The sequence below is a fragment of the Chionomys nivalis genome, chromosome 11 (assembly GCF_950005125.1).
Source record: "Chionomys nivalis chromosome 11, mChiNiv1.1, whole genome shotgun sequence".
Taxonomy (NCBI): Eukaryota; Metazoa; Chordata; class Mammalia; order Rodentia; family Cricetidae; genus Chionomys; species Chionomys nivalis.
In genome coordinates, this window is record NC_080096.1 from 72,091,690 (window position 1) to 72,163,778 (window position 72,089).

At 39.9% G+C, this 72,089-nt stretch overlaps 1 protein-coding gene across 1 annotated transcript; it reads left to right on the plus strand.

Moving 5' to 3' along the window:
- The first annotated feature begins 18,351 nt into the window (after positions 1-18,351).
- Positions 18,352-43,159, plus strand: LOC130884375 (heterogeneous nuclear ribonucleoprotein A3-like). Its single transcript, XM_057785463.1, has 2 exons — positions 18,352-19,418; positions 42,625-43,159. The coding sequence occupies exons 1-2, from the start codon at positions 18,352-18,354 to the stop codon at positions 43,157-43,159; spliced, it is 1,602 nt and encodes a 533-aa protein (XP_057641446.1).
- Positions 43,160-72,089: the final 28,930 nt, after the last annotated feature.

The window sequence follows — 72,089 nt, forward strand, 5'->3', positions numbered from 1 at the left end:
CTTCTTTAGCTTTTTTTGTGGGGGACACTACAAGAAAGAGGGTCACATACAGAGATACTGGGAGGTGAGTGGGATGTGAAATTACCAAAGAATCAATAAAATAGATCAATTTTTCAAAAAAGAAATAAGAAACAGTCAAACTAATGTTTATAAATAATCAGAAAAAGGGACATATAAAGCAAAATAAATAAACAAATAAATAAATAGAATGAAAAGAAAAAAGAAATGGTGATAGTGCCTTCTGGGATTATTGTAAAAATTTGAATAAAATAATGTATACCAGCAACATTGATGGGTTAGCAGATGGGAAGCATTCATACTGCTCTTAATGCCAGTTAGCTGATGTGCAGAAGATTAATCTCCTTAAGTCTTCCTTTCATGTCAGTTTAAAAATTACAGCTAGGGAGGGGGCTAACTGAACAAAGCATGAGAAGCTGTGTTCAAATATCCAAACACAGTGTAAAATCTGGGCATGGCAGTGTGTCTGTAATCCAACACTATTACAGAAGAGGGGAGCAGCCTCAGAGAAATCCCTGGAAGCTCACAGACCAGCTCATTTGGAGTATACAGCAAAGAACAATAAGAAAGAGAATCTGTCTCAAACTAGTAGAACTCAACAACCAAGATTGTCCTCTGACCTCCACCAGCATGCCATGGGTTACCTGCACTCATGAACAGACACTTGTACACATGTTCATACATACAGACAGACAGAGTTGGGGCTGGATGTGCATACCTATAACCCCAGGACTCAGAGACTGGGCACTAGGAAGGTAGAGAAGACTTGTGCTACGGGCTCTGCTTTAGGATTCTACTGCCACAAACTAAGGCTTGTGACAGGAGCTTGCCACTTAATGCAAATTAGGATTTGACCCCAGGTTCCCCAATACTATAAGTTCCTTTTTTTTCTGATTCAACAAAATCTATCTCCCAGAGGGCTTTCTCCATTCGTGCTCATGGGCTGCCAAAACTTTCTATCACCCTATCTGCCTCTTTTGACTCTTGCACTGGTGGCCAACAGGCCTAAGGGGAAAGAGGAACCCCATATATCCCCTTGTTAAGAATCCGAAATACAACAATGCAGGGAGTTAGGACTCTCTTTGGTGCTACTATGAATAGCATATGTATATACATGCATACATGCATACATACATATACAATTTTATGCATCTTCATAAAACCTATGGGTTGATATAAAATACACTACATTGGTCATTCGGAGACTGGCCTAATTCATTTAATATGGATATCTCTAGTTGCAACTATTTTACTCTAAATAATACATTGCCACATATCAAAGTACCTTGAAACTTATTAAGTAAAGCAATAAACATCTATAATACTAAAGCAGGATTGTTGTAAGTTTGAAGGCACCCTGTACTGCAGTGGAACCTCATCTCAAAAGTCAAATCATAGATTTATACATATATAAAACTTAAGAAGGGAGAAGCAAGTTTAGGTGGGTGGTTGTAGCTCAGAGTTACAAGACTGTCACCATCAAGGTGTCACTGGAGGTGTCATTTCAGACTCCACTGTAGAAAGGGTCCATAGAGAAGCTTAATTACATGATTCCATGCTCTTCCATAGAACTGCATTCATTATGCTCCATATGGCTTCTCAAGCACTAGGCCCTCCCTGGCAGGGTAACTTGGGTTGGGATTCCTGGTGACTAGGAAGAAAGTAGCAGGCACATAGAGGGGAGAGAAGGAGGAAAGAAGGAAAGAAAGACAAGAGAATACACATCAGAGAGATAAAAGCAGTAGGACCAAGATTGGATTCAGTCTTTGTGTACTTATCTTAAAACTGAATCCAATGATTTCCGGCATTGATTCACTAAAACCAAGGCAGTCTCAGAGACAGAGGAAGAATACAGGGATGGATTGCAACAGGTGGGAATTGTTGCAAGTCAAGTTAGAGGAAAACTAAAAAACAGGGTATGTCAATCAGAATTTTGTTCCTGCCGTAGTTAGCATCAATTATCAATTTGGGTACATCTGGGAAAAGGGCCCCTCAAATAAATTTTATCTATTGAATTGATATGTAGGACTGCCTGTAGGATGTTTTCTTAATTACCAATTGATGTAGGAGGACCCAACACACTATGGGTCTATTCCTGAGGATGGACCTGAGCTGCAGGTGAAAGGTAGCTGAGAAAGCCAGGGAGAACAAGCCAATAAAATACCATTCATCATGGGCTCTGCTTCAGTTCTTGTCCCCAACTTCCTGTCTTGATTTCCTGCCTTGATTTCCCTAAATGATGGGCTGTAAGCAAAAATAAATAAATAAATACCCACCCTTTTTCTTCCACAAATTTGGTTCAGGAAAAATAACCATGGCAGATAACTTAAAAAAATGATTTAACGGAGGGAATGGTTTATTTTTGGTTCTACATTCCGGAGGATTTAGTCTGTAGAAAGCTGGTTCTACTGCTATACATGTCTTATAAACAGGAATGTGTTATAGACGAAAATTGTTCCACCTCACAGTAGCCAAGAAGCAGTGGAAGAGAAGGAAAAAGAAAGGAGAGAGGAGAAAGAAAGCCTGGAACAAGATATCTTTTGAGGACATATCCCAGGTTCAACTCCCTAAAGATTCAGACAATTCAAAAAAGATAAAAAGGATCTAACATCAGGGGACCACGCTTTCTATGTGAAAGCCTGTGGAGGACATTTCCCATCCACTCAAACCATTAGAGGCGGAAGGCTCTGCCTCTTTGACAAAGGGAGACATATAGACGAAGCAGGAAGTTACACCCTTCTCCTCCACAGTGGTAGGAGGGAGGCACCCTCAGACTGCAGGAAAAAGAGAACTCTGGTTCCTTTCCAACCTTCTGGATGTCTTCCTGAAGAATGCAGAAAAAGCAAAGTAGCACTTCTGCCGCCCTTCAGCATCTTTGTCCTGGTCTTTACAAAGGCTCATCTGACAAATTTAGCCTCCAAATTTTTATGCAACACTTGGATTTGCAGTAATATTCCTTTTGAAAATACAAATATATGTTACAATTAAAGGAAAACTGACTTGACTCACACTGATCCTGACCTGACTCTTGGACTATATCTTCTTCAGAAAACAGCAGTAAAGCCCTGTGGCTTCCCCTTTGCAGCGTGTGCACAGAGTTAGTCCTGCACCTTTGCTCTGCTGTCACAATAATGGGTGGACTTTAGGAAGTAGTCATTTAATTTTCACATTCAAGCAAAAGCATTCTGTTCTGTTTTGTTTTGTTTTCCTGTGACGCAGTCTCATAGTTTCACTCTGTAGCCCAGGCTGTTCTTTAACTCATAGCAATCCTCCTGCTCCAGATACTCAACTACTGAGATTACAAGCATGGGGAATCAAAGTTGAAATAAGTACAAGTGTTTTTATCATTATTTCCATGCCCCTGACTTTATTTACCTTCACTCTTAGAATTTTCTGTCCCTGGCTTGCATTGTTGTTCTCAGAAATATGGATTATTATATAGAGGCAAAATTCTAAAGGAAATTGAATTGTACTGCCCTTTATATATATATATATATATATATATATATATATATATATATATATATATATAAACTTACTTAAGCCTAGGCAGCTCTTTAATAGTGCCATTCTGACAATCCTAGCCTTTGTTGCCATCTTCTGTAGGGTGGGGCACATTTAGAGTTGCAACCTGAGTAAGGCTGAGACAGCCAAACCGCCCTTCAACTTCTCTCATACTCGACCCTGCTTTCTGAGGTTTACATATATTAACTTGCAGGAGAGGATGTGCCTTTAATCCCAGCACTTGGGAGGCAGAGGCAGGTGGATCTCTGTGAGTTCGAGACCAGCCTGGTCTACAAGAGCTAGTTCCAGGACAGGCTCCAAAAACCACAGAGAAACCCTGTCTCGAAAAAGCAAAAAAAAAAAAAGAAAGAAAAGAAAGGCAAGCTGTAAATTAATGTTATCTTATTCTTGCCTTTACCAATTCAACCATAAACTGTTCTCTCTTCTTTGCCTGAGCGCCATTTAGTAAGCTGTAGTTGTGTTTATTAAATGGACATGAGGTGGCCACAGATGGACAGTCTTTTAAGTGGGTACTCACACAGAACTCTGTTTGCCTACTCCCAGATCTTTGGAGTTTGGTTAACTGACACTTCCTGCTCTCAGCCTCCTCATTTGGGCCTACGTTTCTCAATCTGTCTCATCTGATACTATCCCTAGGTGACTGCAAGTGCTCAGTAAATGTAAGACATGATATCTGAAAAAAATAAAACCTATTTTTCCCCAAAGAATTTCACAGTCTTTATCTAGGTTATTAGTGTCTTAATTTTGCTTCTGGTTGGCGCATAATCCCTTTTGTTTAACTTGCTATTAATCCTAGTCCTAGTAAAGAAATCACAAATGGCCCAAGTCTAGGGTCAGTCTCTGACTGGAGCCTGTAAAGTATCCCTGTTTTTCCCAGCTGAGACAAAATTGTTAACCGGGGATTATTTTCCATACCATTAAATAAGAAGCTGGCAGAAAGGGATCGGTCCCTGTAACTTTCTGGGATTTGGTAGAAGGAAACAAAAAAGAATTTTAAAGTGTTGGCGACTGAAGTAGCCACGGACGTATATTCGTCTTGAAACAAAGGTACTTTTGAAGCAAAGGCTGTGGTGAGCAGAGAAAGGACGCTTTGACTGCAAGTTCCTTGTCTCCTCTGGGGAGGGCTATGCCTCTCTGCCTGCTGTTCATCAGCCTTGATTTTGATGGGGAGATTTTTAGTCAGCTGCCTCCATCATTCTGGCACAGACAGGAATGCTTTAAAAAAAAAAAATGTTACACTTCATCAAAGTGTATCGAGAGACTTCACGGTCATTATCTCAATGGCCGCTCTGATGTGCTACAATTGGCAGAGACACAAACAGTAGGGGGTGTATGAGAAGAAAGCCAGCATTTCATGTGGAAAGCTGTCGAGCCTCGCCAAGCTTCTGTCAACAACTCCGTGGTCTGATCCGAAGCACTGGGCCTGCTGATGATGCTCTTGTTTCTGGAGGAAGTAAACAAGAAAATGAATTCCATCGCGCAACACAGCCTCTTTGTATCTTCAAAATGGTGTGACTGGCCCCAGGCCAGCCACGTTCAAAGTTTGGCTATTTGTGTCATCTGGGCCCCAGCACTGATGGAGACTTTGATTACAGCTTGGACCCGGCTATAAGATCCTTCAGGGGCAGCCACTCAGCAAATAAAGGCATTGATTGGTTGTTGGGTCAATTTAGCCATAAGGGTGCAGGGCATGGCTCTTTTGAAATGCCTAATGGATTAGCAACACAACCAGTCCCAATGAAGGCCCTATTTTTCAAGTAACTTCATGATGGTGTCCCAGCTTGGCAGGGATCTGTTCTCCCAGAGCAGCTCTGGGCATTTCTTCTTGTCAATACTGAGCTCAAAGGATTAGACACAGCGGATTTTACAATTTAATGAAAACAGCTGTTGAAACAACAATTAAGGCAAACAATAGCTTGCATGGAAAACTATTAATTATGTAAAGTTATGCCAAAAGTGGAATAATCTTTTCTTCAGAGCCTTCTAAACTGATTGGGGACAACCTGGAGCCACCTTTCCTTCCATGGGTCTTAAGTATCAGGAAGTGGGTTCTTCTAAGAAGGGCTCCATTGCTGTGTGTGGGCAGATGTGGAATGTGAACAGCCTTTGAGGCTGAGCTGGGGATTAAATATTCAAAGGACTAGCCTTTAAACTTTAATTTACTTTGGGCACTGAGTGTTTTCAGATCAGTTTAGAATATTTTCATAAGTGTCTGAGATTTAATTTGAGCCTTAGTAGTTGGGATCCCCAATTTATGCATTTTTTTTGTTTTTGTTTTTAAACAAATACGTCTATAAAATGCCCTCCTTCGGGCCTAATCTGGAGCAAACAGCTCTTGGGAAATGGAGTCCCCTGCTCTTGAGACAAAGTCAGTTTTAATTACACGATGATGATGCAGTTTGGACTAGCAGTCATTCCTTTTCCACCTTTGTTTCCTCCTCCCGCTAACAGCAAGATTCACCTCCCCTTCCTCCCCTTGCAGGTACTTTAAATTCATTTCTTCTGTCTTTGAAATTTCTACCCTTGACTAACAGTGCCGGGAATTGACTTACGGCCCTTTGCCCACCCTGTGTTCCACATCTCCCTTTCTTCTCTGTATGGGAATCACCAAGCCAAGAAGTCCCATTAAGAGAGCTATTAACTGCATGCATAGACATTGCCTCCTGACACAGTTGATTGATTTCTTCTCTCTATAACTGCTCTTACACTCTTTCCAGAAAGCCCAACACCTTTTATTCGACTATATTGTTTTAGAAAGGCCTTTGGGAATTTAGCTGACTTCCTGCTGGAACTTACTGAGAGGGATTTGACACTCTTTGATAATTCTAATAAACCATCAGTCAGGTCTTACTTCCTTTAGGGAAGGAATGAAAGCTTTGTTATTCATAGGATTTCTATTCTAAACTTATCACCTGAGTTTAACAGTACATCAATGGTGAGGTACAACTGGCATAGTGACTGAGCTGAATGTCCCTGAAACTGCCGGAAAGTTGTCCTTGGCTATCAACAGAGAGACAGCACCTGCTTTTTCATGAAAATTCCCATTAGGCTTACAAATACCATTTATGTAATAAAACCAATTTAATTTACTGATTTCTTAAAGTTAATAAAATGAGTCATCCATAAGGACCCCAACACACATTCTCTGTCTTTTCTTCACCTAGAATACCAGAGTGTAGAATAAGGCCATCTTTTCATCTTCTAAAAATCAGGTAAAAATCTTGAGTTTACATCTCTATAATGCCCCAGAATATAACCAAGTATGCAAATAAAATATATTACTATGGTCAAAAATAATAATCCAATTAAGACGTATCTGTGTAATGCCTTTAAAATCTAAATTTAAAGAAACTTAAAACCACATTCACCTTTGAAGTCTAACACCAGCCCTGCTCCACATCCCAGCATCCACCAGTTCATATTTTGCACAGGAGCTTACAAAGCTGCATCAGAATTGCAAAAGCAATTATTCTAGTTATCCAGATGTGATTTTTCAATCATTCCAGGAATTTCTTTAGCAGTTCTTATTCCATAGCCACTCGGAGTTCTCACACTGGTATGGCGCTCACAGATCCTCATTATTAATTCAGCTCATGGAGCTTAATTGGACAAGGCTAGAGCGAATTTGACAAACATCACAGCAGCAGAAAAAGCAATCACTCTTTCAAGATGAAAATTTGTTTGATGTCTTACTGTGTAACTCATTTACTCTCCTCGGGAATCATGTGATCTGAATGTTAATCAGCTATTGATTGGTTTTTCTCCTTGGACAGTCAGGTGACTTGAATATTAATGGACCAGTCCTTGTAGCTGTACTGTTAGGCAACCTTGTGATTGGCTGCCGGGTTAAGATACGGAGATAAGTGGGCGCTTGATGAGCACTTGACAGAACTTCACAGAAAATTAAGGCCCTAAAATAGCATGAGAAAGTCTTGTCAAATCAAGCATGATTATCGTTGAATGCTTAAGGAATTCATCATCTGCATGAAATTGATACACTCCAGCAGCAGCAGGCCCTGCAGTCAGCAGGGACTCATCAGATCTTTATTTATATGTGTTCACCAAATCACATTAATTCTGAGAGCTAAAACATGCTAAGGATGAAGGTTATTTTCTGTTCAATCTAATTTATCTATGACAATAATCATCACTAATAATGTGTCAAATTGGATTGCAGTCATTTTCTGCATGCATGCTGATTTGGAAAATAGTGTTAAACCATCCTGCAGTAATTAACAAACGGTAAAGGTATGCTGGCCCTGAGTCATCAGCACATCTAGATGGAAAATTAAGTTTTATGGAATGGATTTATATGTACACGTTCTTATTTAATTCAGAATATAAATTATTCCTGGTAAAAGTGGGCATCATTTTTATAACACCATTAAGACCAATAACCACTGAGGGACTTACCATCTTCATTTATGCTGTTCTTCATTTTTCCTCATTTTCCACGGCTCCATAGCTAACTTTCTAATGTTTGCCACTGTTACTTTACTTGAAAGTCCATATTGTGGTACGGCACGGCCAGAGTAAGAGATGAGAGAATATGCCTCAGTTTACCTGTTAGTCATGGGTGAAGCACATGGCGGTGGGTTGGAAAGTAAACAGGGAAGATTACAAATCTAGTAAGGAAATGAGGCCTTCCCAAACATTTCTTTTCACAAAGGGACAACAGGAATTTTGCAGATTAACTCACACAGTGTTTCCTGGGGAATCATTTAAACCTGAATTGTTTTGGCTGAAATATTTTTGTAGAGCAGAATTTTTTTTAATTCTTTAAAAAAATCTAGTTTATTGGAGTAATAAAATCTTAAAGAAATATATATGTATAAATATGTTTCTTTAAGAATATATATACATATATATGTATACACACACACACACACATATATATATATATATATATCCATTAGTGAACTACAGTCTTTGAGAAGAGAATTACACTCTGTAAGAGGGGCACAATATATACAGTAAAATTGCTGGGGTTTTTTCCCACAACTTTCCACACATGGAATCTTAATCCCTAGCCAGCCAACAGAGCCCAGATCCCTCCTCCCCCTCAGAAGGTCTCTTTATTGATTAAATGAATCTGCTCCAAAGGCTGGCTCCCGGGCTCTCTGATCTAATCCGATCTGATTTTAGCCTATCGCTTCAGCAGGGCATCAGGGAATTAACAATAAGCAGCTTTACCACAAGTGTTTAATAACTCAACACAAGCTCCTTATGACTTGGCACTAGCTGCTCAGATTCCCATCCAGTCCCCTGCAGACAGTGTGACAGACTGGCCATGCTGTCCAACCTGAGGAATTTTAATGCACTACAAAACTGATCGCTTCAAGTTTCTTCATAAATCACACAAAGCAAATTTCAGCATCTTAGCAAATTGAAAGGAAAAACAACCAGCAAAACAATTGAGGGGGCAGACAAGAGAGGGTAATGGAATATGTGTCATGAAAGCAGCTGGAGAATCTACTCTGAGGAAGGAAGGGGACTAGCAAGAGGGAGAGGGAAGATGGGAGCAGTGGGGGAGGGGCATGAGAACCAAGTATAATGATATGCATATGAAAATGTGTGATAGTTTTGTATGATAACCAAAGACTTAATTTTAAAAAGGTAGCAAAAGAGAAAAGACAACAGAAGGTGAGGAATTTGGCAGGAGAGTCTTAGCCCTCTAGTTAGGAATGGTAGGAGAGAGGCGAGCATCTCAATATTGTAGAGGAGGACCCAATGTCAATTAACTACTTTCCTTTCTTTCAACATGACAAACTCACTCTTAAGTGTTCCAAGCCCACAAGAATCATCTTTTTTTCTTCCGACTGTAAAGGAAGCAATGAGGTTTCAACAGATCTCTTATTGTTCCTTAAACAATGTACCAGGCTTGTAATTAAAGGAGGATTGTGTGTCCTATATGACGCAGAAGGCCAAAATGCAGAGTTAAATTGCCATGCCCCCCCGGTGCTTAATGTGGTCCCTTGATTATAAAAGGGTGACTGGGAAGTTCCATGCATTCTAGTTTCTCAGGGGTAGCAGCCTCACTTTTTCAAAGATATGTGAAATCTCTACAGATGATTACTATTGAAAACAGAAATGTTCCATGCAAAAGCTTACATAACGTTATACCATGATCCAACTTGGAGTGAGTCTGTGAGACACTGGGAGGGTAAATAGGCTTTTGAAAGCTGAGTTACTAGCAGAGGGGGAATTATCATTCTAGCACAAATCCAAAATAAAGCATGTAATCCCAGCCTCCAGCCTCCCCTTCGAACCTTGACCCCTTCCTGGGGAGGGTCAAGGTAGCCTGTCAATTCTTGACCCATCCCCAGGAAAGGTCAAGATTACTCCCACAGGCTATTTAAACTGCTCCCCAGAAAATAAATACATGGTTTTTTCCCTCTTCCTCTCTGGTGGTTGTGTTGGGTGCTTTCCATTTTCCCTCAGGGCCACCTGAGAGTGCAAGCATCTAATTAAACCTGAATATCTTTTAATTTGCTCTGATTTGGTCTGATTGGAATTATTTTGCTTTGATGGAGAAGCATGGTTAGGAAATATTCCTAACATCTTGGAGGTCCCATGGGGGGACTGTTTTCCCATGGGACTAAGGCCACATGTTGGAGACACCCTAGTCCCCCCCAACCAATCTCCACCAGGCTAAAAACAGCTTTGTCTTGGTGAGTCCTTTTTTATCTATGTTATTAAGGTTTACAGTGACCCATTTGCTTTTCAGGCTTGTTAAAAATGCTGCAAGATCCCCCCGTGGGCCCGCAGAGCAGCTAGTCCCAGGCAGAGACGGCTGCTGGACCGAGCAGTTGCAAGATCCCGGGTGGGTTGGTGAATGGCTGGCAGGCTGGTCCCGCCATACTGCGAGCAGCTGGGTAGGCAACAGTAAGTCCCGGGAAGATGCAGTTTCCCAGCAGCAAGCAGTGGGCGGGTGCGTGGGTGGGAGATGTGTGGGCAGACACATTCTATGGAATAGAATTGAATATTTATTACTTAAAGGAGGGGGAAAGAAAGGAGAGAGAGAGAGAGAAAGAGAGAGAGAGAAAGAGAAAGGGAAGAGAAAAGAGAAAGGAAAGAGACAGAGAAGGACCCGAGAGAGACACGGGTGCATGCCAAGAGAGGACAGTGAGAAATCTAAGATGGCAGGAGGAGGGCAGGGGTCGTGGGAGTGGGCATGCCTTGTCTCTTAAAGAGATGAAAACCATAACAGGGCTTTTGCTGAAGTCGTGGTCCACACCAGAAATCTGACCCCTGCAGTGAAAAGCTGGGCTTTTGCTGAGATGAAGATTGCTTGGCCAGGAATGCCTAACATTCAATTTTCACAGCCCAATTTTTTGGCCCAAGGATTGTCTTAGTGGATGCTATGATAGACTTGAGCCACACAATTGTACATAGACTTTTTAAATGGGTGATTACAATTCAAAGTCAGATCCGTTATTGCCCGTGGGCTGCCTCATACAAAATCTTTGTAAATTGGGACTCTCCAATACAATCTGTCCCAAGCAGTTAATTTCTCTAAGCACTAACATTTGGCCTCAATATGACCTTGACAATGGGGCACAATGACCACCAGAGGGAACCCTTGAGTTTACCGTCCTCTGGGACTTTTGTCGCCACGGAGATAAATGGACAGAACTGTCATATGTCCATGGTTTTGGGGTACTGTGCCTCGCTCCTCCCTCAGTAGCCAGTGTCCTGAAGCACTGGTTCTGGTCGCTAGGGTCACAGCACCTCCGGATTCCCGGCCATCCTGGAATTGGGACCCTGATAGCTCCTGCTGGACAGTGCAGCCAGAGGCACTGGCCCCTCTCCCACTCCCTCAAACCCTTACTACCCAACCCCCTCCTGTGGAGGAACATTCCCCACATTCCTCTCCTCATCTACCCCTACCTACCCCTTTCCCAGCCAAATCAGAAGTTCAAGGTCAACTTTCTCCTTACCTACCTTCTACTCCTCCCCTTCCCCCTACCGCATCTGCCTACCCTTGGACCCCCTCTACACACTGGGCTAACCCCTCCCAAATCTTCCCCCATTTCTTCCCATACCAGATCTCACCATAACTCTGCCCTTCTCTGACCCTCTCCGGGAAGTAGCAGGAGTCAATGGCATTCTTAAAGCCAATGGCATTCTTAAAGTCCATGTTCCCTTTTTTTCTTCCATATCTCTCTCAGATATAAAAAATGGCTAGGTTACTTTTCTGCTAATCCTTCTGTTTACATTAAAGAGTTTTGCTATCTGTCCCAGGCCTATGATCTAACCTGGCATGTCTTCTATGTCATTCAAGCTTCTACTCTCTCTCCTGAAGAGCAAAGTAGAATTCAGGCAGCAGCTAGACAGTATGCAGAGCAGACTCATCTAATAGACAGTATAGCCCCTGTCGGGGAAGTGGCCGTGCCAGCCACAGAACCACACTGAGATTACCAACCTGGCCAGAACAGCCGACAGAGGTCGGACATCATGCTTCGTTGCCTCCTTCAGGGTATGGAGATGGTCTCAGAAAAAGGAGTTAATTTTGACAAACTTTGAGAGAACACACAGCTAGCTAATGAAAACCCACCCAATTTTTTAAACTAATTACAAGAGACCATGGTCCAGTATACCAAACTGGACCCATCCTCCCCAGCAGGATACTGGCTATCCATTTTATTTCTCAGTCAGCACCACATATTAGAAAAAAAAGTTTAAAAAGGCTGAGGAAGGTCCCCCAAACCCCTATACAAAAATTGGTGAAAATGGCCTTTAAAGTTTTTAATGCCTGAGAAGAAACAGCTGAGTCTTCCTGACAGACAAGGCTACAACAGGAGGCAACCCTCCAAGATCAAGCTCTAGCAGCTGCCCTGAGGCCACCAGGACTCCCAGAAGCAGGGACAAGGGAAGTCAACCACAATGCTCCATACTGCCAGAGCTCAGCCTAAGTCAACTCGCCAGCAGGCTGCTTCAAATGTGGTCTAAATGGCCATTTGGCACAATATTGCCCTGGGCCTCCTACGAGGCCATGCTCTATCTGCCAGCAAGCTGGACACTGGAAATCACAATGCCCCTGTGTAGACTCATCCTCTGTGCTATGCCACAAAGGTTCAACTTCACCAACATCAGCAAGTAAGACTATGCCAGCCTTCGAACTTCTTGGTTTTGCGGAGGATTGACACAGCCTGGACTTGGTGACTCCCATCGCCCTCTCCAAGCCTAGGGCAACACTGCAGGTAGCAGGTAAGTCCATTGCTTTTCTTTTGGACTACTCTGTTTCAACATCTCACTTGAGCCTTAAGTTCCCCTCACCAATTTAAATTATTGGGGTAGACAGGGCCCATTCCTTCCCGCTTAAAACTTTGCCACTGCCCTGCATTCTTGCAGGGTGATTTTTCTCTCATTCTTTCCTAGTTATACCCACTTGCCCTGCACCTCTACTGGGGTGAGATATTCTCAGCTGCTTTGGGGCCACACTCACTTTGGCCCCCACATACTCTCCTGAGTCACACTTTCATTTCACTTTAAAAGCCTCACAGTCTGTTCTATCCCTGCTCTCCCTGATTCAGTAGATCCCAAAGTATGGGGCACTTCCACTCCTGTGACTGCTAGTCACCACCAGCCAGTCCTAGTTCTCCTTAAAGACCCTTCATCCTTCCCTTCCAGACCCCAGTGTCCTATTTCTGACACCCACCGCTGAGGTCTTAAGCCTATTATCACCCATCTCCTATATTGAGGACTTCTAATTCCTATCAACTCACCCTGCAACACCCAAGTTCTTCCTCTGTGTAAGCCCACTGGAGCTTACCTGGTTCAAGACCTCTGACTCATAAATGAGGCAGTCATTCCAGTTCACCAACTGGTTAACAACCCATATAATCTCCTGTCTAATGTCCCTCCTACCACCTCCTACTTTACAGTTCTGGGCCTAGAAGATGCCTTCTTTACTGTCCCTTTACACCCTGGCTCATACTTCCTCTTTGCCTTCAGGTCCCCAGAGGACCCTGACGGCCAGTCCTCCAGACAGCTTACATAGACTGTTCTCCCTCAGGGTTTTTGAGACAGCAGCCATTTTTGGGCCAAGCTCTGGCTCGAGATCTCTGAAACTTTGACACAGGTTCTAGCACACTCCTTCAATATATCGATGACCTACTTCTCTGCCATCCTACATTGTCTCTGTCCCAAAAGGCCACCTCTGTACTTCTGAACTTCCTTGGATCCCTGGAATACCAAGTCTCACCAACTAAGACTCATCTGTGTTCTCCTACAGTGGTATATTTGGGTGTTCAACTTAGCCCAGGGTCTAAGACCCTCACCTCTGAGAGTGTCCAGGACCTGCAGGATTTATAGCCTCCAACCACAGGGTCTCAAATCCTTTCATTTTGGGGCCTGCTAGGGTTCTTCCACCATTGGATCCATAACTTTGCCAAGTCTCTTTACCAGGCAACCAAAGAGACCCCCACGGGGGTCTCACCCACCTAGCCATCGTCCACCGCTACTTCTCTCTACTGCAAGATGCCCCTCTAACAGCCCCTGATCTTGCTCTTCCAGACCCCACAAAACCTTACCACCTCTGTACAGATGAGAGGTCAGGAGTGACCACAGGAATTCTAACCCAACGGGCTGGGCCTTCAAATCAGGCTGTCACCCTTTTATCCAAACAGCTGAACCTCATTGTCTGTGGATGGCAACCATGCCTGAGAGCCTTGGCAGATGCAGCTGAACTTGCTCAGGAGGCTCTCAAGATCACCTTGTCTGGCCCAGTCATGGTATATTCCACCCACCTCCTCTCAGACCTTCTGAGGCCTCTCTCTCTCTCTCTCTCTCTCTCTCTCTCTCTCTCTCTCTCAGCCTTCACGAGTCCAGGTTTTTCAATATTTCTAGAAAATCCCCCAAATTACTTTGACCTCCGGTCCTGCTTCTTCCTGTTCCCTCCCCATCTGGTACCTCCTCTGACTCTTGCCCAGAGGCTGTAGAGGCTTTAACCTCACCTTGGCCCAGCCTACCAGGTCTTGTAGACCAACCACTTACAGATCCCCAACTCACCCTGTTTGTTGATGGAAGTTCCCTATAGATAAATCAGAAAACTGCAAGGCAGTGTATGCAGTGGTCACTTACACTAACACAGTTGAAGTGACCCACCTGCCAATGGGAACCTCCTCACAAAAGGCCAAATTAATTGCCTTGACTAGGACACTCCAAATAGCCAAGGGCCATGAGGCTAATATCTATACTGACTCTAAATATGCCTTCTTAACAGCCCATACTCATTCTGAACACTGAAAGGAAGGGGGCTTCCTTACTACCAAGGGCACTCTCATAGTTAATTGACCCCTTATAGCCAACCTCTTGGAGGCCTTCCAGCTCCCTGCAGAAGTATCCATTATTCACTGTCAGGGACACCAATCCTCCAAGGACCCAGTGGCCTTACATAATGCCAGGGCTGATTCAGTAGCCCGGAGTCTGGCCTCCAGCTCCTTGGATTCCACAGAACATATTTGGTCTTAACTCCCTCCTATCAGCCCTGTTACCAACCAAATGAGAGGGAAGAGCTTATAAAAAGGGGGGCCACAAAAACAAAGGATGGATAGTTCTATTTAAATAACCATCTCATCCTTCCTCAAGACCGGGCATTGTCAATCATTTCAGACATCCACCATCCACCAGACCTTACAGATAGGCCGCAAAGCTTTGTTGCACTTCTTGGAGCCCCTCTTTGACCCCACCCATCTCCAAGATTGTATTTCACAGGTTCACTCTTCCAGACATGCGCCCAAGTCAATCCACAGGGGGCTCTCCACATACATTAGTCTCTACATCAGCTTCGTGAACACCAATCGGGTGAAGATTGGCAGGCTGATTTCACCAATATGCCGACTCATAAAAAGAAACAAAAACAAAAACTCCATTATCTCTTAACACTTGTGGACACTTTAACAGGATGGATAGAAGCATTTCCAGCTTCCAGGGAAATTGCAGATGTGGTGGCTCAGGTACTGCTAGATGACATCATTTTTCTGCTAGGCATCCCACGTACCATCCAGATCGACAATGGACCCGTCTTAACTTCCAGGGTCATGGAGCTTGTGTCAGAAGCTCTCAACATCTCCTGGAAATTCCACATAGGCTACCATACACAATCCTTGGCAAAGGTGGAGAGGGCCAATGGACCCATCAAACAACAGCTAATCATACTCTCCATTAAACTCAGATTATCTTGGCCCTCCCTTCTCCCCATTGCCCTCACTCACCTTTTGAGCTGCTTTACAGCAAGCCCTTTCTCTTTAGCCGTCACCTCCCAGTCCAAACTCCTGCACAGGTGGGGTATCTATCCTACCTCTCCCTTTTGAGGTCCCTTCTCCATTTACACAGTGGCAGTTGTCTACCTGCCCCCACACCAGTGGAACCTAATGCCCCTAAACCTGCCTCATTCTCTTCAGGGGACAGAATAACTCCTCAAATGGCTAACTCCTAGGTCTCTTGAACCTTGATGAACAGGACCTCACATGGTAATCATTACCATCCCCTCAGCTGCCAAGCTTCTAGAGCATCCTTGTGGTACCATTTCTCTAGGCTCAAGGGGTACCTGCTCAGGATACTTGGTCTGTTCAGTAGTTAAGACCTTACACCCTCCTATTTTTCAAGATGCCACAATAAAGGGTCTACCTGCTCCTCATCCTGGCACACTCATCTTTGGGGATACAAACAAGATGGGTAATAACAATATTTTTTCTCCTAGTCACCTGCCTTCTCATCTCCCTCAAGAAACAGATGTCTGGTGTCTCTGGGATGACAGTAAACAGGATGCTTCTCCAACCACTCTTCTCACTGAGGGTGAACCCACCAACACTCAGCTCTCCCATCCTCAAAGTAGCCCCATGCCCACAGGAAGTAGCCAGACTTGAGTCGATGCCTCTTTTTCCAAAGAGAGCCTAAAATATTGGTCATAAATATCACCTCTGCTTCCTGTCACCCCTTATACAAAGAGTCTGGAATGTGATCCCAGCCTCTGGCCTCCATCTTTGGAGGCCCCTCCCCTGTGCCCTTCTAACCTTGACTGCTCCCTGGGGAGAGTCAAGGTAGCCAGCTAAGGTTCCCTCCCCAGGAAAAGTCAAGAGACCACTTCAATAGGTTATTTAAACTGCTCCACATGGTTTTCCCTCTTCTTCTCCCACGGTCGCCTCAGGGGGGCTTTCCATTTCCCCTCAGGGCCAACAGAGAGCTCAGGCATCTAATTAAACCTGGATATCTTTTAATTTGGTCTGATTGGGTCTGATTGGGATTATTTTCTGTCTGTGTAGAGGCACGGCTAGGAAATATTCCTAACAAAGCATCTTTGGGGGCTGTTCTATTTAAAACCTATGGTATGTCAGAATTGCCTATGAAAGCATCTTTCCTAACAAGGAAACCACCTATCTCTTCCCATGCCATATACTGCTCTCTCCACTGCCCTGGTGCTTCTACAACTTCTCCACACATCAGCAAAATAACAAAGCCCCAGTACCGAACATCTGGGGAAAAAGTAGCTTTATAAGCCAGGTTAGGCCTCACTTTTTCTAGATCCTGGGAGGGGAGGAGCCTAGAACACTCTCAAATGGATCAAATATGATGGATCTGTGGTACAGCTCCCTGAGACAGAACATATTGTTAGTGTTCATCCCCCCCAATCCATGGGAGTCCCTGCCAGGAGCAGTCTCTGATTTCGTGAGCCACTAGGCATGGCTGTGAGGCTAGTGTGAATCATGTTATTGTTTCCTCTCTGGAAATGCCCTTTGTCTTACTCTTTTCTTCTTTTGGTTCCCCAGAAAAACTATGTTGTAATAGTAAAATCTCTGTGAACATCTCCAATGCTCTTTGCTGTTTCCAAACCAGAGGACTATAATTACACCTTGGGCAGTTAGAGTAGAAATGAAGACCCTAGCTAACTAGGATAGCCATATTTACATCACAAAGAGATAACAAAAAGTTCTCTGAAAGGTTCTAGGCAATGTTACTGAAAGAGCTCTGCTCTCTGGATTTTGTTCCTGAGTTAGAAAAAGCATGGGGAAGGAGAATGAAGAACCAGCCTGGACCCAGAAAACTGTTGACATTTCTACTTGACCATAACGTCAGGAGTTTAGTGATCTAGAAGCCTGTGTTGTCACAAGTCCCTTCTGACTTGAGGGTTCCTGAGTGCTAAGCCAGTGTTCTGCAGAGCCACATTTCCAACCCTTCCCTTAGTACGCATTACTAGCACCACCAATCCTTGTGGTTCCTAGAGGTACATATTCCCGTGCTTGACAGTCAGCATCAGGCCAGAGAGCAAACACATTCTTGACTTCAAGCACTAAAAGAGAAATTCTTCATTGAAAAGTTCAGTTCCCCACAAGCTTTTCTCTTGTGTTTTCTGTTTACGCTGCTATAGCTAGAACTCTAAAAATGGAGGAAAGAAAAAAAAAAGAAACCATACCAAAGTTTAAAACAAAATCCTCATAAAGTAAAAGAACATTATGTAATTGTATATTTTCAAAATGTAGGCAAACTAAGACATTAAATGACAATTTTGTTTCACGAAGACTGAAAACTATTCAACGACTAGCCCACTGTAATTAGAAACTGGTGCCAAACAAAATATGTCAAGATAGTAGTACTTGATAAAATTTCCAAAACCAAATGACATGCACAATGTATTTCATAATTAAAGCATTTACTCTGTCAGGGAACATACCTACTAACTTATTTAAGCACAGTGCTCTGCTGGCAGTCAGTTTGTCAAAAGCAGAGGAAAGTGAATCCGCTGCTCACTGACCTATTCAAATGATAAAGGTGACTCGAGTTGGAAGAGGCGAGTCTGGTCTCAAAATGGAGGGCCATGATCCAAAGGAACCAGAACAGTTGAGGAAACTGTTTATTGGTGGTCTGAGCTTTGAAACCAAAGATGATAGCTTAAGAGAACATTTTGAAAAATGGGGCACACTTACAGATTGTGTGGTAATGAGAGATCCCCAAACAAAACGTTCCAGGGGCTTTGGTTTTGTGACCTACTCTTGTGTTGAAGAGGTGGATGCTGCAATGTGTGCTCGGCCACACAAAGTTGATGGGCGTGTGGTGGAACCAAAGAGAGCTGTTTCTAGAGAGGATTCTGTAAAGCCTGGTGCCCATTTAACAGTGAAGAAAATCTTTGTTGGTGGTATTAAAAAGGATACAGAAGAGTACAACCTGAGAGACTACTTTGAAAAGTATGGCAAGATTGAAACCATAGACGTTATGGAAGACAGGCAGAGTGGGAAAAAGAGAGGATTTGCTTTTGTGACTTTTGATGACCATGACACAGTTGATAAAATTGTTATTCAGAAATACCACACTATTAATGGGCATAATTGTGAAGTGAAAAAGGCCCTTTCTAAACAAGAGATGCAGTCTGCTGGATCACAGAGAGGCCGTGGAGGTGGATCTGGCAATTTTATGGATCGTGGAAGGAACTTTGGAGGTGGTGGAGGTAATTTTGGTCGTGGTGGAAACTTTGGTGGAAGAGGAGGCTATGGTGGTGGAGGTGGTGGCAGCAGAGGTAGTTATGGAAGTGGTGATGGTGGATATAATGGATTTGGAGGTGATGGTGGCAACTACGGTGGTGGTCCCGGGTACAGCAGTAGAGGAGGCTATGGTGGTGGTGGACCAGGCTATGGAAACCAAGGTGGTGGATATGGAGGTGGTGGAGGAGGAGGATATGATGGTTACAATGAAGGAGGAAATTTTGGTGGAGGTAACTATGGTGGTGGGAACTATAATGACTTTGGAAATTATAGTGGACAACAGCAATCAAATTATGGACCCATGAAAGGGAGCAGTTTTGGTGGAAGAAGCTCAGGCAGTCCCCGTGGTGGTGGCTATGGATCAGGTGGTGGAAGTGGTGGATATGGTAGCAGAAGGTTTTTAAAAAACAGCAGAAAAGGGCTACAGTTCTTAGCAGGAGAGAGAGCGAGGAGTTGTCAGGAAAGCTGCAGGTTACTTTGAGACAGTCGTCCTAAATGCATTAGAGGAACTGTAAAAATCTGCCACAGAAGGAGCGATGATCCATAGTCAGAAAAGTTACCGCAGCTTAAACAGGAGGCCCTTCTTGTTCAGGACTGTCAGAGCCACAGTTTGCAAAAAGTGCAGCTATTGATTAATGCAATGTAGTGTCAATTAGATGTACGTTCCTGAGGTCTTTTATCTGTTGTAGCTTTGTCTTTCTTTTTCTTTTCATTACATCAGGTATATTGCCCTGTAAATTGTGGTAGTGGTACCAGGAATAAAAAATTAAGGAATTTTTAACTTTTCAAAAAAAAAATGATAAAGGTAAGTTTCTCCCCTCCTGGCAGGGCACCATCTGATTAATTATCAGACAGAACTGCTGGGTGAGGAGAAAGAAGGAGAGGCACAAAAACAAAACAAAACAACAACAACAAAAATAAACTGGGTTTGCAAACACCTTCCCTGAGATCAGAAGGCCTATGTAAAGATGAGATGAGGATCAATAAAGTGTACTTTATGCTTCTAAGACATCAAATCACTAGAATTATGAGGTGCAGCACTCTGATCATTCTGCTAAGATAAATCTTTTTAAAACCTAAGATGGATAATTTGTATAGTACATAAACAGCCAGTCTTCATGTGACAGCAAAGAATGGGCTCTACCTCTGGGTGGAATCGTGCTACTGTCTTCTCCCTGAAGAATTAATCTAGCTGATAGGTGACTAAGGCTAGAAGAGACCACCTCTTAGGAAGGTATGACCAACTTTTGAAAGGTATATTTACCTTAAGCCATACTAAAGACACAAGTGAAATAATTATCCCTTTAATGTGGCCCTGAGCTTCCCTTCACAGACTTTCTGTCCCCTGCTGCTACCCTCCTCTCCAAATGCACACAGTCCCTTGAAAACACCATGAAGCTTAGTTGGTCTACCCACCTTTCTGAATAAGATACAACTTTTCTCTTCTCTCTCTCTCTCTCTCTCTCTCTCTCTCTCTCTCTCTCTCTCTCTGTGTGTGGGGGGGTGGGTAGAATGCTGACCAGAACCTAAGAATGCTTTTTCTGATACTTTCGGATATTTTATTCTTCCTCTGAAGCTCCCATCCCTACTATGTGGCTCATTGTCCATGTAGTTGATCTCTAGGTCAGCCTAGATTAAATAGTGCGGACTTTTTCCTTCTTTTCCATATATTTCTCCACTGAGTAGCTCCCAGGAGGGGTAGTAGCATTCTGTATCAATAACAGTGAACTGTTGTGTGTTTCCACTTGACAGGAGAACAGAAGGAAGGTCATTTAGTCATGTATAAAGCATGGTAGTAGGATGTATAATTATGCTCAGGACTTCTGAATGTACAGGGAATGTGGAGCCTGTTCTGAGGTTTTTCTTTTAAATTCTAATAATATTTTCTCCATGCTTCTGTTGAGACATTTCTTAAATTCTTTTACTAATTCTTTTACTAAGAACCCCAAGAGAAAAATTCAAATTTCCTTGGCATCAGATTATGATAAGTTTTCTTATTGAATCTTCCCACTATCCTAATAAAGTATACATGATTATCTCCACTTTATAAAGGGAGAACCCAAGTCACAGAGGGATGAAGTGACTTGACCATCTGGTTGTATCAGAAACAGAAAACAAAGTAGGACCTAGTCTTAGATTTTCTGCCCAATGTCAACTAGAAGATACCACACCCCCTAAAGCAGTCAAATGTAGCAATTTGGTATGGAGAGGGGTAGTAGAATTCTATATCAATAACAGTGAACTGTTGTTTACAGGAGAACAGGAAAAAGGCCATTTAGTTGTAACATGAACAGGCCTGGGTTATTTGTTGTTGAGGTTTCTGTCCTGCCCAGTACCCCACAACTGTTTAGCCCCAAAGAAAATCACACATAGGTCTCCATAAATTATAAACTGATTGGCCCATTAGCTCTAGTTTCTCACTGGCTAACTCTTCCATCTTGATTAAGCCATTTTTTTTTTATCTATGTTAGCCATGTAGCTCAGTACCTTTTTCAGTGAGGCAGATCACATCCTGCTGCTTAGATGGTCTGGGCAGGAGTGCGAGGAATCGACTTCCTCCTTCCCAGAATTCTCCTGTATTCATTACATCATTTCTGCTTCCTGTCTGGTTTTCCTGCCTGTATTTCCTGCCTGGCCAATCAGCATTTATTTATAACATGATTGACAGAATACAGACAATTCTCCCACACCATTTAGTCATGTATAAAGCATGGTAGTAGAATGCATAATTATGCTCAGAACTTCTGGATGCACAGGAAATGTGGAGCCTTCTCATCTGAGATCCAGCAACACACGTTGTGATATGTTTCCCTCTGTCTGACAGATAAATCACCTGTAAATGCTGAAGAGGCAGAAATGTGCCTATGGCTTCCTCTTCCTGCCAGCCTTCCATCAGCCTTCACATATGCACACCCCAGTTCACAAGAAGCTTACACAGTCACAATAGAGTGTCTTACAGGCTGTGATCCAGCCTTTTCTAGTGCAGAATCACTGTCTCTTTTTAGCTACCACAGATACATTGACATGAGGCAGAAAAGAATAACTCAACTCAGTGTCTTATCAAACATACTGCAACATGGTTTCTCCCAGACTTTATTTCATTGTAAGAGGGATCAGTGAATTCTAAGTGTGGCAATACCCACCTAAAAGCTAGATATCCCAAAGGTTATGTCTTCTAACATGTGCATGTTGCTTGGCATTCCAGTTTGATGCAAAAATACCTATCCACATATATGTGAATCAAGCCAAATCTGAGAAATGTTTCTATTATATGTTCCCCAAATTCATATATTAAACTGTTAACATCTAGCATTGTAGAATGTGGCTGTACTTAAAGATAGAATCGAGGTAATCTGGGTAAAATGTGGCCCTTAATGTAGGCTCTCATTCAGTATGACTGATAACCTCATAGAGAGAGATTAAGACACGAGGAAGGAATGAGTGCACAAAGAAAGATCATATGAGGACATGTAAGAGAAGTCAATCATCACAAATCAATAAATGAGGTCACCAAATAAGCCAAATTTGTTGATACTTTAAGGATATTTACGCTCTAAAACTTGAGAAAATAATTATAGGAGCTCTCCCATTTATAGTATTAGTTTATGACAAATCAACATAACTTCTCATGCCTTTCCTTTCATGCTACTGATTTTTCTGCTGGTATATCCATCCCTTCATATTTGGGATATCTCCAGTGTTCAAACTAATACTGGCTCCCAATATCTATGAGTCCTTCCCTAATAACTGTGAACACAAAACAGTCCTGTGATTATACAAAGGATTACACTTAAGTTACCCAAGTGTGCTAGAAGAAAGAAAGGAAGCACTAGCAAAAATAGTGACCAATATTCATGCTGAAAGTTTCTATGTGCCAGAACTTGTCTTATGCATTAGAATAGGACAGTTTGTCATCTGTATTAGCCAGAGCACTCTTGGAGGAAAAAAAACCAATAGAATTAATCTGTAAATGTAAAAGTGAGATTTATTTAAATTGTTCACCTGGTCTTGATTTTGAACTCAGGATGAACCTACTCCAGGATCCAGCAATATCACTCTTGGGAATATACCCAAGAGATGCCCTATCATACTACAAAAGCATTTGTTCAACTATGTTCATAGCAGCATTACTCGTATTAGCCAGAACCTGGAAACAACCTAAATGCCCCTCAATGGAAGAATGGATAAAGAAAGTGTAGAATATATAAGCATTAGAGTACTACTCTGTGGTAAAAAAAAAAACAATGACATCTTGAATTTTGCATGCAAATGAATGGAAATAGAAAACACTATCCTGACTGAGGTAACCCAGACCCCAAAAGATGAATATGGTATGTACTCACTCATAAGTGTATTCTAGCCATAATTAAAGGACATTGAGCCTATAATTTGTGATCCTAGAGAAGCTAAATAAGAAGGTGAACCCCCCAAAAAAATATAGTTATCCTCCTGGATATAGGAAGTAGACAAGTTTGCCAGGCAAGAATTGGGAGATTAGGCGTGGGGGGGGGGGTGGGGGTAAGAGGAGATGGGGAGGGAGAAGTGAGAAGGGGAGGATGGGGAGAGCTTGGGGGAATGGGAAGGTTGGGATGGAAGAAGGGTGGATATGGGAGCAGGGAAGTATATATCTTAATTAAGGGAGCCATTTTAGGGTTAGCAAGAGACTTGACTCTAGAGGGGTTCCCAAGTGTCCAAGGAGATATCCCCAGTTTGTTTCTTGGGCAACTGAGGAGAGGGCACCTGAACTGACCCTATCCTTCATCTGGGGATGGATAGAGATAGAGATATAGAGCCACATTGGAGTACTGGACTGAGCACCTAAGGTCCAAAGGAGGAGCAGAAGGAGGGAGAACATGAGCAAGGAAGTCAGGATCGCGAGGGGTGTGCCCACCCACTGAGACGGTGGGGCTGATCTAATGGGAGCTCACCAAGGCCAGCTGGACTGGGACTCATGGAACATGTGATCAAACCGGACTCTCTGAATGTGGCTGACAATGAGGGCTGACTGAGAAGTCAAGGACAATGGCACTGGGTTCTGAGTCTACTACATGTACTGGCTTTGTGGGAGCCTAGTCTGTTTGGATGCTCACCTTCCTAGACCTGGATGGAAGGGGGAGGACCTTGGACTTCCCACAGGGCAGGGAACCCTGAGTGCTCTTTGGACTGGAGAGGGAGTGGAGGGGGAGTGGAGGAAGGGGGAGGGAAATGGGAGGAGGGGAGGAGGTGGAAATTTTTAATAAAAAAAAAATTTTAAATTTTATAATATAAAAAAATTAAAAGTAAAATATGTGAAAAAAAAGTGGGATTTATTAAAGTAACTTACATGCTGTGACCCAACTCTTCCAAGTCTGACTGTCTCCCAAAGAGAATCCAAGGATCCAGTAGCTGTTCAGTCCTCAGGGTTGTCTGTCTCAGTTGATCTTCAGTATACATCGGAATCCCAAAGAAGTCAGCTTTAATGCCAGTGAATGGGTGAACTTGCCAGTGAGAGTGAAGGCAAGCAAGGCAAAGAGCAAAAACCTCCCTTGTCCATGTCTTTTATATGGGCTGCTGCTAGAAGGTGTGGTCCAGGTTTAAGGTAGATTTTCCTAATTCAAATAATGAAATCAAGAAAAATTCCTCACAGGTATAGCTAGCAGCTTAGGTTTTAGTTAATTCCAGATAAAATAATGTTGTTAACCAAGAGTAGCCATCACACAAACTATCCTCTAGATATGGCATAGATGACAGTGTTATCCACACTTTATTATTAAGGACCATGGAATGCCAAGATATACTGACTCACCCATGGTCTTAAAAGCCAGAGACCTAAATTCAAATACATAGCTTCAGAGCCTATTATTTTCTCTGCAGAGGTAGGTGGTTGACACAGGTTTTCTATATATCCTTGGCTGTTCTGGAACTCATTTTGTAGACTAGATTGACCTTGAACTCAGAGATGTGTTTACCTCGACCTCCCACATACTGGGACTAAAGCCATGCACTACCATTCCTGAATCAGAGTCTACATTTGAAAAGAAGAGGTCTTTTGAGGATAAAGGAAAAAAAGAAGGAAGGGAAAGATAGAAAGGAAGCAAGAAAGAGGCAAAAAAAAAAAGGAAATAACAGTAGAAAACAGGGGAATAACTGTGTAAAACTGGGCAAGACATTAAAATTCTTTGAAGCTCGGTCTTATCTTAAGAAAGGTTCAAATGAGGTAAGAAACACAAAGCAATGATAATTGAGAGCACTCCAGAGCCACTGGACTCTATTCCTGTGGCCTAAAAGTAAAGAAGTAACCACGGACAGATAGACACATGTTCACAGTGAAGAACCCTGCAGAGATAAACTAAGAGAGAGAAGACTGGGTCAGGCAAGGATGAGAGTTAGAACTAAATGTCTCTGTGCCTCCTGATACAGAGAAGAAGAGTACCACTACTTTTTTTTTTCTCCACACAAGCTGCCCAGACCGATACCCTAGAAAGGAGGTGCCTGTGGATAAGTGTTGACAGCTTTGATTGATCCATAAATCAATGCCTTATTCAAATCTCCATTCACTAATCAGTTTACAATACCTAACACTTGGAACTGAGGTCACTATGTTACCTATGAAGTTGAGAGATTTCATCTCTGCTCTTCATTGGTGCCTTTCTGTTGTTTGCTTAGTTTGAGTTTTGTTTTTTTTTTCTATTTACTATCTTTTTTTCACTTTTTTTCCTTTTCTTTTTTTAATTTATTTTTTTATTCTTTTTTAATTAATATTTCCACCTGCTCCCCGTTTCCCATTTCCCTCCCCTCCTCCAAATATTGCCCCCTCCCCCCACTCCCCTCCCCCTATCCCCACTCCTCTTCTCCTCCCCCCACACCATTCCCCCTCCCTCTCGATACTGAAGAGCAGTTCAAATTCTCTGCCCTGCGGGAAGACGAAGGTCTTCTATCTACGTCCAGGAAGATGAGCGTCTAAACAGGCTAAGCTCCCACAAAGCCAGTTCATGTATTAGGATCGAAACCTAGTGTCATTGTCCTTGGCTTCTCATCAGCCTTCATTGTCCGCCATGCTCAAAGAGTCTAGTTTCAACCCATGCTTATTCAGTCCCAGATGAGCTGGCCTTGGTGGGCTCCCAATAAATCAGTTCCACTGTCACAGTGGGTGGGTGCATCCCTTGTGGTCCTGATTTCCTTGCTCATGTTCTCCCTCCTTCTGCTCCTCATTTGGACCTTAAGAGCTCAGACCGTTGCTCCAAATTGAGTCTCTGTCTCTACCTCGATCCATCGCCAGATGAAGGTTCTAAGGTGATATGTAAGATATTCATCAGTATAGGATAGGGTCATTTCAGGTTCCCTCTCCTCAGTTGCCCAAGGTACCAGCTGGGGACATCTCCCTGGACACCTGCGAACCCCTCTAGAGTCAAGTCTCTTGCCAACCCTAAGATGGCTCCCTTAGTTAGGATATATACTTCGCTGCTCCCGTATCCACCCTTCCTATATCCCAACCATCCCAATCCCCCGAGCTCCTCCCATCCTCCCCTTCTCATGTTTCTCCTCCCATTTCCCCTTTGCCCCATGCCACCTCACCCGCAAGTTCCCAGTTTTTGCCCTGCAATCTTGTCTACTTCCCCTCTCCAGGCGGATGACTATACGATTTTCTTTGGGTTCACTTTCTTATTTAGCTTCTCTAGGATCACAAATTATATGCGCAAGGTCCTTTATTTATGGCTAGAAACCGATTATGAGTGAGTACATCCCATGTTCCTCTTTTTGGGTCTGGGATACCTCACTCAGGATAGTGTTTTCTATTTCCATCCATTTGCACGCAAAATTCGAGAAGTCATTGTTTTTTACCGCTGAGTAGTACTCTAATATGTATATATTCCACACTTTCTTCATCCATTCCTCCATTGAAGGGCATCTAGGTTGTTTCCAGGTTTTGGCTATTACAAACAACGCTGCTATGAACATAGTTGAACAGATACTTTTGTCATTTGATGGGGCATCTCTTGGGTATATTCCCAAAAGTGGTATTACTGGATCTTGGGGTAGGTTGATCCCAAATTTCCTGAGAAATCGCCACATTGATTTCCAAAGTGGTTGCACAAGTTTGCATTCCCACCAGCAATGAATGAGTGTGCCCCTTTCTCCACAACCTCTCCAGCAAAGGCTATCATTGGTGTTTTTGATTTTAGCCATTCTGACAGGTGTAAGATGGTATCTCAAAGTTGTTTTAATTTGCATTTCCCTTATCGCTAAGGAGGTTGAGCATGACCTTAAGTGTCTTTTGGCCATTTGAATTTCTTCTGTTGAGAATTCTCTGTTCAGTTCAGTGCCCCATTTTTATTGGGTTAATTAGCATTTTAAAGTCTAGTTTCTTGAGTTCTTTGTATATTTTGGAGATCAGACCTTTGTCTGTTGCAGGGTTGGTGAAGATCTTCTCCCAGTCAGTGGGTTGCCTTTTTGTCCTAGTGACAGTGTCCTTTGCTTTACAGAAGCTACTCAGTTTCAGGAGTTCCCATTTATTCAATGTTTTCCTTAATGTCTGTGCTGCTGGGGATAAACGTAGGAAGTGATCTCCTGTACCCATATGTTGTAGAGTACTTCCCACTTTTTCTTCTATCAGGTTCAGTGTGTTCAGATAATATTGAGGTCTTTAATCCATTTGGACTTGAGTTTTGTGCATGGTGATAGATATGGATCTATTTTCATTCTTCTACAGGTTGACAACCAGTTCTGCCAGCACCATTTGTTGAAGATGCTCTCTTTTTTCCATTGAATACTTTTAGCTCCTTTATCAAAAATTAGGTGTTCATATGTTTGTGGGTTAAAATCAGGGTCTTCTACTCAGTTCCATTGATCGACTTCTCTGTTTTTATGCCAATACCAAGCTGTTTTCAATACTGAGGCTCTGTAATAGAGTTTGAGGTCAGGGATGGTAATGCCTCCAGACGATCCTTTATTATATAAGATTGTTTTGGCTATCCTCGGTTTTTTGTTTCTCCATATAAAGTTGATTATTGTCCTCTCAAGATCTGTGAAGAATTTTGATGGGATTTTAATGGGGATTGCATTGAATCTATAAATTGCCCTTGGTAGAATTGCCATTTTTACTATGTTGATCCTCCCTATCCAAGAGCAAGGGAGATCCTTCCATTTTCTGGTATCCTCCTCAATTTCTTTCTTCATTGACTTAAAGTTCTTGTCAAATAGATCCTTTACTTCCTTGGTTAGGGTTACCCCAAGATATTTTATGCTATTTGTGGCTATCGTGAAGGGTGATGTTTCTCTGATTTCCATCTCTGCTTCCTTATCCTTTGTGTATAGGAGGGCAACTGATTTTTTGGAATTGATCTTGTATCCTGCAACGCTACTAAAGGTGTTTATCAGCTGAAGGAGTTCTTTTGTGGAGTTTTTGGGGTCGCTTATGTACACTATCATATCATCTGCAAATAATGAAAGTTTAACTTCTTCCTTTCCAATTTGAATCCCTTTGATCCCTTTATGTTGTCTTATTGCTATTGCTAGAATTTCAAGCACTATATTAAAGAGGTATGGAGAGAGTGGACAACCTTGTCGTGTTCCTGATTTTAGTGGAATTGCTTTGAGTTTCTCTCCATTTAATTTGATGTTAGCTGACGGCTTGCTATAAATAGCTTTTATTATACTTAGGTACGACCCTTGTATTCCTAATCTCTCTAAGATGTTTATCATAAAGGGATGTTGAATTTTGAGTTTTGTTTTAAAATCCCTTCAATGAACCACCACAATCTTTCTTTCCTTTTGACTCAGAAAGACATTGAGTATGAAACAGTGGCTTAATGGGGCCTGGTAATGACACATGTCAGTCCTGCATCTGATTCTCAGATGACCTACTTACCAAGGCTGGGAGCAGTGTACTTAAAGTAGATGGAAAAAAACAATTACAAACAGAAAGACTGTTTCACACAACCCTCTACAGAAGACTCCCCTCAGTCACTGTAATCAGCCCTATTATGTAAGGTACAGTTCTTAATTACATCCCTAGGACATTCAGTCTCAATACATAGCTGATAATAAGCTGATGGACTCAAACAAAATTTCAGCATTAACAAATAACATCATGTTTTGTATTAAGGGGGAAAATGCTTGTTCTCCATATCTGACTGACTAAATGTTTACATATCATAAACTTTCTAGGGGCCTGTTCTTTCAAATCTAGTTTTAGAAGTGGTGAGAGTGGGGTTGAATGAACAAAAGGAAAGCATCCTATGCCATTGGTTCACTCAACTAAAAAATTCTGGGAGAGGGTAGATACTATGCAAAATGAACTAAATCAGTTCTAGGCCTCTGGTGTCAAGAAGATCCATGGGTACGAAGGACAAAAGAACCAGATGACTCTGGTAATAGAAAGTCAAATGAATGCTCTTAAAGAAACCATAAATGAGAAGTGATGGAAAGTCAAAGTTTAAGCACAGCTGGTGGTGTTGTGCAGAAAACGAGGAGTGGAGTAAAGCTTGTATCAATAGGTCTCCTTACACTATTGGAAGTCCTCATCATTCCCCTCTTTGCAACTGACACAGAAGGATACTCGCTGTTCTGTCCAATGGTCCTGGAAGGAAAGCCTCAAGTTTAAAATTTTACTACTGCAACCACTTTATGTGTTCTCTTTGTTCTTCAACCCAGGGATGTACCCTGAACTTCTGTGAGAAAGAGGAGCACAAAGTATCTTAATATGTTATTTTGTTTTGTCTGCAAAGGCATTGCAGGCAAAGGAATTTAAATTGACGATACCTGTAGATAAACAACTATAGACAGAAAAGAGTATGACAGAAAAGATGAAAGTGCTTGTATGAATGTTTGTTTGTAAGACAGAAAAGTAATTATGGAAATTGTACATGGGTCAGCTCAAGCATACTACTATTCCAGGCAAGGGCACAAAGCACTGAAGAATCAATAAAAAGGTTATGGAGTAAACTATGTCAGATAACCTGATTCCTTCCTACTAAGGGCAGATCTTGTAAGACATAAGAGCAAAAGGACATGATGTTCTTGTCTGTGGTAAAGTCAGAGGATTTTTTTGCCCAACCAGCAATATGCAAAACGGTCTTGGCTAGACCTTCCCCACCAACTAAGGTCTACAAATGTTCCTAAGTCTGATGTTGTCAGTATGCATCAGCTTGTCAGCAAATGTGATGGAATGAGCATGCACTCACTCTACCCTGCTTGTGGTTGGAGACAGTGGTTATATGTATGTATTGAGCACCCAATAAAGCAAGTGAAAAAATTAACATAATATAATGCAGGTATAATTCTGCAGCATTTCTCTTTTGCAGTGATATTATCTGTAAAATATATCAAATATGGACCACATGGACTATTAGATGCATGTTTTTCCTCTGTAATATTTACTGGTATGAAAGGAAATGGAAGCTTTTTAGAAACACAAGTAATACAATAAACAATTATTTCCAATTATCTTTTCTATTTCTGCTTATATTACTGGTGAAAATATCTTTTCCCTTCCCCACAATCTTTTTTCTTCTGATACTAAGAGGATTACCACTTTGCAGTTTTGTGCATAATGCAGACTTAGTTTTGTTTCATTTACAGTATAAACATGCCATGGAACAATGGTCTTGTACCCTGTAAAGACTTGTCACTTGTAATTGGTTTAATAAAACACTGATTGACCAGTAACCAGGGAGGAAGTATAGGCAGGGTGTCCAGAACAGGAGAATTCTGGGATGAGGGAAGGCTCAGTTTACAGTCATCACCCAGATACAGAGGAAGCAAGATGAGAAAGCCTCAGTGATAAGAGGTACCAAGTCATGTTGCTAACAGAGACAAGAATTATGGGTTAATGTAAGATGTAAGAATTAGTCAATAAGAATGCCTGAACTAATAGGCCAACCAGTTTATAATTAGTGAGATAGGTTGAATGCATAGGGCTAGAAGGACAAATAGGAAGACTAAGGCCATATATAGCCAATATTACAGTGAATTTATGGGGTCATGACCTAACGCAGCAATGGAATACCCAGATTAACATTCCTGCAACTCCAAAAACTTATGTTTCTGAGGAAAATATTAGAAGATATTATAGACAATGAAAACCAGCCATTCAGGCTGTATAAGAACACAAAGCAATTGATAAACCTTCAGAGGTACCAACAGCCCTACCTTTAAAATGGTTGACTGAGAAGCCAATATGGGTTAAGCAGTGTCCTCTAGCTGAGGAAAAGTTGCAGGCTTTAGAACAGCTGGTACAAGAGCAAATAGGTGCTCGACATATAGAAGAATCTACCAGCCCTTGGAATTCTCCTGTATTTGTTGTTAAAAAGAAACCTGGAAATTGGAGAATGGTGACAGATCTAAGGGCTGTCAACAAGGTTATTCAACCTATGGGCCTTCTACAATCTGGAAGTCCTCTGCCTTCTCTGTTACCAAAGGGATGGCCTCTCATGGTTATTGATTTAAAGGATTGTTTTTCACTATTCCTTTACAAGAAAAGGATAGTGAAAATTTTACCTTCACAATGCCTACTTATAATAATTCTCAGCCTACTAGGAGATATCCATGGACTATCCTCCCACAGGGGATGTTCAATAGTCCCACATTGTGCCAAAAATTTGTAAGTCAGCCATTGGAAATAATTTGTAAGCAATTTCCTAAGTCTATAATCTACCATTACATGGATGACATGTTGATATCTGATTCAAACATGGAACTTTAAAAAGAATGTTTGAAGAAGTAAAGATAGTTTTACCTAAATGGGGATTGCTGATTTCTCCTGAAAAAATACAGAGAGGAGATTCTGTTAATTACCTAGGTTATAAAATAGATTTGCAGAAATTAGGACACAAATGGCACAAATTAGGAGAGACCAGTTATGGACTCTTAATGACTTTCAAAGATTGTTAGGAGGCATTTCCAGTCTATGACCAGCTGTTGGAATAACACCTGATCTAATAATTTATTTAAACAAAAAAATCTTAGATTGTGATAAAGATTTGAATAGTTCCAGAGAATTACGAGCTGGATCAGAAAAGGAACTGACAATGGTTGAGGAAAAATTACAGGAGGCACATGTGGATAGGGTGAATCCAAGTCTTAGTTGTATTCTAGTCATATTGCCTTCCAGAATTTCTTCTACAGGAATTTTAATGCAGAGGGAAGATATTATTTTAGAATGGATCTTTTTACCACATAAACTAAGTAAAAATTAAAAAATTATGTGGAAAAAATGTCTGAATTAATTATAAAAGGTAAACTGAGACTTCATCAGCTAGCAGGTATAGACCCAGAAGAACTTATAGTGCCTTTTATTAGTGATGAAATAAAAAAGTTATGGGAAGCAATGAAGACAATGGCAAAGAGCTTGTCCTAATTTTTGGGAGAAATTAATAGCACCTATCCCAAAAGTGATAGACTTAACCTTATAAAGAGAATTTCTTGGATTTTCCCTCAAATTATATGCGATGCTCCAATAACTGGATCCCATACATTTTATACTAACACAAATAAATCAGGGAAGGCAGATTACAAGTCAGAAGAATTGAGTAAGGTGGAACAAAGCCCTTATAATTCTGTCCAGAAGGCAGAATTATATGCCATTCTTGTGGTGCTAAGGGATTTTAAAGAACCTCTTAATATAGTTAGTGATTCACAATATGCAGAAAGTTATCTTGCATATTGAAACCACTGAATTTATACCAGATGATACAGAATTGACTTTATTGTTTATTTAGGTGCAAGACATAATCAGTAATAGGCTTTGTCTGTTGTACATAACACACATCCAATCCCATATGGGGCTTCCAGGTCCTCTAGCACAAGGTAATGCAGAAATTTATCAATTATAGACTACAAGCATGTTGCAGGCCTCAGAATTTCATAAAAAACATCATGTCAATAGCAAAGGTTTAAAGAAAGAGTTTTCTATTACATGGCAACAAGATAAGGAGGTTATAAAGAGATGCCCTACTTGCTCTTTCTATAACAACAAAAAAAAAACAGTTGCCTGCAGGGAGTAACCCAAGGACTACTCAAAGAAAAGAAATCTTGCAGATGGATGTGTTCCACTTTGCAGAATTTGGTAAATTAAAATATGTACACCACACCATAGATACATATTTAGGTTTTCAATGGGAGCCTTGACCTCCAAAAATGCTGATTTTGTAATCACACATTTATTGGAAGTTATGGCCATCATAGGTATATCTGCACAAATAAAGAAAGACAATGGTCTGGCATATGTATCTAAAAAATGGAACATTTTTTTGCTTATTATAATATAAATCACATTACAGATATACCAAATAATCCTACAGGTCAGGTAGTTATAGAAAGGTCAAATTGTACTATAAAGGATATGCTGAACAAACAGAAAGGGACAGAAAATACCCCCAGAAATAGATTGCATAATGCTTTATTAACCTTGAATTTTCTTAATGCTAATGAGAAAGGAACAACAGAAGCAGAGAGGCACTGGATAATGGAAAAAACTTTTAAATTAAATTGACCAGTATATTTCAAGGATGTGTTGACCTCACAATGAAAACCAGGAGATGTACTATGTTGGAGAAGGTGTTTTGCTCTTGTTTCCACAGGAGAAGAAAAGTTATGGATATCATCAAAATTAATAAAATTCATTTTGAAAAGGAGAAACCTGTTGAAACAGAGAAATGACAGCTCATCCACAATGGTGACAACCATACATGTGGTAAGGAAAGTCATATAGGGTCGGGGCAGGGTTCTGTTCTTATCTTTACAGGAAAATACACATCATCAAAAATTCAAGAGACCCTGGATGTTTTAATGCTAACAGAAGAAAAAATAGCTATCCACTAAGGAGCTTCTAGAAAACAGATATGGTTTATGAATCCAGGTATGGGTTACACTTACATTTACACACACACACACACACACATATGTGTGTGTGTGTGTGTTTATACTCAGCTGGCTTTGGAGTTGGGCAATGGTTCTGTACTTCTCTAAATCCAAGTGCATTGTAAAAAGGACTATTCAGAGTTTCTGTCTCATATCAGGAGCCATCTGGTATGGGACAGAAGAAAGACTTAAGGAAAAAGTTTTACTTTCTCCATGCCTTTTTTGTTTATATCATATTCTCCATTGAATGTATGTATATATGAATGATGTTTAAGTTTTTCATGATAGATTTTCCTATAGATCCTCTTCCTGCAGTAATCTTTGAAGTTTCCAGGAAGAGATGGGGCCCCACAACAACAACTCTACCTAGGTGAGATGACATCATGATGCAGACAGTGCTACTATAAGACCGCTTCTTTTTTGGGGTACCAGCTGCAGAAATGGTGTTCCTTCTCATGACATTCTGGCCAGAACTCCAAATAAGAACTTTGAAAAAAAAAGAACTATCTATCGACTACTCAGAAATTGTTTGCAACTATACTAAACAGTAATTTTGAAACTTAACCATCACTTTAATTTTGCAGGACCCAGTTAAAAGAACACCACCTCCAATGACAACAGGAGGCAATTCTAGAAGACGATGCCCCATCCCAAAAAAAGTTTGTCCATGGGTTGGGAACACTGTTTAGGGGTTGTTGATTATACTTGTATTAGATAGAGGGTTGGGGTGAAAACTATGTTTGTTTTAAAAAAGGGGGGGCTGTTATAATAAAAATGGCGGGGCGGCATCACACCACCCAGTTAGCTTTACCCGGAATAATTGCATGTAAAACTGTATTCTTTTGAACACTGCCTGGCCCGCTAGTTCCAGCCTCTTATTGACTAGCTCTTACATATTGATCTAACCCATTTCTAATATTCTGTGTAGCACCACATGTTGGCTTACCAGGAAAGATCTTAACCTGCGTCTGTCTGGAGTGAGAGAATCATGGCGACTCACTGACTCGGCTTCTTTCTCCCAGCATTCTGTTCTGTTTACTCCACCCACCTAAGGGTTGGCCTATCAAATGGGCGTAGGCAGTTTCTTTATTAATTAACCAATGAAAGCAACAGATAAATACAAGACCCACCTCCATCAGGGGGCAGGTAGTAATAGTGGGTAATAGAGTGAATACTTGTGAGCTATTATTAATAGATAATTTATATTAGTATAGTTTTCATATATTGATACATGTTCAAATAGTATTTGTTACTTTTGTTTATATTATTTGTATACCTATACAAAGTTATTTTGTCAGATTGTATATATGTATGTTATTATCTCTGTGTAGGACATTTTGTATATGATACAACTTTTAGGATATATTTTCATATTGCATTATATATTACTCCTACATCTGATCAAGATACTTATAGATTGTTCACATTTTGAGGTCATTGTCCTCATTTGTTGCACATTTGTTTACAGGTTATTTAATATTTTGACATAAAGTTTTAGTCTTTAAGTTATATAAGTATTAATTATTATAGGTCAATAGTTGTTCATGCTTGCTGTACATACAGTCAGATCAATTAGGTTCTTTAGATACATAGAGATTGTATTATGTATAGATAGGTAATTTTCAACCACTTCAAGGATATGTAGAACATGGCATTTAAATAACTTAGGGTTCTGTTGGCATGAGATATGACTGCTTCTGACAGCACCAATCTATTCCCAAGAGAATGTTGAGCACCAAAGACACTCCAAATTGGAGCTTGTTTTCTACTTGGCAAAACTGGTCTTTGGGCAAGGAACTGACAATGCCTCAACCACTGACAAGTTACATAATATCCAGAAATGGATAAACATGACTGTCAAATCTTGCCAAGAAAATATAAGATGATTTTGAAAATTTTCCTGCCTCTGAAAATGGTCTAGCAATTACACTAGGCCATAGCCAAAGTTGGTTGCTTCAATGTTGCAAAATGAGACTTTGGGTGATTGCTCTAGAACTTCAAAGACCTGCAAAATATATAGGTTTATGCCAGCAATCCTCTGCATCTATTTTCTGTATTGAATATTTCCCCCCACTGCTGTGACCAAATAACTGATAGAAAACAACTTAAAGGGCTGGGATATGTCTCAATGATGAAATTGTTTGCTGGGTAAACAAGAACTCAGGAGTGATGTGGGACAATAGTCTGTACCCTGTCAAATGTATTTTAAATAAATGTGGATTGGCCAGTAGCTGAGCAGAAAGTATAGGTGGGGAAATCAGGAAGGAAGTAGAGGTGGAGCAATGAGAATTCTGGAAAGAGGGAAGTTCCAGTCTGCAGTCATCACCCAGACAGAGAGGAAGCCAGATACAGAGCAAGAAAGATGTGACTGCCTTGTTGAAATAGGTACCAAGTCACATGGCTAACACAGGCAAGAATTATGGGCTAGTGTAAGTTATAAGAGTTAATAAGAAGCCTGAGATACTAGGCCAATTCATTTATAATTAATGTAGACTTCTGTGTGATTTCTTTGGGACTTAACGACTGTGGGAACCGGGAAGGACAGAAACCCCAGTCAATACAGGAGGTTGGATTCTCAGCACCCGAATAAATGTCAAGAAAATATGGCAGCTTGCCTGTAATTTCCCCTTCAGATGGCAGAGAATGGGGATCTCTAGGAAAAGTTGACTAATGGCACTAGCTAAGTCAACCAGCAATGGATTTGACTGATAGACTAGTAACATAGCATATCTGAAAAGAGGGCTCAGTTCATGTCAGGACACTGTTAAGAATAGAGTCATGGGCAATTACAACTGCTTCAGGTAAACCAAGAAAAGAGCCTTGTGACCTAAGTTTCATTAAAACTTTGAACTGTTCTTTGGCTATGCTTTCTTGCTACTCCCAGATGTCGTAGATAGAATAAGTTTACCTCAATTTATTCATTAAAACTGGCTGTGTTATTTGCTATTATGTCTGTATGGGAAAGCATGTTTTTGTCATATGCATCCCGCCAGACATGTGTGGTTTGCCATTGTTATTTTACTTTTTTCTCATTTGAATCATTTTAACCCTCGGAGTATAAATTGTCTGATACTCTGAATAAACTTGGCTGTTGTATGAGACATTAGTTTGTCCATTTATTTGCTCTATTGTCCCAGGTCCCACTGCCTCTAGAGCAGTAAACATGTTGATTTCCTCCTTTCCCCTTTTTATTCACTGTGGGGCTCCAGTTCATTGGATGGCACCAGCAACATTCAAGTTGGATCTTCTCTCCTCATTTAGAACTCAGAGAAAACTCCCTCACAGACACTCTTAAAGGTATGCAACATTACGAGTCATGGGTATTTCTTAATCCAACCAATCCAACAATCTAAATTAACTATCACAAAGAGACTGAAACAGGCAAAGGTTTCAGCACCAAAACTAAGTGCAAAAAGTAGTCTAATGTTCTTTGCATACTCCACCTTATTGGAAAAAAAATGTAGCAAGATTTCCTTATGAACCTGAGAGAAGCAAACCCAAACATAAAAAGTGACGAGTTAATGGGTAAGGGAAGCTGCAATCCTTTTAGTGCAACTAGGAGAAATAACTAAAGCTGTGTCTACATTCCTCTAGCTTAGCAGTTTATTTGTATGTAACTAAGACTGAGTGTTAAGAGACTAGAGGCCAGTATTTGAGGTCAGAAGACCTCAAAGTATACAAGAAATTGTAATGATTCAAGGACTTCAGCACAAAAGATTTTGGAGAACCAACATGACTTCTTGTCATATAACTGTTATCTCCTGGGATAAGAAATTAAATAGCATCTGAGATGACAACAATATCATGAATTTAGGAATGCCAGAGTAAGTTAACCCAAGTCTACTGAAATTAATCCTTAAAACATACAAATTAGCTACAGACATGTGCACATAAATTATAATAAAGAGTATTGGTATGCAATTTGATTAAAGTGCTTTTTGGTAAGGTACATAATGATGCATGCTGAGGAGATGCAGGCATGTCTAATTGGTTATAATTAAAATAATGATATGTGTTTAAAATAATGATACATTTAAAAATGGTAAATGTAAGTGGCTGAAGAACCTGTAGTCAAAAGTCAAAGCAGTAACTAGTTTTTGATTACCTGATTATTCAGAGGCAACACTCTTCATTTAATACTTGGTATTTAATGCAGGTAATGTCACCAGGGAGGGGCTGAGGGAACCCAAGTGACAGCACTGCCTTTCCTGCTTTTCTACCTTTCAGATCTCTCTCATCATGTGACTCTTCTAAGGAGATATATATATATCTACCTTTGAGGAAAGCATATGTATCTTTCCTCAAAGATATAGTACTGGCAATTGTTTAGGCTATGAATGAAGGGCGATGACTTTTTTACTTTCTATTTTGTACATATTTGGTATATTCTTTTCATAACAGAAAAACAACTACACTGGAATATAGGTTGTATAATATTGATTACTTTGTTCACCCTATGCAAAGGCCAGAACTTATTAACTGGTCTGTACGCCTCATCCCTTGTCTATAAGATCTTAGAAATTCCCTTTATGTATGTGGGTAAACAACAGGCAAAGGAATATTTCTAATATTTGTAGCCCAGGTTAGGCATGGCAAACTATAAAGGCTGCTGTTTCTTTTCCTTCAGATGACTTTCATTATTTGGAGATTTTTTTGGCTTCCTGCTTGTCCTTGCACATGCTTCTTCTTCAAGATCAATCAATAACTCCGGTCAGCCTCATTATTTTGAAGAGGAAGGTCTTCATCCATATACCAGGACTTCTCAAATGAGCAACCAATGAGCCAGTACCCCACAGTACAGATATCTCATTACCTTCTCTTTTCTGAGGCCCAGCTGTGACCTCCAACAGAGTTCAGTTCAACTCCTTGCAGAAATACGAAAGCAATTAGTGTTCTTGAACCCCAATTTCTGTATTCATGATGTGACCTTAGGAGAGGTGAATGACTTGGATATTATTATTATTGTTATCATCATCATTATCATCATTGTTTCTTCTTATATTACTTAGCTTTTGCACTCAAGGTGAGAAAATGGCAAAGTCTGTCATATTTTCTAGAGCTAGAAACCCTATTTTAAATGCTATTTTCCTCCATATTTTATGTTTATTTGTTATTATATTACAATCATGCTTTCATGGGTTTAAACTAGCTGTTATGGTCCCTGTGTGATGATTATGTTCATAAAGTGTTTGCTTAAAAAATGTGTGCTAAAAAATCAAAAGTTCATATCCTCAGAACCCACGTAAAGACTTAGGACTTCAGTAAACATTTATAAACCTCAGTGCTGGGGCTGGAAACAGGAATATACCTGGCACTCACTGGTTAGATAGTCTGAAAGATATGTGTGCTTTTTATTCTGTGACAGACTCTGTGCCAACTTTATGACTTCACATGTACCTGAGATATGAACACACACACCCACACACACACACACACACCAAAAAGGGAAAAAAAAAATCCTTTGTGAACTTTCAAAAGATGATTTTCAAAAATCTGTTTGTCACTCTCAGGAACAGAATATGAAGTTTTACCAAATCTAATTTAGATGGATTATAATGCCAAACATTTGATCACCCAATGTCAATGATCTAATTTAAAAGTAAATGTATTTTCTCCTGTTTTAGTTTTGTTAGGATGATCTTTCTCTGATTTTCCTCAACATCAACTTTAGTAACAAAGAGGTAAAGACATACTGGTGAAAGAAAATATGCAAATTAATCAAGGTGCCAATTTTAGCATCTCTTAAATAAAATGTGAGGAAAGTTTTAATCTATTGACCACAGAAAATGTTCTCAGTTCAAAGAAAATGCAGTTACTTATCTCCCAACCAAAAGTGACAAGGAGCCATTTTTATGTCACAGTGTGAGCAAAGACAAGTAAATGCTTTGATCTGTGGCTGAATTTTTATAAGATCTTCCAGCAAGCAGGAAGACAGAAGTACTCTGTGACTGTCCGGGACCCCACTTAGATCTCACTAAAATGACAGTATCTGTCTTATAAGGGTCTTTGTATCTGAATTCTTACATTTATGTCTCAAAGGGCACTTGAGGAAATTATGGTGTACAATTTAAATATGTGATGTTTTAAATGAATTGATACAGCTAAGATTTCTTTCATTAAATTTTACATTACCTGGTTAGTTTTCTATATCGTTCTCTTTATGTCATTTTATTTCCAGCACAGCCATCATTGACCTGGATCTCCACCAACAGAGAATGAAAACTCACAGAGACACAATCAGTGAGAGGTGAAACAAACCAATATAAGCTTTCCTGGGCAGAACTTGAAGACAGTACTGCCAGTAAAGAGAAAATAACTAAGCTGTTTTGTTTTAGAATATATTTATTTTTCTTTAACAATTTTCAACAGCCATGTTATGTCCAGAAGATACTATTTCATAGCTCTATTCCCCATCCTTTGACTCTTACAATCTTTCAGTTCCATACTTACTATGAATTATGAAAGTTTCCTGAAACTTGTGGAGGAACAGGTGATATAAATGTCCCATTTAGAGCTGAGTGCTCACTAAGTTGTTTATTTTGCAATCATTGAATTTTCTCCTTCAGTATGAAGGGCCATAGTATAGAAAGTTGCAGTTTTCCAAACACATAAAATAAAGATGGCCTTGATTTCATATACAATCTTGAAATGCTTAAGGGTTGAACTGATATCCTTATATTGGCTAGGTTCGTGGACTAAAATGTACTCAAGCCCATGATGAGTCCCTTCTCCAACTACAGCTAATAGCAAAGCAAATGAAGACTACAATTCTTACCATCTGGCAATGCATTCTCTACTCCTCAACCTGTCTTTGTCTCTGAGGCTCAAATAGTAACTCTGTATTTTTTAAGGTATTGCAATCTAAGTGAAGGAGCCAAATTACTCATTGTATTATATACCTTACCAAGAAATAGGGTATGTCTCTTAGGAAGAGATATCCCAGTTGGTTTAGTTTTACATTCTTTTCTTTTTAAAAAGGGAGTATATGTAACCCAAGGTGACTTCAAACCTGTTATGTTGCAAAGGATAACTTGAACTTCTGATCCTTCTGTGTACACCCACAAATGCTGAGATGATGGCTTTTCTAACAACTGCATGAAATCTATGTAGTGCTGGAGACCCTCTCCAAGGCTTTGTGCATGCTAGGAAAACACTCCACCAATTGAGCCAGAAGCTCAGCCCTGGTTTTGATATTTGTTTGCTTTTGTGGGGTGAGGGATAAAGTCCAAGGAATATACTTGCTAAACAAGTGTTCTGTCACTGAGCTATATTCCTCTGCCAAACACAACCAGATATTTAAGTTGACTATGAATGAGGCTAAAATTGTTTTAGGAGGATATTTCTCTAGGTGCTAATTTTCAAACTAATGCGAAATTTAATATAATCACAACAAAAACACAATGAACTTTGTTTTTTTTAAACATTTGACAAAATGTGCCATAATACTATTCAGGAAATAAAATGGAGAGGGGAATAATCTCATAGTAGGAGGAGGAAAAGAGAATGATTTAGGATGAGCTCACCCTCTACCAAAAGAAAAAAAATCAACCGCTTAGCAGTCTACAATATTCAACACAGCAGTGTGGTTTTGCTCAAATCTGTAATCAGATCAATGCACTAGATTAGATACATTTTATAAAATTACCAGATAAACATATATAGCCAATATATATTTATATATAATTGTATATTTATATGATATATATAATATACTTGCATAAAATCATGAATTCAGTGTATAACAGCTGGTATCTCAAATCACTGGATAAAGTTTGCATTATAGTATTAACTATAATAAGAAAGTTGTCCAATGATTTTAGGAAAAGTTAAGTTTAGGGCATTGTCTTATATTTTATGGTAAATATCTCCAAATGAAAAATATGTAAAACCTAACTATAAATAATGAAAACATTATTTTAAATTTACATGTGATCAAGAATTGTAATTTAAGGAACTGTGATTATAATGTTAGAGTGCTTGCCATAGGTTCAATTTCTAGCACCATAAAAATAAAATAAATTTGGGGTAGGCAGAAAACAGGAGTGGAGAAATGAGAGAGGGGAAAAGATAGCATTTAAAGTAAATATTTCCTAAAAAAAAATCAGACAAATATAAGGGAAGAGAACAAAGTTGAAATAAGCTACAATGATGTACATGTACGAAAATACTATAATAAAACTACTGATGAAAAATGAAAGAAAATGAGATTAAAACCAAATATTTTATATAAATATAGAAATATATCCAATTACTTTGAAAAGTAAAATAAATTGACTGGTTATCAAGCAAAGTGTTACAAAAAGTTGGTATAGCATGATGGTAGTATACTTGCCTAGCATGCTCAACAAAGAAGACAAGGATAGAGGAGGAAGAGGAGGAGAATAAATTGTTTAAATAAATTGTAATGTATACATATAAAGGACTAATGTACCATAATCAAAGAGGTATTGTTTACTCATTAAGAAAAGTATCTATAATTTAAACAATTAAAAATATTATAACATGATTTCATAAGAATAAAAATACAACAAGTTTTTTCATGTTGGCAAAACTACAAAAGAAAGTTCTAGAATTATGTACTTTGGCATTTCATTAGGTGATAAGATTTTAGTTGTTTAATAAGAAAGTAAAGTAACAAAGAGAAAATTTGAAAACAAAATATTAAACTCAATCTAATTGTAATTTTAAAAAATTAATGAAATGGGTTTGTCCAGCTTTTTGATGTTTTGACACAGCCCTATCATTTAAAAAACTTTTCTTGCAGATCAGTGCCCTTTCCTGTCCTCACTGCCAGCCCTGCTGCTGCCATGGAGGAGCTATGGTTGCCCAAACCCAGGCTCGAGCTAAGCCAAAGTGCTGCCCTGCTGAGAGAAGTTGTCCTCAGAGTCCACAGTATCTCAGGAACAACTTTTTTTAAAGGCAGGTCTGATGGAAGTATAGGAGCAATATGGGAGAGCTTGCTATGGAAGAGTGTGGTGCAGTGGACAAAGAATATGGCATTACTGAATAGGCTGAGCTTATTCAGCATGGAGCCACTACAGCTGCAGTCTGTGCTGCTCACCCTACTGGGAAGAGGGGAGTGCAGGGTCAATGCACTGCCCACAGACACAAGGGTCATTCTTTGTGTACCACAAAGAGGCCAGCACAAAGAACATGGAGGCATGTGGCAGCCTGGAAATTGTAGCAGGGTCACCCTGACTCTGGGAAACAGCAGGACATGTGAGACAAGTCTCAGAAATGGTCCGGTATTTATGGTGCTTGAGAAACCAGAAGCTTCGAACCAGGCCAATTACTTATGACAATGAGGATTTGCATGTAAACCTGTTAGGGGTGTGTGTGTGTGTGTGTGTGTGTGTGTGTGTGTGTGTGTGTGTGTGCACGCATGCTTGGTGTGTACACTGTAGCTTGCAACACCACTTCATTGAATAAATGTATGATGGAGAAGTGGGAAAGATGGAGGAATGAAACTGCACATACAAAGTGGAAAGAGACAAGACAGTGGCAACAGGTGTGGGAGAAGGTTAAGGGGGATGCCAACTTTAGAGCAGCTCATTGCACTGGGACTTCTCAAAAGACGTCCAGGGTCTCCTCATGTTGGTATCTATGGTTCATGCTCTAGCCAGGGGACAAGCTGTTGTTTGTGGTTTATGCTGCTGCCCCAGGCCATGTTAATGCAGAAGGTCCATGTTGGACATTTATGATCTATGTTACCACTGGAGTCAAGGTGAACACCTGTGGTCTGTGCTATCATTGGAAGTTATCTTCATTTCTGTGGTACATGTTGATGTCTATGGCCTGTGTTGCAATCTGAGGCCATGTTAAGTCCATGGCCAGTGCCGCCACTACCAAAGGCCATGTTGGTGTCTGTTCCCTGTGTTACCACTGAAGGCTGTGTAGATGCCCATGGTCTGTGCGGCTGCCTAAAACTCTTTCGTGTCTGTGCTCTTTGTTACTGCCAGAAACCATGTTGATATTCATGCTCTGTGCCGTCACATGAAGTCATGTTGGTGTCCATGGCCCATGTTGCCTTCAGAGGCTATTTTAATGTCCTTGGGCTGTGCTCCCAACAAGGGAAGAACTATGCTGATGTCTGTAGTCTGTACTGCCACTCTAGAACATGCTGAGAACTGTGGACCCTACTGAAGTCAGAGACCATGTGGATACATATAGTCTAGTGTTGCCAGAAAGCATGTAGAAGTCCATGATCCATGCTGCCACTGACTCTGAAGGGCAAGGAAGCTACTTTTGAAGTGGCAACAACTATAGATTACCCCAAAAAACAAATAGTCTAGACAGGAATCCATTGAAGAGGTCTCTTAAAAATTGTGATAGGGCCCCTGAAGTGAGCTCTGCACAGTTGTTGGCATCTAGCAGGGGTGGGGGTGATGAAGGACTCAGTTTCCTTTAAGGGTCTGGCCACAAGCAGTTTGATCATGCTCCAGTGAGTATATGGACAGCACAACTTGGACTTGCTATTTATTTATTTACTTTTTTATTTATTTGAGGTGGGAGGTCACAAGCAAGGTGAGTTTGAGAAGACTGGGAAGTAAATGTGTTTGGGGTGAAGTGTGTAAAATTCCCAAATAATAAAAACATTATGTTGGAAAAATATATGCTATAATAATTTTTCAGGTTTTTTTTCTAGAGCCACACAAGTCACAAAAGTAAATAGATAAGAAAAAATACATTTGAAAAGAATTTTATAATGTTTGTTTTGTTTACAGTTTTGTGTTGGACACATTCATAGCTCTCCTAGGGTGCATGTGACCCACAAGTTTGAACATGGCTATGTAGATAATGCTGCAAAAGTCCTAGAGATAGCTGAGAAACTACTTAATTATCAGACACTGTTGCAGTATCCATATTGTCATGTAAGTCAGCCTAATAAATCTTATACATATATTGTCTTAGTCACAGTTGTGTTGATGTGAAGAGACACCATGGTCCAGGCATACAGTTTCAGAGCGTTAGTCCATATCATCATGATGGAGAGTACAGCAGCATACAAGAGCAGAAGCTAAGAATTACATCCTGATCTATAGGCAGAAAGTGGGGAGACTCTGGGCTTAGCATAGACTTTTGAAACATCAAAGCCCACCAGTGATACACTTCCTCTAGGGCCACACCTCCTAATCTTTTCAAATAATGCCGGCTCTAGTGACCAAGAATTCAAATATATCAACCTATGAGAACCATTCTCTTTCAAGCCAGATTTGTTCCTTGAGAGAACATTGATACAACACTTATTAATATGAAGGCGTTAATGAAAGATCACCATGGTGTTAAAAGGAACCCATAATTCTCCAGATTCATACTACTTCTGGAACTCTTTATCACACTAGCTTCCATTTCCCAATTATGTGGAATTTTATTTCCTGAAATTCTAATTAGGTCTCTCACTTTGGCATAGTATGAATTATGTAGCTTCTAGCCCAGCTTAGAGTCCCAGATAGGACAAATCCAATATTGCCAAGACCCTGCCAGCTACAGAATCCAAGCTGACATTATCTCACTTTCTCTCATTACTTAGTGCCAGCCATCTGATCTAACTTTGGACACAGAGTTCTTCCCCATTTCATGTCTCTGGATATGTGCTTCATTTTGCCAACAGGGTTTGTCCTTGGCTTGTCTAATGGGTGTTTAGGCAACCATCCCAAATGCCACAGTCCTGAGTGTTCAGAATCCAAGAGGTCAAAATCTTCACAATATAGTATTAGAACAAATACTGAAATTCCTTTTAAAACACTAATATTTTAAAAGGGTATTTGATAAATTGAAAACACCTGACAGAACATGTCAGAGTCCACTTTATACAATGAAATAAGTAGCCATAGCATACATATTTCTGTAAGCAGTAACATTCACATCTACTAATGGTGGCCATATGGGAGTAGCAATTGTAACTAGATGGATGAATCCTATTAATAAAGAATGAGAAAAGTATCAAAGTCTATAAATGTATATTACCTTATTTGGTAACTGTGTGTGTACCCAATTTTGAAACTGTAAATTTAAAATACATATCATGTAAGACAATTTAAAGCATTTCATAATAAAGATCAAGAGATGTGTCAACAGCTAAGAGTACTTCTTACTCTTCCAGGGGAGCCAGGTTTTGTTTCCAGAATCCACATCATACGACTCACAACTGCCTGGAACTCCAGCTCCAGAGAATCCAACATCTCTTTCCTCTGTGGACACACACACGGGGCGGAGGGGGGGGGAACGAGACAGATAATGAGAGAGCAAGATATGTAAAATTTTTTCTGAATTGATCAAAAGTCATTATAGAGCCAATTATATTATCATATGCCTATAATCCCAGAACATGGAAAGCTGAGGCTTGCTTGTATTACATAAAACATTGTGCCAAAAAATCTTAACATTTTATCTACCAAATCATAAATCACTTTGTACATATGAATTGTATATGAATGTAAAAACATAAATATTTAAATTTCCTCAGTGAATGGAAAGATTTGCTTTATGTCTGTATTTTGACAAAGACACAGATTTCAGATCTTTGGCATGGGTGTGAGAGCTGCAAAAAAAGCAAGCCATCCATGATTCCCATTGTATTTTGGATCTGTCTGATTTTCCTTTGTTTTTTGGAGATAGGATATATTAGTTAGGATTTTTATTGTTTCTCATGACTTGCTTAGACTGCTTTCATATACAGCTGAGAACCACCTGTACGGGGAGGGATGGCACTACCCAGAGTGTGGTGAACCTTCCTACATTTGTCATTAGACAAGAGAATGTCCTACAGGTATCCCCTTTGGCCGTTTGATGAACACATTTTCTCAACTGAACTTCTTCTATAGCTTGTGCCAAGCTTACAAAAATAAAACTAGAACAGTTAACCCCTTGTCAACTTGACACATCAATACATTACTATTAAACCATAACCTTCCTTTTTCATTTAGTCCCAAGACCTCATATTAATATAATTACTACATTATAGCACATAAAATCTTTTAAAGGCTCAGAGACTTTAAAAAACTCAAACACTAAAAATTCCATAGTCTGTATTATTATTATTATTATTATTGTCAAGAGAAGGTTTCTGTGTGTTGCTTTTAAGCCTGTCCTGGGACTAGCACTTGTAGAGTAGGCTGGCCTCGAACTCACAGAGATATACCTGCCTTTACATTCCAAGTGCTGCGATTAAAGGCATGCTCCACCACCAGCTGGCTAGAAAAAAAAAAAACATAGTCTTTTTAAAAATCCAACATCACTAAGAGTTCAATCTCCTAACTATGTGTTCCTATAAAATCAAAATATGTTACATACTCTCTTAGTCCAAGAAAAAAGAATCATGTTATAGTCACAATCAAATCAAACAAAACCAAAACTCAAACAGTGTAAAAAGTTCAGTTCTTGAGTGAAAGAAATTGTCAGCCAGATGAAGTTAAAGCCCAAGGATCAGAAAGAATCATTGTCAGCTATACACCTGAGAGAGGATTAATATCCAGAAAATACAAAGAACTCAAAATTCAAGGAGTCCAAAAAATGAACTATTTGAAAAATGGACTTGGGATCTAAATAGAAAAAATTCTCTAAAGAACAACAAATAACAAAAATGAAATTGGCTAAGAAATATCTCAAAAAAATGTCACCATTCCTAGTAATTAGGGAAATGAGAATCAAAACAGTTTTCATATTTTTGCCTTACCCTACTCAGAAGGGAAATATTAAAAAAAAAATAAAAACAGCCAAGCAGTGTTAGCACATCTTTAATCCCAGCATTTGGGAGTCAGAAGCAAGTGAGTTAAAGTCAACCTGGTCTACAGAGTGAGTTCCAGGACAGCCAGGGCTGTTATACAGAGAAACCCTGTCTCAAAACATAAAAATAAAAATAAAACCATCAACACAAAACAATCAACAACAAATACTAGAAGAAATACTGGGAACTCTTGATGGGATTGCAAACTGGTGTAGCAACTAACAAAGTCAGTATGAAGAGTTCAGAGAAAGCTAAAATTAAGTCTACCATACAACCCAGCTATACCTCTCCTTGGCATATTTCAAAATAATTCGACATCCTACTCCAGAGACACTTGATCATCCATGCTCATTGCTGTTTTGTTTACACTAGCTAGGAAATGGAAACAGCTTAAACATCCTAAAGTCAATGAATAGTGAAAATGTGGTACATACATAATATGGAATACTATTCAGCTGTAAAAAAAAAATAATATCATGAAGTTTGCAAAAAAATGGGTGGACCTGAAAAAGATGATAGTGAACAAGGAAATGAAGACCCAGAAAGACAAACATCACATGTTTTCCTAATCAGAGTCTCCTTGCTCAAAATGTTCAGAAATGAGTATGTAGCCTGTAGTAACTACAGAAACTATCAAAGTAAAATGGAACCATTGACAGGATATGGGGTGTTGAGAAGAAATAGAAAAGTAAATAACAGAATGCAAGTTACTTGACCAGGGAAGTGGGAAAGGGAAAGCTCTTTTGGGGGGGGGGGTAAACACAGAGGAGAGAAGGCAAAATAACAATAAGGACCCACAAGAAATCATAATATCATATTTACCAAAACTCCATACTACATGTAATCTGTGAATAAATATACATAACTAATTTTAATAAATTTTTGTAAGTATTTATTTATAAATATTTATAACTAATTTTAATAAATTTTTCTCATCTGGGCTGGCAGTGCTCCCTCAAAGAGCCAAAGACCACATATTAAAAACCCAATTATCAGACTTGGGGAGCCTTCTTTTGAGTTTTGTTCAAGGCAGTCCAAGAAAGTCCCAAAATGTGCTGCCCTTGAATGTATTCCAGAGGTGGAAGGTAAGCCCCTATTTTTCTGAAGACACCATGTACGGCAGGAACAGGACCCAACTAGAACTGACCTGACAACCCTTTCCTTGAAGACTAGTTTCCGTGGTAACAGAAGGTACCAAGCTTCAAAAGAGAAGAAATCAACAGTTCTAACAAATTACAAGGACTATGAACCACATCTATTACTAGCTCAGCATGATGACCCTAAAGATGCAGTACTGGCATGCATACCTAGGCAGTAGCCTGCACCTCTCTAGCTGAAGGTAACACCTACTCAACAAGAGTGAGATCATGCCTGATACTGGAACTTATATAACTACTCAGCGCTAGTGAAGTCATGGTGGTTGGAGGAGAATCTACAACCACTAATTTACTAAACCAACATAATCCTTAACAATACTCTATAAACAATAATTTTTCCTTGTATCTACAGATAAGTGTAGTCTTTATCCTTCATCAAAGAAACTTTGCTTTGTAAAATAGTCAACTACAGAAAACTACAATTAATCAAAATGCAAAATAGTTGAGCCCAGTCCTAATGGATATATCAAAAAAAAACATTTTAGAAGAGAGAGTGGAAAGATTCCAAAATCCAGAGGATCAAAGAGTTTACTGTGAGATTGTATCTTCTAGTAATGTCAGAAGCATAAATTCTAACTAATGTGACTACCCAAACATTACCAAACAAGTACAACATCAATGTATATGCAAAGTGGATGGGGAAAATTCCTGGACACTTCCACCCTATGTAAAGCAAAATGCTGTAAGAAGCTTTGGGAGAGATATCAAACCATCCTTAAGAATGAGGGTGATGAGAAGTGGCAGAACTTATCTTAGCAGTAAAGGGAAACATGGTACAGACAGAAGAACTTTACAGACAAAGGCCCGCAGACAAGCAAGAGCAAGGCATGTTTGAGAACTGCTTTTACTAAACATGGCTGAGACTTGATGACAGAGGGGTTACAAATTTCAGTACTGGAACTCTAGAAAGAGCCGAGATATGCGGACAATTGGAGAAATTTTAGAGTGAAAACTGCAGCAAGGGTGTTTCTGGTAATTAGGTTATGTCAGAAGTGAGTCTAAAGTAGAAATAGAACACTCAGAGACACAAAGGGCTCATACCTGTCAGGTTCTCCAAAAGAACATGCCCAATAGAAAGAATATGTATTTCAGAGGCAATGTATTGGATTGGCTCATACAGTACAGGTTTAATCATCCAACAATATCTGTGTGAACAGGCTGAGAAGTTGGAGGTTGTTGGGTCTATGAGGTTGGATGCCTCAGCAGTCCTGGTGGTGCTGAAGGCATGGAGTACTCCTTGAGAGCCACTCACCAGCATTCAGTCAATACTTGAAGGCTGGAGAAGCTTGGCTCTGATAGTCCTGAAGAAAACACAGTGGTGACACCAGACAGACATGCTTGCTTAGGAGGGAAGGCGGGTGGCATGGATGTTCCTCTCATCATCTTATACAGGAACCACCACTAGAAGATGTCAACTCTTATGGGGAGAGTACTACCTGCTCATTTAGTCCTTCTTGGATATATTCTACAGACATCCCAGATGTTTGTCTTTCAGTGATTCCAGACCCAGTCAAGTTGACAATAAAAGTCAGCCATCACAGACAAACACTGTGCTGAAAGACTGCACTCCAGGCCTGGCAGGATAGAGTTTAAGATAAGCACTCCAGCACAGTGGCAAAAATGAAAGCATAAATAAATAATAGATAGATAAATTTTAAGTTAAATAAATAAAGGAAAGATAAGAGCAACCAAAGAGTTATCATTAAACCAATAAAATAAAAAACATTGCTTATGGACTCACAGAGAGGAGTTCAAGAGATACTTGCTGGATAGATATTTTCTATCTGGGTAATTCATCTGGGAAGGAGGTGACAAATTCAGGACATGTCCCAGGAGATGAGGTGAGGGACACCTGCGGAGAGGTCTCAGGACTCTGAGCTGACCAGTTAGAATGATATAGGTATCATTCACAAGAAACCCCGCAAAGCTATGGATGGCACATTTGATACTTCAACAGGTTTGTGACAGACTCTGTTGCCATGGGCATTAGTGTGTTTGGGGGCCGTTGACAAACCATTGATAATATCAGTCTTTCCCTACCCCAGGGAAAAGATATTAATTAGTTGATTATATTTCTTTCATCCTGGACTCATAATTTTTCATAAATTTTAAATCCTGCTTCTGCTGTTTCTATAGCCTGTAAGTCAAGATAAAATTCTCGGCTTAGTGACTTTTGAGACTAAGTTCTCCAGAAAATACTAAGATAGTTCAACAAACTGGGCATGAATCAAGGCATGTCCTTAGATTTAGCACTTGTAGAAGAGTAGAAGAGCATAGGATACAGGACCACATGAGGCAGAGAGTAAGGACAGCCAGGACCCAGTGAGAGGCTTGGATAATCTCAGCTGATAAGGAACTCACAAGGGCTAGCTGAGCCAATCACTTCTTCACTAAAGGGAAATCTGAGCAGTGAGTGCACCCCCAGACCACAGATTAAATATGTTGTCTGTTTCCTCATATATGAAGCATTTCAGGGACACCCTGACAGTCAGAATATGGGCTACTTTAACCAAGAATGAGGATTCTCCCTTTTTCTACATTTTTTGATGAAAGTTTACTGAGCACACCTTACTGTCAGGCACAGTTAGGCCCTGCTCACTGATGACAGTACAAGAGCCTTCACGGAAATTTTAATGTCATGACAGACTCAGTTTGAGTTTTTTGAGAAAGCTATTAATATAATTATGGTGCTGGAGATATGACTTAAAGGCTAAGAGCACTTGTTCCTTTTACAGGGTGTGGGTTCAGTACACAGCATACACACCAAAACGCTTAATACCCTATAATGCTAGCACCAGTGGATATGATGACCTCTTCTGACCTCCACAGGCACCAGTCACAAACATGGTGAACAGATATGCATGGAGGCAAAATGCTAATAAACATAAAATAAACAGATCTTGTGTGTGTGAGTGTGTATGGGTGTTGTGTTGTGTAATTGCAATTAAACAAAGGACTTTCCTCTAGTACTGTTAGGAAAGCAAACTTGTGATAAATGAAAGAAAGGCATTTAACTATACAGAAATGCCCAAACATCCACTGCATTCCCTGGCTCAAGGGCTCTTCAAAACCAACAAGCTGTTGGCTGGTGGCAGCTTCTTTCTTCTTTGACCTTACCTCTGCCTTCAAGCATCTCTGCTGACTCTGATCTGCTGGCTCCATTGTTTAAAGGCCCTTTTATGACATAAGCAAAAAGACAAACCATCATCTCAAAATCCATTACTCAATCATATTTACCATCTGTCTCTTTTGCCCTTTAAAGTCCAAGACAGCTTTTAAGGTCCAAGATGTAGACAGCCTTTTAGATGGCAGTATTCAGCCTACCATGCTCTTTTATCTCATCTTTAAAATGGACAGAACTTTTTTGTTCTGCTGTGAGGAACTTCAGCTCCTATGAAGTGCTAAGAGCATTGCCTGACAAAAAGAAATCCCTCAATAATGTCAGTAGCTGTTCTTACCACACACTTCTTTATCCCCTTTTTGGGGACCTAGTGCCTCTCTGCCTTGCCCCCAAACATCCAATACTTACAGTCATCAGTCTTTAGTCATGTTCTCCTCTACACACATCCTACACCCATACTTCTGCCCTTCACACCACCAACAATGGAGAACTATAGCACTATCAATTCACAACGAAGTCAGTAGACATACAGTAAGGAAACATCCCCGTAGAATCTGGCATTTGAACATTTGATCCCCATTTTCTGTGCTGTTTGGGGAACTTTAGGTAGTATACTCTTACAGGAGGAAACACATGGAGGCAGGATCCAGAGGTCTTTGAAAGTAAAGCTTCCAGCCACTTCCAGTTGGTACTCTTTGCTTCATGATTATGGTTGAGATGTGTACTCTCAGCTTTCTGTTTCTATCGTCACGCTTCCCTGACATAATGGACTCTTATCCCTATGGAACAGTAAGCCTAAATAAATTCTTTTATAAATTGCATTGATCATGGCATTTCATCATAGCAGCAGAAAAGTGTGTCTTCCGTAATCCAAACACAATGTGTCTATTGTAATCCAAACACCTGCTGTTATCTTTGTACACAATTGCCGAGTCAAGAACTCAACCTTGTTTATCTCTGAACCCTAGAATTTCTGAGAACTGTAAGGCAGCAGCAACTTGCTAGTACCTGATGAGTGAGTTAATAAATGGACACATAGAACAGTACATGGTTGGAAGATTGTGCACTGATGAGAGCCTCGTTCTCATCAGAAAAACACACTCTGGCTATCTGTAAACCTGTTGAGATATGAACAGTTTGCAGTGTCATTCAGGACGTTTCTAGCAACATCTGAGCCCCTACCATCCCAGGACTACACAGACAACACACAGGGAAGGAACCTGGGAAAACTGGCAGAGGAGGTGTACCACATGCCTTTTCCTGAAGTGTCTTCAAAAAGGAAGCTAGTGGTCTGGTGATTTGGCTCCAATTTTAGTTAAGATATGTTTTTCTCTTTCTCAGTGTAATTTCATCTACTCTTCACTACCAAAAACATTTTTAAAAAATTAAGTAAAACTTTAAAAAGAAATAAAAGCTACTGTGGAAAATGAGCCTTTTTCACATTCCCTATTACAATGCCTGCCAAGCCAATTAATACCTCCCAAATGAACGTTATCTCCCTACTATGTTAATGTTATGTTAATAAATGCAATTAAGATAACATTTGGGAAGTGTTAATTGGTTTGGCAGATGCACATGCACAAGAAGCACCCACTCCCTCTTTGTGGAGGCAGAAAGTGACACTAAGTTGGACAAAAAGAAACTTCATCTGCCTCCAGTCTCTCTCTCTCTCTCTCTCTCTCTCTCTCTCTCTCTCTCTCTCTCTCTCTCTCATTCTCCTATTTAGTTCTGTCTGTTACAATATATGAGAAACAATTTAAATGCTGATTTACATGGTATTGCAAAGATCAAGAGATTGACAAATGTTGCGAAAACAGTGAGATTAGCTTTTACATAGGAATTAGTTACATTTACTCTTTCAAATTCTATGTGACACATATGCTACATACACACACTGCCTCTGTTTAAATGCATCTATGGTATCTATACAAATAGAGATTATGCTACTCTGGGAAGCAGATTGTTTCAGAAGCCCAATTTCTAGATTATTCTTAATGTACTTTGTGTATTTAGGGGTTTTGATGTTTTTATTTTAATCTATCTGATGACTTGAGAGGTTTCTTTTTTTTTCTATTCTAACTTAACAGAAGAGGGTAGCATTTACATGCTGTGATAGAACTATACACAGATCACCATATGGAATACTACTTTACAAAACAGAAATGAATTAAACCTCCATCAGCTTGGAATAAAGAGTATTTACATTATCTTGTCTTTTCAAGAACATCACAGAGCCTTTAGTCAGACATTGTGATAAAATTTGCTCTAAGATCCATAAGTTCAAATCTTGTACAAATGTCACCAAGTTGTGTACTTACTTCAGGCAGCACAAAAAGGCAAGCTGACCCACTCACCCCAAAAGACAAGTGAGAAAAGTTAGGTTAAAAGTCGGAAAGGGGTTTCTTGTGTGCCATACTGGGATGAAGTGGAAAATTAGGAAGGAGTCCTTAGTCTTTTCCTCTGGAGTACTGACAAGGTCCCTTTGTGAGAAGAACCTGAGCATGGGGTAAGAAATATGTGTAGCTAACTTGTTCTGGCTAATTACTGTCTCCCTGTATAGTTTAACATAGATTTTCTGGCTTCTGACTTAGGGAAAGTTGTGATCACTGAAGTAGGCAATTCAACTCCAGTGTAGCTGGAGCTGAGAGGGCAGTCCTGTGCTGACATGATCTTCCTACAAGCCGACTGTGCCTGGAATCTGAAAATACATTTGTTACACTCATCATACTAGTGTCTACCAGCTTAGACAAACATCCTTAAATGAATCAAGGCTCTGTTGACCCTATTTTTAAAGCAGCATTAAAAAAACAAACAAATGAAACCAAAACAGAACAAATAAAGGCAAGGGGTCCAAGCTTTTATCTTGCTTTGAGTTACTCACCAACCATGTGCAGCCCCAGAACTACAGAGCTTCTCAGCAAAGCATCCCTATGTTCCTGCTATACACACACCTGCCAAGGTTCCTTCCAGTGAAGGAAAATTGTTTGTGTCTTCCTCAGCCAACTGATGAGAATTGGCCTGAGACATCATGAAAGACGATGCTCCACATGACTTAAACTTGGTGGGCAATATGTAACCTCTCCTTGAAGGCATTCTCTGTTGTGGTTTAGATATGTCTTGAATGAGAGCCCTAAAGGCACATACTTTGATATTTAGTGCCCATTGTGAGATATAGAGAGGTGGGGTATAGAATATGACTATGTTATGTATGTGGAGGGGAGGAGGGAAGGGTTGATTAGGATTAGAAAAGTCAATTAAAGTATTCTTGACTGAATACTGATGGCCATGTAAGATTAGGGGAGGTTAAAAAAAAGACACACTCACAACTTTTTGCTTCGTGCTATGAGATACCTTAAGTTGTCTTGACCTTTTGCCAGATATATGTCCTTGAACCTGAATATTGTGAGTTAAGCATTCCTCTTCTGTTTATAAAGTTATCCAGTTTTAGGCATTTTGTTACAGTAATGAAAAACTACTAAACTATCTGTGGTGTGTACAAACTTTTTAAAGGGTGTTTCCAGGGAATGGAAAGAAAAGGGATAATAAAGGTGAAAATCGTGCTCATTTCAAAATTGGCTATGATTTCAGAAGTACTAAAACATACATTTCAAATTAAAGCATGTTACGATTCCTTAGAGAAAAGATAACAGTAAGTAGCCAGTATATAGTCATCAGTTTATTGCAAATGAGTTGCTTTGATCCAGTCTACCCTGTTTAATTAGAAAGCGGTTAGTAGTCCATCAGAAACACATGTGCTTTCTTTGCTAACTGAACAACTGTGTCCTTTTCCAAAGGTCGAACACTGGGACTTTCCACTGTGGGCATTAGTAATTTCCGAAGTGATACAGGGATATTATTTTCCATTGCCAATCCACTGTTACATGAAGATTGTTACAGAATACCCTTCTAATCTTAATGTATGTGTATGTAAGTGTGCTTTCCGTTTTACAGTCAGAGGATTTAGTTCAAATTCTTTAGTTTTCATAACCCTGGTTCCTCTCTCCAAACACCCACTGTTTGGAATAAGTTCCACTGAGCTTAAGATTGTTTTGTTCTCTGAAGTGACAACGTCTTTACCCATGTTCCACAGAGAGCCTGTTTCCGACTCTTCTTCACAGAGGAGTTGTTAAGATGCTCTTAACAGATGTGCTGTTCATGCTGGGCACTTTTCTCCACACAGCTTAGTATGCCTCCCCAGAATGGAGTCACGCACAAGGTCTCATCATCAAAGCAGTGAAGTAAGTTATGCTCAGAATTACTCTTAGTGAAATTATAACTCTCTGATTTTATAACAGCGACAGAAAACTTTGAATATGTATCTGAGTGACTGAATCTTAGCCCTCCAAAAAGTATAGCATGAAGCTCCAGCAACCAAGAATAAACTGGTTTGGAAATCAGGCCTCTAAAGAGGTGTTTAAATCAGGAGGCAATTGGGCCCAGCCCTAATCCAGTCTGACCAGAGTCCTTAGAAGGCACACATCTACAATATGTGAACACCGGAAAGATATGGCAAGAGGACACTTCTGTGTAAGACAGAGGCCTCAGGAGAACCCAAACCTGGCTTCATCTTGAACTGACCCCAAGCACTCTGAGAAAACACTTTTCTGTTGTTTAAGTGACTTTTCAATCTGTGGTATTTTATTGTACAGCCTTAGTAGAATAATACAGCAAGTGAGTGTTACTGGGACTCTGAAAATGATACCCTACGAGTGTCACTTTGAAAAAGACAGCAATATAATGAAGGTGAATTAAAAAGCTGCCACTAAGTCTCTTTGACCAGCCCCATCTTTTTCTAAAAAGCAGGACAGGGCTCTCAGTAGCTCCAGAGTCACTTGCAAGAAGGAAGCCAAGAGCATACCCAGGAAACTGGCAGGTTCTGTCCCAGGCTGTCTGCTTTTCGAAGCTATTCACCTTATGTTTTAAAAAATGTTATTTCTCCTTCTGGCCCAACTTTCCCCCACCTTGAAGTATCAGCAACCTGGCCTTCTTTGAGTCTCACCTCATGTGACTCCCATGTAGCTTTTTAAACATTTCTATGCCGGTATCTTTCTTCCTATTCTATCAAAGTAGTAATATTTAATTTGTATTTTAATAAATAAAGCTTGCCTGAAGATCAGGGAGCAAAACAGCCAGGCACAGGCTTTTACCTCTAATTCAATCCAAAATGGCAATCCTGCCTCCAGGAATCTTCAGAATGAGACTGGTCTTGAGAGTTGTCTCCATCCGTTTTATATTCCTCTCTAGTGCTGGGATTACAGGCATGTACCACTACTGCCCAGTTTCTATGGCAAACTAGTGTGGCTACATGAATTAAAGATGTGTGTCACCACTTCTTGCTCTATAAAGTTGACCAGGGCAGCTCTCTGATCTTTAGACAAGCTTTATTTATTAAAATACCAAGGAAATATCAGTACATTTCCCATTTTATCTAAAAATAAAAAGAATAGAACTAAAATAAGAAAAACTATACAGTAAGTAGAATGACTATATACAATATTTACAGACAATAAATTCATCACCAATGTCTAGTCCATTTACATTTAACAAATTCAGAGAAAGTAGTCTATTATCTATCCCATCTTGGTGAGTTCAAAGTATTGTATCTAATTTACTTTTTATTGTAACTTGCATTACCATCCAAAACTATTTTTTAATATTTCTCAGCCTTATATACTTTACATTTCTTTAGTGAATTTATTTTCTGAGTCTCATTAACAAGGAAAACTATAACTATCTAGTCTTTAACTAACTCAGAGACCTGAGAAGAAACTAATACTAATGGAGTAAGCAGAAGTATAAGCAAGCAACTTCCAAAACAAATGTTAGAAATGACAGAGACAGCTGACTGCCTGGACAGTCACCCAAAGTTCCTCTGCAACACTGGGGCATCCATTTTCAGCCTAAGGACCTAGAATATTTGACAGACATATCTATGTAGCAGGATTTTTGAAGGACTCTCTTGCCTTGTCTTAACATAGTTTGGCAGTCACTCTCTTTTGTGTCATACTTGTCTAAGTAGGATAACATACTATCAGAAGTCAAGGCAGGGGCATTTTCTTGCCCAGTGGCTTACTTTTGCCAAAAGAAAGTAAAGTCCATGTGGAGTTTCTTCAATGTCCATCATCTTTTCTGAAATAGATTGGTGCTGTAAGGACCATACGTGTCTCATTATCATAAAAAAAAGAGAACCTATCTTATTAAAACATCTTAAATGCCTTATTCTGTAGATCTGAGTGTTTGAAAATGACCTGTCTATCTGAAATATATCTGTTTGACCTTGACAACCCTACTAATATGACTGTAAGTTTAATTGTAATAGGTGACTAATCACTATCTTGCATTTTCCTATTATCCTAAACATCTGGTAATAATAACTTTTAAGTACTAATTGCCTTACATTGTTCAGTGAGCTGAATAAGTACAATACTTTAAATAAAATTAGATTAGAAATGTATGTACAATATGACTGAATGTGTGTCATTTACATGGGCATGACAACAACAAGGACTCTAGCCTCAGATTCAGAGGGAAATGGCAAAGCCTTTTCTTCTGTTTCATGTGTGGATGTTGATAGTGTTTATAGAAAATGCCCAACTGTAGCTCCATACACCCAAACAGATATGTACAGCCTGAAGACTGTTCCCTACACAGACTTTCTCCTAAGATTAGCTAACCATATCTCTTTGAGTCAGCTATATACTCTAAGCCTTGCTGACTTGTCTGTAATAACCCTGCATCCTTGTTAAGCCATATGAAATAACTTGTCTCCCTTTTCAACTATAATAAATATGCTGAATCCCTAGGGCACTGCAGTTTCTTTAGCAGAGATCCCAGTCCACCTGACCCAGCTTTTCTGTTCATGTGTCCATCTGTTTGTTATCCTTTCCCTACTCAGGTCCTTCCCTGGAGCCATTCCAGACTCAATAAATGACATTGGTGGTTTCTTTTTAATTAAAATTATAAAGAAAAATTGTCTTAAGAAGAAAAATGATATCTAAAAGCCTTTTGATTGGTTGAGGTTATGGTAATGAGAATGATATCAAAAAGCTTTTTGATTGCTTGAGGTTATGATAATGAGAATCATATCGGAAAGCTTTTTGATTGGTCGAGGTTATGGTAATGAAAATGATAAGCATGGCCCACTCCTAACAGCAAGTTTGTTACATTTTTCTATACTGTGTTCAATTGAATATATTTTCTCCCGTTCCATCTCCAGCAAAGGAACTGTGTAGGGAGCACGTGCCAAGATATTCACTACATGTGGAAGGCTGAGGCAGAAACATTAGGAACTCTACGCCAGGAGGGGCTACATAGTGAGTTTCAGATTAGCAAGGTATAAGCAGCAGAACAGTTAAAGTAACTGAGACCATGGTTCTGCTGATACCTGTACTTTAATCCAGTAAGATCTGTTTTGGACTTTCGACTGAAAGATATGGTGATAAAACCCATGTTGTTTTGAACCTGGCATGTTAATTTCTTCTAACAGTGATAGGAAGTCAGTAACCTTCTTGTTAATTTTATACTTTGAATGATCATAGAGTTTTCTTCAAATTCATGTTGGTCAGTAGAGATTTAATTTAGCCAAGACACAGGAGGCAGGTGTAAGTCTGGTGTACTGTGGGGATGATCCATGTAGTGAGAGGGAGCATCCTCAGTGAAGGGTCAGATGTCCTCTGTGTGAATCTCTTGGTGCAGCTGCAGCTGCAGCTGCACAGCATTTTCTGTTCACAGTTAACAGTCTGTAAGATTGCTCCGCTGGCTATGCTGTTACACACAACAGAGCCAAGTGAGACTTTCCTGAATGCATGCCATTCTTACGATGTGCACAGCAGTCATATCGCAGAAGCGACATTTATGAGCTGCAGCTCAATTAGGTCACTTACTAGCTTCCTGACTGTAAACAGCCACTCACTACTCATTTCCTTTTGTCTGTATCTCATTTTGCATACTTAGAAACTTCAGAACATTTGCTGAGATCACCTCTCAGCTTTCTGTTTTCCTCCAAATTACTGAACTCTGTCAGAATACTCACTTGAATAAAAAAAATCCCCTTTTCATTGCTGATAGATAAACTGAAACACAGAGTGTCAGTCCCTTGTTCCTGCTGGCCCCGCCACAGGAAATGACTTCCCTTTACTTTCTTTTAACATTTATATGCCTTGGCTAGTTAAATCCTACTCTACTTTCAAATCCCAAATCCAGTGTTACTTTTCACAAAACTGCTGTGACCACAGCAACAGGAGTTTAATCTTGCTTCTGTGTGAAAAACTAGCACCCACTGGCTATGGCTTAACCAGACAATTATTAATCTCTTTTTAAAAAATGTCTTACATGCCATGCAGACTACAACCTCCTACAGATGGGGGCATGTTTCTTGCTGCATGCCAATAGTAGGTGCTTAGAAAGCCTTTTCTTCTCACCCTGCTACAGAAATGGCACCCTGCCCCTAACTCACACTCATCGCCTCTTTCCTCTGACCTTTTCTCTCCTGCCTCTCAATACACTCTGTGACAACCTTTATTCCCCATCTCTCCCTCATATCTAACTTCAAGTTGCCATCCAGCCTCAGCTTATCAACTCAGCTCTCTCTTATGGGCACTTAACTGAACAGAGAATTCTCAACAGAAGAAGTTCAAATGGCCAAAAGACACTTAAGGTCATGCTCAACTTCCTTAGCGATCAGGGAAATGCAAATCAAGACAACTTTAAGATACCATCTCACACCTGTCAGAATGGCTAAAATAAAAAACACCAATGATAGCCTTTGCTGGAGAGGTTGTGGAGAAAGGGGTACACTCATCCATTGCTGGTGGGAATGCAAACTTGTGCAACCACTTTGGAAAGCAGTGTGGCGGTTTCTCAGGAAATTTGGGATCAACCTACCCCTGGACCCAGCAATACCACTCTTGGGATTATACCCAAGAGATGCCCTATCATACAACAAAAGTATATGCTCAACTATGTTCATAGCAGCATTGTTTGTAATAGCCAGAACCTGGAAACAACCTAGATGCCCTTCAATGGAAGAATGGATGAAGAAAGTATGGAATGTATACATATTAGAGTACTACTCAGCAGTAAAAAACAATGACTTCTTGAATTTTGCATCCAAATGGACATAATAGAAAACACTATTCTAAGTGAGGTAAGCCAGACCCAAAAAGAGGAACATGGAATGTACTCACTCATATTTGGTTTCTAGCCATAAATAAAGGACATTGAGCATATAATTCGTGATCCTAGAGAAACTAAATAAGAAGGTGAACCCAAAGAAAAACATATAGGCATCCTCCTGAATATTAACCTTCATCAGGCGATGAAAGGAGACAGAGACAAAAATCCACATTGGAGTACCGAACTGAAATCTCAAGGTCCAAATCAGGAGCAGGAGAGAGAGCACGAGCAAGGAACTCAGGACCCCGAGGGGTGCACCCACACACTGAGACAATGGGGATGTCCGGGGTCTGAAAAAGCATGGGACAAAACCGGACTCCCTGAACATAGCGGACAATGAGGACTACTGAGAACTCAAGAACAATGGCAATGGGTTTTGGATCCTACTGCACATACTGGCTTTGTGGGAGCCTAGGCAGCTTGGATGCCCACCTTACTAGACCTGGATGGAGGTGGGTGGTCCTTGGACTTCCCACAGGGCAGGGAACCCTGATTGCTCTTTGGGCTGACGAGGGAGGGGGTCTTGATTGGGGGAAGAGGAGGGAAATGGGAGGCGGTGGCGGGGAGGAGGCAGAAATCTTTAATAAAGAAATAAATAAATAATTTTTTAAAAAAATAAATAAGTAAAAATTTCTTTGTTAAACCCACATCAAACACCAGGCACATATTTAGATATTCCAGGGCCATTTGTCTTTATACAAGTTCAATTGTTAATATCTGTAGACTGTACTTCAACATTTCCAACTCATGCTTCCATACTCTGCCCACTTTATTTGAATCTCTACCTTGTTACTTGCTAAGTGAGCTTCCTCGAAGGCTGCTAGGTACTGTCCCATCATCAGAGTCAATGGTTTCTCTAGTATTTCTCTTTTAGACATTAGTTCCATCACTGTCAATAGCTACTTATTGAGATGTACTCTTGCATGCATTTCCTTGGCCCTTCTCTTAGCTACTACAGCTAAACTCCTCCCAAATTCTAGGAACTCTAACCAGATACTCTCCTGTGTTTGTTCAACAGAATTTTCTAGATCCTTTCTCTCTCCAAAGTGACAATTTTCCTGGGGGAAAATGACAAATTAAGCTAAGATGCTGGGTTTTGTCAACTAAACATATGTGTGCTACAGTTATCTGAGAGGAGTGAACCACAGTTGAGAAAATGCCTCCACAAGATTAGGCCTTAGGCTGACAAGCCTGTGTGCACTAAACCTGGGGTTTCTGGGTGCTCTACCAAAGTAGGTTGTGAATACCAGTAGGCAGCACTCCTCCACAGTGTTTTTATCAACTCCTACCTACATGTTTCTGGACTGTTTGGATTCCTGACCTCCCTTCTCCAATGATGAACAGTGACATGAAAGCATAAACAAAATGAACCCCTCTGTTTCAACTTGATTTTGGTCCTGGTGTTTCACCGCAACAATAATCACTTTACATAATATAGTTTTATTGTTTGTGGTGCCATGTTTGAGTTCCTGCCTTGGCTTCCCTCAATAGATTGTGATTTATGGTGTGTAAACAAAATAAACCTCTTTCCTGCCCAAGTTGCTTTTGGCAATAGGGTTTTGTTGTAGCAATACTAAGCTTAATAAAGACATCCATAAAGCCTTGGTTATCAAGAAGTTCATATCCTACTGCAAAAGGCTCACAAAAGACTAACAAGGAAATCCCACAGTAATTTTAGAAAATAACAAGTTCAGAAAATGAAATAATTAACTGCAGGAGGACATTTTTGAGATAGACAAGACTGTTTTGAAGATGTGACACACACTGGGAAGAAGCTCTAAAAGGACAGAAAGATGGTCCAGTGGGTAAAGTCCTTGCCAGTCAAGCACAGAGACCATGATTCAGATCCTAAACAACCACATAAACCTTTCTCTATACATCAGAAGCCCTCTTTTGAGTTTTTGGTCCAACTTGTTCAAGAGAGTTCCCAAAGATACAGGTTATTGTTATTGTCCTTGATTGCTCCCTGGAGATTAAAGGTAAGTCCCTATTGTTGAATACACTATGCACAGGACCGGGAGGCCCCTGAGGTAGAAATGACCTGAATCCCTCCTCCCTTAGGAATAGCACCAGAATTTACATGCAAACTTCCAAAGTAGGGAAGCAACCGACAGTCCTACACAGCTAGGACCCCCTATGAAGCACAATCACTAGCATAGCATGATAATTCTAAAGTTGCAGTAGTATCCCACATACCTTGATGTAACCATCAGTACTCTAATTGGACTTAAGATTCTCTTAACCAAAGAGAAACTTCGAATCGACTGGAAACATAGCTAGCTATGCAGGGATTAAGAAGTTATGGATCTTAGAGGAGAACCTACAACCATCACTTTACCAAACAATGCTAATCCCTAACTAGATTCTAAATATTTGTTCTTATACCCATAGATGTTGTAGTTTTTACTGTTGAATGGTCATTACAGAAAACCAAAACCATTCAAAATTCAGAGTAGTGGAGCCCAGTCCTAATGGATATATCTACAAGACAACTTAGCAGGTTATATGAAGGAATACATACTTCTATATTGATAGAATATATTTATATTGTATGTGATATTTATGATATATACAATGACACATATTCATATAATATACATGAAATACATTAAATATAGTGTGTGATACGTATTATATATGTGTGCTTGTATGTATATAACAATAGCCAATGAAAAAAGAAAGCATAAATTTGAAAGATAAGAAGGAGGGAATACGACAGGGTTTAAAGGGAGGAAAGGAAAGGGGAACATGGTGTTATTATATAATAATCTCAAAAAAAAAAACTAAACTTAGATCAACAAGAAGCCCAACAGGTAAAAGCAGTTGTTTTGTGAGACTGATGGCCAAGGTTTCATCCTCTAAACCCATGGTGAAAGGCCTGAACTGACTCCCAAAATTTGTCTTCTGGCAACCATGTCTGTTCTGTGGTACAGGAATGTACAGATTACACACAAATACATATACACTCACACATATACAAATAACTTTTAAAAACTGAAGTTAATTTTAATAACACATTTTATTTAACCATTTGTAATAGATTTCTACTGTTTTGGAAATAGATGGCATAATTAACTTAGTAAGAGGAAGGTTTATTTCCACTCACAAGTTCAGATATTCCCATTTCCTTTCTTGATCTTGCTATTTTGAGTCTCTGGTGACAGGGTAATCACCTGAAATGTGTTGGGGAACAGAAAAGAAAGGCTTCACATGAAATTTAAGAGTAGTTAATTGCCTAGCATGTGCAAGTCCCTAAGTTTAGTAAAGAGAGGGGGTAAAAGTAGCACGAGGGGTTCCAATATCCCTTCAAGGGGACTTCACATTGACAGCTTCCTCCTCTAGGTTCAGCATCTAAGAAATTCTGCCACTTCCTCCAAGTCAGCATAGGCCAATGATAAAGCCTACAAAGACCATTGGATGACATTCCAGAGCCAAGTCTCACCCCTCTTTTAATATATAATTGACTTAGAGTGCCTACTCCGTCCTTGAATGCCTGTATCTGTTTGATACTAAAAATACAGTTACTCTAGAATAGCTCTGCTCAACAGAACCGACCTAATCACATGCTATTCCTTCATGGCATCTCCTCTTATTATCTGCTCCATTTCCTTGCCACCTGACATCATTCTTCTTCTTTAACTTTTTTATTGATTCTTTGTGAATTCATCTCATGCACCCCAATCCTACTCATCTCCCCATCCCTCCACATCTGCCCTTGGACTTTGAAAACTCCCCCTCAAAATAAAACAACAAAAAAAAAATAAAAATAAAAAGATATTAAATTAAAAATAAAATCTCTCTGTGGAATCTGTTGTGTGTCACAGTATGTCACACACTATACCCTTTTGCCCAAACAGCTTTACTTGCAAACGTTTATCACAATGAGTCATTTGGTCTGGTTCCAGGTCTCTGACTCCTGTTACACTATCAATACTGGATCCTCACCTGGATGCCTCTCTGATATTCTATCATTGCTCTGTGTCATGGAGATCCTGAAGCTTTGGTTTAATAAACCAGACCCTAGACTCACTTGAGGTAGGTGATGAGGTAGATGTTGGGGTAGGCCAACCTTAAGCCCTGGACCTGGGCCTGGCTTATAGCTGAGAGTTGGTCATACCATCCACTCTCCTGTGCCTATGATACCAGATACAACTCTCCCACTTTGCCCTGGTGAGGGTAGGGCCAGCTGTCTTGCCTGTGGCAGCAGCGAGAGGCAATACTGTCTCTCCCAAACTCATGCCACCACTCTCCAGCACTTCCCTGGAACGGGGCAGGACCAGCTCACCAGAATGCCAAAGAAAGCAAGGGATAGGACAAGCTTTCCTGCTTTCATGTCTTTGGGACCAGTTCTCTTGCATCTATAATGCCATGGCCAGCTCTTCATTGCTGCCCAAGCAATGGGTAGGGTCAGCTCTCCTGTCAGCCATAGGCAGAAAGGGGCATGACCTTTCCCTCACCCACCATATAACCTGTAAAGGGAGGGGCCAGCAGGGCTAGCTCACTCACACCTATGCCACCAAGACCAACTCTACTGTGCTGCCCAGGTGGCACAGGGGCCTCCCTCCTGAGAGCTGCAGCCAGAAAGAAGCAGGGCCAGCTCTACAGAGCCCTGGATATCAACATGGCCCCAGACAGCAGCCCAGACCAGGGATGTCCATATGGCCTTTGGTGGTAACATAGACTATGAACCTGAATCCAGACACTGCTGCTACAGGGCCACAGACTCAGACACATAGCCCTTATCAGAAGCACCAGTAGGGACATCACCATGGCATCTGGTGTCAGCACTGACTACTCACATCAGGTTGTTCCTCACCACCAATACCTACTTTCTCAGTCATTCTTCTATTGTTGTGAAGAGACACCATGACCAAGGCAACTATTTTAAGAGAAAGCATTTAATTGGAGGCTTGCTTATGTTTCAGAGGTTTAGTCCACTGTCATCCTGGTAGAGAGAGAGCATGATCGTATTCACACAAGTAATGCAGCAGTACACTGCTCAGGATGCTGAGAGCTATATCCTGATCCATGGGTGGAGAGAGAGACTCTGAGCTTGGCAAGTGCTCTTGAAGTCTCAAAATTCACCCAGTGACACACTTGCTCCAACAAGATCACACCTCCTAATCTTTCTAATCCTTTAAAATAGTGCTACTTCCTAGTGACTAAGCATTCTAATATATGAGCCTATTTTTATTCAAACCACCAAACCTATCCCTAGTCTCTGGGCTCTACCTCCTAACTCTACACACTCAGAAATAGTTTTTCAGCTACTACACACTCCACACAGAGCAAGTCTGTCTCATCCAGAATAATATCTCACCCAGCACCTGACACATGAAAGTTATTCAAGATGAATTTAATGTAATCAATGGAAATCAGCTTGCAAGGTAATTGGAAAGAGTTCTTCACACTGCTGTTTCCATCATAAAATTTGTTGGACAGCTGTAAACTAATTAATGTGATTTCAGTGTACTGCTCAGTGGTAAAGGTCTTCCAGTTGCACAGCAAAGATTAGAGAGATAGGAACCCAGGGCAGTTGTGAAAAGCCACAGCACATAACTGAGGTTTTTCCTAATGTATTGTTAGATACAAAATAGTCATCTGCTATAAAACTCAAAGACACAAAACTGAAGGGAGAATCTTTCTCCCTTCATTGAAGCTATTTCCTTCTGGAAACAACTGACTGATTCTTTCTATTTCACTCTCCTGGTTTTGGCTTTGATATATATATATATATATATATATATATATATATATATATATATATATATAAAAGTTATCATATATTATAACATACAATGTTATATAATGTATGTTATGTTATATTAGTAATATATACATTTCTGTGTGTTTATATAATCTGTGTGTATATATAATATATAATTTCCAAAGCCCTGGGTGCTGGGCTCTAATCAAACCTAAACTTCTACTCCTAAACATTCACACTCAGAAATAGTTATTCACCTGCTAAAACTCCACATAAAACATATCTGCCTCATTCAGAGCAATATCACATATATAACATATATATGTCATATATAGCATACATATTCTCATATTTTAGCTTTCTCATCTACTAAAGTATAGAATCCAGTAACCCTCCCTTAGGAGGCTCACTCTGGACTATTTTCTGCTTGTGGTCATAATCTAAAGAATTCATATATTTCTCTACTTTAATTAGAATTTAAAAATGGAATTCTTTTATCCAAATCATTATTCTCATCAGGGTCTTTTGGACTTGGACATTATACACTTATAATTATAATTATTTATTATATAAAATTATAATATTTGTTTAACTATGTAAAGATGTGTCGCATATGTTTGTGTTGCAGAACATTCGTTTCACTATGTAAGGCTTTGTCACAGTTGTTTAATTTTGTAAAAAATGTGCTACTGTTTACCTTGCCTGTCTAAGGCACCTGACTGGTCTAATAAAAATCTGAATGATCAACAGCAAGGGAAGAGGTATAAGCAAAATTTTTGGACAGGACAAGTAAGGAGGAGGAGGAATTTTGGCTTGAGAAAGAAAAGGAAATGGCAGGGAGAGGCCAGGGGCCAGACAGACAGACAGACAGGGAGGAAGCAGGAAAGTAGGACATACAGAATGATTGAAAGGTAAAATGCCCTGAGACAAAATGTAGAGAAACAGAAATGGATTAGATTAAGTTAAAAGAACTAGTGGGACTAGCCTAAGCGAAGACAGAGCATGCATAAATAACAATAAATTTCCATGTCTTTACTTGGGAGCTGGTTGGCTGTCCAAAGAAAATTCCAACTACATATTACCAATCATTAAGTGAAGCGACAAATTTCTTTAGACAGTTTATCTTTCCCCATGTACAGAGCATTAAATAACCAAACCTGTTCGTTCACATAAGGTTGAGATCCTAGACATTATTATGTTCACTCTTAAGATAAAAAGTGTCAGTGTCAGAATGCCTGAGAAAGAATGACAGGACATAAAGCAAACATTTTCAGAGACATGGTCATGAATTCTTAGTTATATTTTAGTGAGTATCCGTGGTGCCAACCCTTTGTTTGTGTCTCTGTGGACCCAACAATGATTTACCAGATACTACTGAAAGTAAAACCAGAAGCTAAAAGATGCTTGATTTGCATGTATCGTAACCCTCTTGTTTCCGTGGCTCTACCTCTGACCACTCTGATAGCAGATAACAAGGCTCTGAGAAGGAACCAGACTTAGTTTTGGTGCACCAGATAATCACAATAATGAAAACATAGTACCTATTTGAATGCCATTAAAAAGCATTCCAAAACTTTCAAATTTTGATGTTTGAATGGGACTTTTCTTAAAATAAGTTATTAGTATGAAATAACATCAAAACATCCATTTAACTTTGTACTTATACCTCCAAAGAACACATCCTACTATAGAGATATTTTCTCAGGCATACTCATTATTTCTCTATTCATAATAGACAGAAATGGGAAAATACCTTGAGGTCCATCAACTGATGAATGAGTAAGAAAATGTTGTACATTTACACAATGGGATATTAAAAATTATGAAGCAAAATAAGATAATGAAATGTGAAAGTAAGTGGATGAAGTAGAAAAAAATCATTTTGAGTGAAGTAACACAGACCCAAAATGACAAATTTGCATATTTTCTCTCATATGGTTACACCAAGTAACCATAGAGGTTAGGTAGCTAATAAGGGACCAGGCGGAAAGAGAAAGTACTCCAAGGAAAGGTAAATAGAATATAGGGTTTTTTTTATTATTATGTATACGATATTCTGTCTGTGTGTATGCCTGCTGGCCAGAAGAGAGCACCAGACCTCATTACAGATGGTTGTGAGCCACCATGTGGTTGCTGGGAATTGAACTCATGACCGTTGGAAGAGCAGGCAATACTCTTAACCTCTGGGCCATCTCTCCAGCCCCTAGAATATAGTTTTATGGAGAGAGAAGGTATGAACTAAAGTAGGAGAATTAAATGGAAAGAGTGATGAAAGAGAGGTAAAGGAGGAACGACTAACACAAAAGGGCCTTTGAATAGTCAGTAATATGGAAACTTACCTCTGGGAAGCTTCCTAAAGTACAGGCACATGCAGAATGCATTTAGGCGGAGCTGTCATATCACAGGAAAGGTAATACCCCAACTAGATATCCACTGGCACCTTGTAAAACTTCTAGTGCCAAGGATGGTTTGCAACTTATTTAGCCATTGGTCAGTGGTTCTGCAGTGCTTCCCACAATACACATCATAGACTATTTCCAACGTAATCAGTTACGCTCTGCAACATGAGTTAAGGCCCTATTGCTCAAGAAACAACTTACTTATGTTTTCAAACATGAAAAGAAATCAAACTAAAGCCCCAATAGAAGATTTATTTTTACTGATGACGCTGTAAGGTACTTTGCATACTACCAAGGGAGAAAAGCGTTCATCATCTTCACTCAACTACAAACCCTGTGACCTAAAACAGAGACCTTCCTATAAAATATACTGGTACAGTAGTTGCACAAAAGTTTTTGGAGTAACAAATCACTTTTGAATACATTTAATGCTACTCCATGAGATAGAACCTGAACCTGACACTGCTAAAGTAGCCAGACTGTGAGACTACATAGGTCATAGGTATAGGGGAAAACCTACTACTATTATTGGGCTAAAGGAACAAAGCAATAAAATAACTCTAATGACATGTTGTTATAACCATAGAGCAAAGCCTCACTCTGCAATCATCAAAGAAGCTCCTTATTGCAGTAGATGGGAACTAACTAATATGTAACCCCACAACAAGCTGCTGTGTCCCTAACATACTGTCTACCATTTTATTGAAGATGGATGGTGATTGGGGAATTTTCTGGACAAGGAAAGCTATCTCTTTATTCTTAGCAAATTATTCCTTGCATCATAAACTTCCAGAAAAATCCCACAAACTTGAATGAATGCTTTGTAAGATTTTCTCAGGCATAACTGCCAGCCAAATGAACTGTAGAAGTCAGAAATAGTTAACCAGGGAGATAAAAATAGCAATCCTTGTGGGTCCTTATCCACCATAAATTTATTTGGCTATTAAAGCTTGTCAACAGAGGCAACTTTCTTGTCATCACTCAGATGTTTACCATTGCAGAACCTCTTTCACCATCTCTACTACCAAGTTAGTAAACAGAGCCTACACCCTATGGATGCATCTGATTTCATGTATTTGTTGTTGCATGTTCTCCTATCTTGTCCTTTAGTTGTTTCTCACATACTAGTCATAGCACAGAAACTGACCTCTTACAATGAGTGTGCCCTCTCTATCCTGCCTAGAACTAAGACAGTGAAGCTCAATGAGTCTCATGGCGACATCACCCAAAAACCCGATGAAGCACCCAGCACTGGATGAACTGAGTCACACATACACACACCCTGCAATGGGGTGAAGTGTAAAGTGTATAAACCTTCATCTGTTGTCTTTTTTTTCTAATTTCTTTAGAAGGTGTTTGTAATGGTGATGTTTTTCGTAATTAAATAACATATGGACATGTTTTTCTTTTTTGAAATGGGTTTTACTTTGTAGTCTTGGCAAGTCTGGATTTTAAAGAAAAATCATTCTCATGGATCTCTGATTCCACTGTAAAATATTTTATTATAACTTCATTCTTTATATTGCATTTATTTATTTCTCTCTTTATCTCTGTCCCTCTATCTCTCTCTCTCTCTCTCTCTCTCTCTCTCTCTCTCTCTCTCTGTGTGTGTGTGTGTGTGTGTGTGTGTGTGTGTGTGTGTGTGAATGTGAGTGCCAATGTGTACATATGAAGCCCAGAGGACAACATTTGATATCACTTCTCTCCTTCTACCATATAGGCCTGTGGGACCAACAAATGTCATCAAGCTTAGTGATAAGTGCCTTTACCCACTGGGCTCTCTTGTTATCTCTACAGAATTACTCTTGATATGAATATAGTTATGCAAAAATAATATCTTATGTTGCTACTATACAATAAAACCAAAGCCAAATGGAAAATCAACAAATGGAAAAAACATATAAAATTAAAATGATTTTTTTAAGGTCAAAAACAATTTTACTAGAGTTTAAGAGAAACATACTACAGGTTAGAAGGTCCTGCTAGAACTAATTATGCATGTAAATTTCAGTCAGCTCCCTCCTACCCCCTCATAAAGCAGCTAACTTTAAAATTGTGATTATTTCTATAAAGTTAAGACTCACTGAACAAATCAAGACAGCCAGCTTACACAGAATAATTCATTCTACTCACAAAGCATTTCTATTTGTAAAAATGTAAATTGTACTTCAATGTAATAAAATCTGATGTAAGAAATTTTCAAAAAAAGGAATAACTATTCCCAAAATGGAAGTGGCCTGGTGAGCTAAGGAAAGAGCCACAAAAACATGATTTTTTTAAGATTTATTTTTATTTCATGTGTGGGCATGTGAATACACACACACACAGAGAGAGAGGGGAGGGAAGGAGGGAGGGGGGAGGAAGGGAGGGGGGAGGGAGGGAGGGAGGGAGGGAGGGAGGGAGGGAGGGAGGGAGGGAGAGAAAGAGACTGAGTGCAGGTTCTAAAGAAACCAGAGATTTCAAATCCCCTGAAAATGTAGTTCAGGGTCTGTAAGCTACTTGCAGGCCCAGAATCAAACAGAGTTCCTCTGCAAGAGCAGAAAGCACACTTTACTGCTGAAACATTTCTCCAGCCTCTAGATAAACAATTTTCAGACTGTGAGAGAATGGGCACTGCTTCTCTACACCAGGTTCTTCTAGTTTTAGTCTGCCAACCATGAGCTTTGTGATGACTCTAATAATTCAACAGCTCGTTTCATTTATATTACGTGAAATCCTCCTTTGTACTTCTTTATGGAGGTAATGTAGTCGGTACTTGGTAAGAACACAATGTTAATATCTATTCATTCTCATATTCCTCTCCTTCTTCTTCCCCCTTCCCTCTCTCTTTCCTACCTGTCCCTGTGCGTGTATGTGTCTCTTCCCACTTTCTCCATCAGTCTCTCTGCCTCATGGTACCAATAAACATCTTAAGCAATGACAAGCATGCAATGGCTAAAAGAATG

Bases quoted from the DNA above. Each gene is read 5' to 3' on its own strand.
- LOC130884375 (XM_057785463.1), top strand. From the start codon at position 18,352: ATGGAGGGCCATGATCCAAAGGAACCAGAACAGTTGAGGAAACTGTTT. The intron at 19,419-42,624 runs GTTTTTAAAAAA...CTTTTCTTGCAG, and splicing joins GGTGGATATGGTAGCAGAAG to ATCAGTGCCCTTTCCTGTCC.